Source organism: Engystomops pustulosus, chromosome 6 (assembly GCF_040894005.1).
Source record: "Engystomops pustulosus chromosome 6, aEngPut4.maternal, whole genome shotgun sequence".
In the NCBI taxonomy this organism is placed as follows: domain Eukaryota; kingdom Metazoa; phylum Chordata; class Amphibia; order Anura; family Leptodactylidae; genus Engystomops; species Engystomops pustulosus.
In genome coordinates this window covers 23,603,151-23,675,239 of record NC_092416.1, presented here as the reverse complement: position 1 = coordinate 23,675,239, position 72,089 = coordinate 23,603,151, and the positions used below count along the sequence as shown (strand labels likewise).

The following is a 72,089-nucleotide window of genomic DNA, read 5'->3' as shown; positions in this document are numbered from 1 at the left end:
TCCGGCGGCAGAATGCGGGTCCCTGTAAAGGGCGGCGAAATTTGCCGCTCTAAAGTGGGCGATTCGGGCGTCCATTAACGCCCGAATCGCCCACCAGCTAAATAAATCGCGCCTGTCTCTTTAAGACACAGGCGCGATTTATATGCGGAGCGACGCAGCCCCTTTCCGGCAGCTGCGTCGCTCCGTCCTAAGCAGTGACACAGGCGTCATGACGTCATGCGCCTGTGTCACTGTGCGGAGCCGCGGCTGCCGGAAGAGCCGCGTGAAGAGCAGCTGCCTACAGGTGAGTGTGATTTTATTATTTTTCATGTACTTTCATTAAATGTGGGGAGGTTTCGTGTTATACTGGGAGGGGGGGTACTATATAGGACTAGAAAACGTTTAATACTGGGGGAGGGGGGGACGCTATAGATATCATATGGGGCCATAATTATTTTATACTAGGGGGGGGTGCTATATGTATTATTTGGGGCCATAATTATTTTATACTAGGGGGGGGGATGCTATATGTATTATTTGGGGCCATAATTATTTTATACTAGGGGGGGATGCTATATATATATTATTTGGGGCCATAATTATTTTATACTGGGGGGGGGTGCTATATGTATTATTTGGGGCAATAATTATTTTATACTAGGGGGGGGGATGCTATATATATTATTTGGGGCCATAATTATTTTATACTAGGGGGAGGGGATGCTATATTTTATTTGGGGATTTGGGGCAATAATTATTTTATACTTGGGGGATGCTATATATATTATATGGGGCCATAATTATTTTATACTGGGGGGGATGCTATATATTATATATCACTAAGCTGGGGGCTGTATATGGGGTACAGTATATTACTAAGCTGGGGGGGCTGTATATGGGATACAGTATATTACTAAGCTGGGGGGATGTATATGGGATACAGTATATTACTAAGCTGGGGGCTGTATATGGGGTACAGTATATTACTAAGCTGGGGTGATGTATATGGGATACAGTATATTACTAAGCTGGGGGGATGTATATGGGATACAGTATATTACTAAGCTGGGGGGATGTATATGGGATACAGTATATTACTAAGCTGGGGGGATGTATATGGGATACAGTATATTACTAAGCTGGGGGGCTGTATATGGGATACAGTATATTACTAAGCTGGGAGCTGTATATGGGATACAGTATATTACTAAGCTGGGGGGCTGTATATGGGATACAGTATATTACTAAGCTGGGGGGATGTATATGGGTACAGTATATTACTAAGCTGGGGGGATGTATATGGGATACAGTATATTACTAAGCTGGGAGGCTGTATATGGGGTACAGTATATTACTAAGCTGGGGGGATGTATATGGGATACAGTATATTACTAAGCTGGGGGGCTGTATATGGGATACAGTATATTACTAAGCTGGGGGGCTGTATATGGGATACAGTATATTACTAAGCTGGGGGGATGTATATGGGATACAGTATATTACTAAGCTGGGGGGCTGTATATGGGGTACAGTATATTACTAAGCTGGGGGGGCTGTATATGGGATACAGTATATTACTAAGCTGGGGGCTGTATATGGGATATAGTATATTACTAAGCTGGGGGCTGTATATGGGATACAGTATATTACTAAGCTGGGGGCTGTATATGGGATACAGTATATTACTAAGCTGGGAGGCTGTATATGGGATACAGTATATCACTAAGCTGGGGGCTGTATATGGGGTACAGTATATTACTAAGCTGGGGGCTGTATATGGGGTACAGTATATTACTAAGCTGGGGGCTGTATATGGGATACAGTATATTATTAAGCTGGGGGGGCTGTATATGGGATACAGTATATTACTAAGCTGGGGGGATGTATATGGGATACAGTATATTACTAAGCTGGGGGCTGTATATGGGATATAGTATATTACTAAGCTGGAGGGCTGTATATGGAGTACAGTATATTACTAAGCTGGGGGCTGTATATGGGATACAGTATATTATTAAGCTGGGGGGGCTGTATATGGGATACAGTATATTACTAAGCTGGGGGCTGCATATGGGATATAGTATATTACTAAGCTGGAGGGCTGTATATGGGGTACAGTATATTACTAAGCTGGGGGCTGTATATGGGATACAGTATATTACTAAGCTGGGGGGGCTGTATATGGGATACAGTATATTACTAAGCTGGGGGGCTGTATATGGGATACATTATATTACTAAGCTGGAGGGATGTATATGGGATACAGTATATTACTAAGCTGGGGGGCTGTATATGGGATACAGTATATTACTAAGCTGGGGGGCTGTATATGGGGTACAGTATATTACTAAGCTGGGGGGGCTGTATATGGGATACAGTATATTACTAAGCTGGGGGGATGTATATGGGATACAGTATATTACTAAGCTGGGGGGATGTATATGGGATACAGTATATTACTAAGCTGGGGGGATGTATATGGGATACAGTATATTACTAAGCTGGGGGGCTGTATATGGGATACAGTATATTACTAAGCTGGGAGCTGTATATGGGATACAGTATATTACTAAGCTGGGGGGCTGTATATGGGATACAGTATATTACTAAGCTGGGGGGATGTATATGGGTACAGTATATTACTAAGCTGGGGGGATGTATATGGGATACAGTATATTACTAAGCTGGGAGGCTGTATATGGGGTACAGTATATTACTAAGCTGGGGGGATGTATATGGGATACAGTATATTACTAAGCTGGGGGGCTGTATATGGGATACAGTATATTACTAAGCTGGGGGGCTGTATATGGGATACAGTATATTACTAAGCTGGGGGGATGTATATGGGATACAGTATATTACTAAGCTGGGGGGCTGTATATGGGGTACAGTATATTACTAAGCTGGGGGGGCTGTATATGGGATACAGTATATTACTAAGCTGGGGGCTGTATATGGGATATAGTATATTACTAAGCTGGGGGCTGTATATGGGATACAGTATATTACTAAGCTGGGGGCTGTATATGGGATACAGTATATTACTAAGCTGGGGGCTGTATATGGGATACAGTATATTACTAAGCTGGGAGGCTGTATATGGGATACAGTATATCACTAAGCTGGGGGCTGTATATGGGGTACAGTATATTACTAAGCTGGGGGCTGTATATGGGGTACAGTATATTACTAAGCTGGGGGCTGTATATGGGATACAGTATATTATTAAGCTGGGGGGGCTGTATATGGGATACAGTATATTACTAAGCTGGGGGGATGTATATGGGATACAGTATATTACTAAGCTGGGGGCTGTATATGGGATATAGTATATTACTAAGCTGGAGGGCTGTATATGGAGTACAGTATATTACTAAGCTGGGGGCTGTATATGGGATACAGTATATTATTAAGCTGGGGGGGCTGTATATGGGATACAGTATATTACTAAGCTGGGGGCTGCATATGGGATATAGTATATTACTAAGCTGGAGGGCTGTATATGGGGTACAGTATATTACTAAGCTGGGGGCTGTATATGGGATACAGTATATTACTAAGCTGGGGGGGCTGTATATGGGATACAGTATATTACTAAGCTGGGGGGCTGTATATGGGATACATTATATTACTAAGCTGGAGGGATGTATATGGGATACAGTATATTACTAAGCTGGGGGGCTGTATATGGGATACAGTATATTACTAAGCTGGGGGGCTGTATATGGGGTACAGTATATTACTAAGCTGGGAGGCTGTATATGGGATACAGTATATTACTAAGCTGGGGGGCTGTATATGGGATACAGTATATTACTAAGCTGGGGGGCTGTATATGGGATACAGTATATTACTAAGCTGGGGGATGTATATGGGATACAGTATATTACTAAGCTGGGAGGGGGCTGTATATGGGATACAGTATATTACTAAGCTGGGAGGCTGTATAAGGGATACAGTATATTAATAAGCTGGGCGGCTGTATATGGGATACAGTATATTACTAAGCTGGGGGGATGTATATGGGATACAGTATATTACTAAGCTGGGGGGCTGTATATGGGGTACAGTATATTACTAAGCTGGGGGGGGCTGTATATGGGATACAGTATATTACTAAGCTGGTGGGCTGTATATGGGATATAGTATATTACTAAGCTGGGGGCTGTATATGGGATACAGTATATTACTAAGCTGGGGGGCTGTATATGGGATACAGTATATTACTAAGCTGGGAGGCTGTATATGGGATACAGTATATTACTAAGCTGGGCGGCTGTATATGGGATACAGTATATTACTAAGCTGGGGGGCTGTATATGGGATACAGTATATTACTAAGCTGGGGGGCTGTATATGGGATACAGTATATTACTAAGCTGGGGGGCTGTATATGGGATACAGTATATTACTAAGCTGGGAGGGGGCTGTATATGGGATACAGTATATTACTAAGCTGGGAGGCTGTATATGGGATACAGTATATTACTAAGCTGGGCGGCTGTATATGGGATACAGTATATTACTAAGCTGGGGGGCTGTATATGGGGTACAGTATATTACTAAGCTGGGGGGGCTGTATATGGGATACAGTATATTACTAAGCTGGGGGGCTGTATATGGGATATAGTATATTACTAAGCTGGGGGCTGTATATGGGATACAGTATATTACTAAGCTGGGGGGCTGTATATGGGATACAGTATATTACTAAGCTGGGGGGCTGTATATGGGATACAGTATATTACTAAGCTGGGGGCTGTATATGGGATACAGTATATTACTAAGCTGGGAGGCTGTATATGGGATACAGTATATTACTAAGCTGGGGGGGGGCTGTATATGGGATATAGTATATTACTAAGCTGGGGGCTCTATATGGGATACAGTATATTACTAAGCTGGGGGGGCTGTATATGGGATACAGTATATTACTAAGCTGGAGGCTGTATATGGGATATAGTATATTACTAAGCTGGGAGGCTGTATATGGGATACAGTATATTACTAAGCTGGGGGCTGTATATGGGATACAGTATATTACTAAGCTGGGGGGATGTATATGGGATACAGTATATTACTAAGCTGAGGGGCTGTATATGGGTACAGTATATTACTAAGCTGGGGGGCTGTATAAGGGATACAGTATATTACTAAGCTGGGGGATGTATATGGGATATAGTATATTACTAAGCTGGGGGGCTGTATATGGGATACAGTATATTACTAAGCTGGGGGGCTGTATATGGGATACAGTATATTACTAAGCTGGAGGCTGTATATGGGATACAGTATATTACTAAGCTGGGGGGCTGTATATGGGATATAGTATATTACTAAGCTGGGGGCTGTATATGGGATACAGTATATTACTAAGCTGGGGGAATGTATATGGGGTACAGTATATTACTAAGCTGGGAGGATGTATATGGGATACAGTATATTACTAAGCTGGGGGGATGTATATGGGATACAGTATATTACTAAGCTGTTGGGATGTATATGGGATACAGTATATTACTAAGCTCCGGGGGCTATATATGGGATACAGTATATTACTAAGCTGGGGGGCTGTATATGGGATACAGTATATTACTAAGCTGGGGGCTGTATATGGGATACAGTATATTACTAAGCTGGGGGCTGTATATGGGATACAGTATATTACTAAGCTGGGGGCTGTATATGGGGTACAGTATATTACTAAGCTGGGAGGATGTATATGGGATACAGTATATTACTAAGCTGGGGGGCTGTATAGGATACAGTATATTACTAAGCTGGGAGGATGTATATGGGATACAGTATATTACTAATCTGGGAGGATGTATATGGGATACAGTATATTACTAAGCTGGGAGGCTGTATATGGGGTACAGTATATTACTATGCTGGGGGGCTGTATATGGGGTACAGTATATTACTAAGCTGGGGGCTGTATATGGGATACAGTATATTACTAAGCTGGGGGGCTGTATATGGGGTACAGTATATTACTAAGCTGGGGGGGGCTGTATATGGGATACAGTATATTACTAAGCTGGGGGGGCTGTATATGGGATACAGTATATTACTAAGCTGGGGGATGTATATGGGATACAGTATATTACTAAGCTGGGAGGCTGTATATGGGATACAGTATATTACTAAGCTGGGGGGCTGTATATGGGATACTGTATATTACTAAGCTGGAGGGCTGTATATGGGATACAGTATATTACTAAGCTGGGGGGCTGTATATGGGATACAGTATATTACTAAGCTGGGGGCTGTATATGGGATACAGTATATTACTAAGCTGGGGGCTGTATATGGGATACAGTATATTACTAAGCTGGGAGGATGTATATGGGATACAGTATATTACTAAGCTGGGGGGCTGTATAGGATACAGTATATTACTAAGCTGGGAGGATGTATATGGGATACAGTATATTACTAAGCTGGGGGGCTGTATATGGGATACAGTATATTACTAAGCTGGGTGGATGTATATAGGATACAGTATATTACTAAGCTGGGGGGCTGTATATGGGATACAATATATTACTAAGCTGGGGGGATGTATATGGGATACAGTATATTACTAAGCTGGGGGGATGTATATGGGATACAGTATATTACTAAGCTGGGGGATGTATATGGGATACAGTATATTACTAAGCTGGGGGGCTGTATATGGGATACAGTATATTACTAAGCTGGGGGGCTGTATATGGGATACTGTATATTACTAAGCTGGAGGGCTGTATATGGGATACAGTATATTACTAAGCTGGGGGATGTATATGGGATACAGTATATTACTAAGCTGGGAGGCTGTATATGGGATACAGTATATTACTAAGCTGGGGGGCTGTATATGGGATACTGTATATTACTAAGCTGGAGGGCTGTATATGGGATACAGTATATTACTAAGCTGGGGGGCTGTATATGGGATACAGTATATTACTAAGCTGGGGGCTGTATATGGGATACAGTATATTACTAAGCTGGGGGCTGTATATGGGATACAGTATATTACTAAGCTGGGAGGATGTATATGGGATACAGTATATTACTAAGCTGGGGGGCTGTATAGGATACAGTATATTACTAAGCTGGGAGGATGTATATGGGATACAGTATATTACTAAGCTGGGGGGCTGTATATGGGATACAGTATATTACTAAGCTGGGTGGATGTATATAGGATACAGTATATTACTAAGCTGGGGGGCTGTATATGGGATACAATATATTACTAAGCTGGGGGGATGTATATGGGATACAGTATATTACTAAGCTGGGGGGATGTATATGGGATACAGTATATTACTAAGCTGGGGGATGTATATGGGATACAGTATATTACTAAGCTGGGGGGCTGTATATGGGATACAGTATATTACTAAGCTGGGGGGATGTATATGGGATACAGTATATTACTAAGCTGGGGGGCTGTATATGGGATACAGTATATTACTAAGCTGTGGGGCTGTATATGGGATACAGTATATTACTAAGCTGGGGGGCTGTATATGGGATACAGTATATTACTAAGCTGGAGGGCTGTGTATGGGATACAGTATATTACTAAGCTGCAGGGTCTGTATATGGGATACAGTATATTACTAAGCTGGGGGGCAGTATATGGGGTACAGTATATTACTAAGCTGGGGGGATGTATATGGGATACAGTATATTACTAAGCTGGGAGGCTGTATATGGGGTACAGTATATTACTAAGCTGGGGGGATGTATATGGGATACAGTATATTACTAAGCTGGGGGCTGTATATGGGATACAGTATATTACTAAGCTGGGGGGCAGTATATGGGGTACAGTATATTACTAAGCTGGGGGGATGTATATGGGATACAGTATATTACTAAGCTGGGAGGCTGTATATGGGATACAGTATATTACTAAGCTGGGGGGCTGTATATGGGGTACAGTATATTACTAAGCTGGGGGATGTATATGGGATACAGTATATTACTAAGCTGGGGGATGTATATGGGATACAGTATATTACTAAGCTGTGGGGCTGTATATGGGATACAGTATATTACTAAGCTGGGGGGCTGTATATGGGATACAGTATATTACTAAGCTGGAGGGCTGTGTATGGGATACAGTATATTACTAAGCTGCAGGGTCTGTATATGGGATACAGTATATTACTAAGCTGGGGGGCAGTATATGGGGTACAGTATATTACTAAGCTGGGGGGATGTATATGGGATACAGTATATTACTAAGCTGGGAGGCTGTATATGGGGTACAGTATATTACTAAGCTGGGGGGATGTATATGGGATACAGTATATTACTAAGCTGGGGGGCTGTATATGGGATACAGTATATTACTAAGCTGGGGGGCAGTATATGGGGTACAGTATATTACTAAGCTGGGGGGATGTATATGGGATACAGTATATTACTAAGCTGGGAGGCTGTATATGGGGTACAGTATATTACTAAGCTGGGGGGATGTATATGGGATACAGTATATTACTAAGCTGGGGGGCTGTATATGGGGTACAGTATATTACTAAGCTGGGGGATGTATATGGGATACAGTATATTACTAAGCTGGGGGATGTATATGGGATACAGTATATTACTAAGCTGGGAGGCTGTATATGGGATACAGTATATTACTAAGCTGGGGGGCTGTATATGGGATACAGTATATTAATAAGCTGGGGGGCTGTATAAGGGATACAGTATATTACTAAGCTGGGGGGCTGTATATGGGATACAGTATATTACTATGCTGGGGGGATGTATATGGGATACAGTATATTACTAAGCTGGGAGGCTGTATATGGGATACAGTATATTACTAAGCTGGGAGGCTGTATATGGGATACAGTATATTACTAAGCTGGGAGGCTGTATATGGGATACAGTATATTACTAAGCTGGGAGGCTGTATATGGGATACAGTATATTACTAAGCTGGGGGGCTGTATATGGGATACAGGATATTACTAAGCTGGAGGGCTGTATATGGGATACAGTATATTACTAAGCTGGGGGGCTGTATATGGGATACAGTATATTAATAAGCTGGGGGGCTGTATAAGGGATACAGTATATTACTAAGCTGGGGGGCTGTATATGGGGTACAGTATATTACTATGCTGGGGGGATGTATATGGGATACAGTATATTACTAAGCTGGGGGGCTGTATATCGGGTACAGTATATTACTAAGCTGGGGGGCTGTATATGGGATACAGTATATTACTAAGCTGGGGAGCTGTATATGGGATACAGTATATTACTAAGCTGGGGGGATGTATATGGGATACAGTATATTACTAAGCAGGGGGGATGTATATAGGATACAGTATATTACTAAGCTGGGAGGATGTATATGGGATACAGTATATTACTAAGCTGGGGGGCTGTATAGGATACAGTATATTACTAAGCTGGGAGGATGTATATGGGATACAGTATATTACTAAGATGGGAGGATGTATATGGGATACAGTATATTACTAAGCTGGGAGGATGTATATGGGATACAGTATATTACTAAGCTGGGGGGCTGTATAGGATACAGTATATTACTAAGCTGGGGGGCTGTATATGGGATACAGTATATTACTAAGCTGGGAGGGGGATGTATATGGGGTACAGTATATTACTAAGCTGGGGGGATGTATATGGGATACAGTATATTACTAAGCTGGGGGGCTGTATAGGATACAGTATATTACTAAGCTGGGGGGATGTATATGTGGGGCAAGATTTTATTTAAGCTGTAGGGGATCTGTATATGGGAGCTGTATATAATTTAATTGGGTGGTGAATAACGAGGCCTTTAAATATATGAGAGCAGGGATAATGAAGGGATGTTTTATATGTGGGGAGAGTGCGGTCAGTTGTGTTGTGAGGGGTATATATTATTTAGGAGCGCAGTGTTGTTATCCAGGAGGCTTCATACTGTAAGTGACTGTGGTATTTTTAGGGACGCCGGGTGGAGATGCTGCACGGAGCTGAAGATATCCGGCCATGAATTCACCTTTGATACGTCATGGATTGGAGAACCCGGAATAAAGTCCTCCTGATGGAAGAGATTGTCATCTATAAGGTACTAGATGCCACTAATGCCTCTCAGATCCTGTAGTCAGTCACACAGTGTCAGGGAGCTGTCTGTAGGATTGTTAATTGTTAGTAAAGTTTAAGAATTTACTTAACAGGGAGCGGGGGGGCGCAGCATTTTAATATTCCCCTCAGGCAGCAAATATGCTAGAATCGGCCCTGACTGCAATACAACTGTATTGCAGTATATAGCTATTTTACAATGATTTTTAATAGCCTGCTCTCTGCTGGCTATTACAAATCATTGCACACGGCAAGCCTACGAGTCTCAATGAGACAATATATTGACTATATTGGCTAATGTAGGGGCCCTGTTTCTATATTGGCTACTGTGGGGTGCATAATAGAGATCTCTAAGAGAGTAAGAGAACAGTATGAAATTTTAGATTTGTACAATTACTTTACTCTGGAGACACCCTGATCTACAGCAGCAGGCTGCTCCTACTTCCAGAGGAAAGGAGCTGAACCTGAGGACATATCCCACTATATAAGCAAACAGTGAATCAGAAAAGAATGTGCATGCGGGTGCAGAGGTCAGCAACCATGCAGGGGACCCCACCAGATATTTTACCCAGGGGTCTCCACCAGCCTTATTCCAGCCCTGATAACTGCATGTGTATACTGGTGTGTATACCGTCTTTTATTGCTGAGAAAATAACTGCATCTGGATTCGCATAGTTGCAAGTCGCAGTTCACACACAAGAAACACAAACAGGAATTAACGCCACCTAATCTGCCACCTGCTGATAGATATATGTTTTGGCACAGATGTTACATCAACTTTTTAAAATTATGCTTCTGAGCCAAACATAGAAAGGCTATGTTTGATCTGGCTTTATGGGCTGTTACACTGTCTCGACTTCCCGCTGCTCCCTCAGCACTTAGATTACAGCAGAGTGTACTGAGTGCTGAGGGAGAAGGGGGGAAGGGTGAGACAGTGTAGCAGCCCATAAAGCCAGATCTCAGATCTCCTCATATGCTCATAATCATAATTTTAACACCTTATTTTAGAATGAAGGAGGCCAGGGATAATAGATATAAGAAGATTAACACAGTTATGGTGTCTGGATCTATGTGTAAGTGGCTTATCATGATGGATTTTCATGGTAAATTCCTTTAACAGCTTTTTTTTAGTTTTCATTTTTTTTTTTTGTTTTAATTTATTTATTTGTCTATTTTAATTTTTTTCTATTTTATGTTGTTGTTATTTTACATAGTCTCTGGACCCTGTTTTTTGCAGGCAATTTCCCTCGCATACTTTAATGAAGTGCAGATTCAGGTTCAAAATTTCGGTCTTGATCAGGTTCTAACCTGAACCAAATTTTTTTTCCAAGTTCGTCCCTTAGTATTTATGACATAGACATTTCATAATTTACCCTATTGTTGAATTTGCACAAAGTTCTCATTGAAATGATGGAACACAATGAAGGATGTCAATTATTATGAGATATTCGGAGAAGCCAAGTTCCTGAGTAACATTGTGTGCTTTGTGTTCTGGGTGTCCCGATACTGGCCGGGAATATAATTGCTCTTACAGACATTTGGAGACAAATTATATCAGCACCTGGGGAAATTATAGATGAGTAAGTTTTATTTGGATCTGAATGTGTAATTGTAATGCAGCGAGGGAACGGCTCGGATGGACTGGATGTTCAGACAAGGACAGTGAGCTCTAAGGCTAAAACTCCTTCCCAGCTCTCCCTACCTAATTTCCCAGCCTAGTTGACCATTGATCGACTTTACCTTCCTGCACCAAAGTGCAAACATGGAGACACAGATTAGACAATACAAACATATAAAATAAAGATACGGATCTGAACCAAGAGAACTGATGCAGAAGAGAATCGATAGGCAAAAAGGACCATTATGGTAATGGGTCGGTTTTGTTTTTGATTGTTCAGTCTGCTTTTCCATCATAATGATGCTGTTGGACGGCTTTTGGTATGGAATTGCACAGATTATCCTTTATAGGAAAATCTTGCTTGGATTATTGAGATTGGAGACAAAGATTCTGTTTTTAATTTCTTGACCATTTGCCTGATGGTGGTAAAACGTATACTGTATATTTTTCCCTTTGGTTTTTGGTTGTCACACTGTCCATTTTTTCTGAATGCTTCTATGAATTTTGAATGCTGTGTTTTTAGTGTCATTGTTAGGTATATATGGTATTTAATCCAAATTTTGTAATTAAGAGATTTTCCATTTGGGGATATTTTTAGGTTCCATATTATCCATAATATAGTATGGTTATTGAGAAATTGATTTACCGGTATATTTTGTCAGTGTCCTTGATTCGGTTACCAATATTATAGAGTGGCCTCTCTGTAATCACTCCATGCTAATGGAAATGTGCCAAAATAGTAATTCTGGTTTATCTCAAAGGCCCCTGGCCATAAAATGGATCAGTGTCCCAAAATACTATAGTGTCCCAGATATTATCTGTCTGAGGAGGCAATGTGCGAAAAGCGTCATGTTAATTAATATGTGGGTTGCTCAACTGTATGGCTCTGTAAATTGTTGATTGGTTTGTCAATACATATATACAGTGGGTACGGAAAGTTTTCAGACCCCTTTTAAATTTTTCACTTTTTTTATTGCAGCCAATTGGTAAGATCCAAAAAGTTATTTTTGTGCTCTTTTGAAGATATTTTTGATGTGACACTCATATGAAACCCACATGCTGGTCCATTTCATTCTGATTCTCCTTTATGGTTCTCCTCCTTCACTAGAGTCCAGCTGTGTTTAACTAATTGGACTTGATGAAGGTACACACCTGTCTGGATAAGACCTCACAGGTCACAGTGCATGTCAGAGCACATGGGAATCATGAGGTCTAAGGAACTGCCCAATGTGCTCAGAGACAGAATAGTGGCAAGGAACAGATCTGACCAAGGTTATAAAAGAATTTTTTCAGCACTCAAGGTTCCCGATATCACAGTGGCCTCTCCAAAAAAGAAGTCTGAGACAATCACAACTCTTCCTTGGCCTGCCCAACCAGCCAAAATAACCAATCTTGGTTGGAGAGTTTTGGTGAGAGTGCTAAAGAAGAACCTGAAGATCACTGTGGCTTAACTCCAGAGATGCAGTTGGAAGAAAGTTTCACAAAGTCAACTATGACTGCAGACCTCCACTCATCGGGGCTTTATGGCCTATGGATAGAAGCTTCTCCTCAGTGAAAGACATATGAAAAATGCATCCAGTTTGAAAAAAAAAAAAAAAAACCTACTTCCAGACTATGAGAAATAAGATGCCCTGGTCTGACAAAACGAAGATTGACGTTTTTGGTGTTAAATCTAAGCGGTGTGTGAGGAGAAAACCAGGCGCTGATCATCACCTGCCAAATACAATCCCAGCAGTGACACATGGTGGGGGCAGCATCAGGCTATGGGGAGGAACAAGATGACAATTAAAGGAAAGATGAATGAGGCCAAGTATGGAGATATACTGTATGAAAACCTCTTCCAGATGCTCTGGACCTCAGGCTGGACCTTACAACAAGACAATGACCTTAAGCACACAGTTAAAACTAGTGGCAGAGGCTTCAGAACATCTCTGTGACCATTCCTGACTGACTCAATCTGAGCTCGGAACTTAACCCAATTGAGCATCTCTGGAGAGACATGAAAGTGGCCTCCACCAATGTTCATCAACCTGAGGGAACTGGAGAGGATCTTTAATGAAGAGGCAGAGGATCCCCAAATCCAGCGGTGAGAAACGTGTTGCATCATTTTCAAGAAGACTCCTGGCTGTACTAACTCAAATTAGCTTCGGCCTAACCTCATTAGGGCCTAACCTCATTAGGTTAACCCTCTCCTGCCTTTGCTGCAATGCTTCAATAGATTTTTTCTTATAAATAAATCTAAATATATTTGTTGTAAATCCTTGATACTGTAAACTGTCAGAACATTTTCAATTCCAACACAACTTTCACATTATACACCAGTCGTAACCTTTGAATGGGTTGTGGTTGCAGCTTTCAGAGCTTGTGAGCCACACTCTCAGGCGCCTTGCAGTATTTCTGGAAAGCTAGGTGGTTCTTTCTGGAACTCAGTGCGAATTAAGTTATGCAGAGCCTAGCCAGTTATCTTCCAGGGCGGCGTCCAGGAAGTGGATAAATAGCTAATCCCCAGCTTTATTAAGAACCCTGAACCTGTACTTATACTTTGTATCCAATGAGATCAAGACCCCCAAACCTCTATCTGAACTTCCCTGTACTCCATTACGGACCCTGTACCCCGTTCCTTACCCTTTACTCTGTATCAGTTTTAAGGCCTGTAACCTGATCCTTAGTCTGTAACCCATTCCCGAGCCTGTTTATTAATACTATATTATGAGATTTGGACAATACACGAAGAATCTGTTTCCATGTAGTTTAATGGTCTGTACAGCCAGATATTAAGTAGTTTTTTTTTACTAATCTTCGATCATAATTACACATTAGTTTTTGTTATTTTGTGACAGTACTACACACTATTATTTTGGAACCACTAGCACTAAACAGTGACACATCTTCTGCTCCTATATGTCTATATGTGGCCAACCCCTTTAAGGACAGGATGGGTATTTCTTTCCGCTATTATAGGGTTTTACAGGACCCACTAAGGAAAGTGCTTCATAGAGGGCAGAGGAAAATTAGGATTTAAAGGAAATATTTTCCACAGGAAGACGTGAATTATCATACGAGGTTTTCACAGTCACTTACTATAAATCGTCACATTGTTCTTCTGCCAGACTCCACACAATGCACTGAGTGCGTCTTTCACAGTGGTGTCGCTGTTTTTTTTTTTTTTTAATTGGCTTTCGTCTTCTAAAAATTTTATATTATACCGAAGTCACAGTCTGGAGAAGACGAGGAGCAGGTAAGTGGTGACATTTCCATGTAGTCATGTAGCAGTTACCACATTAACAAAAGATTTAAAAAAAAAATTATTTTAAAATAGCAATTACCATTCTCCAACTGTAATATTGTTTAAATTGTCTATAAGGGAAAAATACAAAAATATGAATATATTCAAAATATTTAAAATATAAAATATGTAAAAATCTACAAATATGACTATGAGAATAAATAAATAGTATAAACATTTGAAGAAAACATTACAAATAGTAAGTTAAAGGACATCTATCACCAGATCAAGGATTGTAAGCCAAGCATACGGACGTACTGGTGTAAAACAATTTTAATAGCTAAAAGAGTGAGATTTCAAATAAAAGAGGGAATTCTAGAAAGGAAATATTATACCCCACCTGAGGGGGTTAGTAGTTTAGTGGGGTAAAACCTAGTGACAGGTTCCCTTTAAGTACCACCAATAACTTATATAGTGCTGCATGTATATCTAGTAATTTGTTAGGGCATTTTGAATTAGTAAATCAAATGAAGTCTCCTATTCAAGACCCTGGTGTATTTTTAATAGTAAAGTAAAGCAATTTCTATCTCTCACTCTGCAGCATCCAAAAGGTCTGTTTATTACTAGGACTATTACTAGAGTTATTAATAGGACTATTAGTAGAAGTATTACTAGGGCTACTACTAGGAAAATTACCAAGGTTATTACTAGAGCTATTACTAGGGTTATTACTAGGGCTATTACTAGGGTGATTACTAGGACTATTACTAGGTCTATTACTAGGTCTATTAGTAGGAGTATTACTAGGACTATTACTAGGACTATTACTGGGAATATTACTAGGACTATTACTAGAGCTATCACTATGACTATTACTTGGACTATTACTAGGGATATTACTAGGGCTATTACTAGGGCTATTACTATGGCTAATTCTAGGACTATTACTAGGGCTATTACTAGGACTATAACTAGGACTATAACTAGGGCTATTACTAGGACTATTGCTAGGACTATTACTAGGACTATTACTGGGAATATTACTAGGACTATTACTAGAGCTATCACTAGGACTATTACTAGGACTATTACTAGGAATATTACTAGGACTATTACTAGAGCTATCACTAGGACTATTACTAGGACTATTACTAGGGCTATTACTAGGACTATTATTATGGCTAATTCTAGGACTATTACTAGGACTATAACTAGGACTATTACTAGGACTATTACTAGGACTATTACTAGAGCTATCACTAGGACTATTACTAGGACTATTACTAGGACTATTACTAGGGCTATTACTAGGGATATTACTAGGGCTATTACTAGGGCTATTACTATGGCTAATTCTAGGACTATTACTAGGGCTATAACTAGGACTATTACTAGGACTATTACTAGGACTATTACTAGAGCTATCACTAGGACTATTACTAGGGCTATTACTAGGGATATTACTAGGGCTATTACTAGGGCTATTACTATGGCTAATTCTAGGACTATTACTAGGGCTATAACTAGGACTATTACTAGGACTATTACTAGGACTATTACTAGAGCTATCACTAGGACTATTACTAGGGCTATAACTAGGGCTATTACCAGTCTAGTACTTGGTCTCCTATTACTTTTCCCTGTTGTCTGTTCTTATGTGTAAAAACTGCTTCCTTCTCTTTCTTCACAGAAATGCGGAGTCTCTGGATCTCTCAGTTATGGATATTGGCTGCAGTATTTTATGGTGAGAGATCACATGATTTCTTCTGGAGCATTTTGCCGTAGTTCTTCTCTGAGGGGACTTTAGTAACCAACACATCACATGCTATATGGTCATCCATTTACATGGCCCACCGTACCGTGAACGAGAAAAACATATACATATTGGCCTATTTTCTCCTGTATTTCCATTCTGTAAACCCCATAGAAGCTTATGCGAAAATAAGTGTTGCATACCATTCTGCACCACATGATGCCCTATAAAGGTGTAGAACTCAGGGATGTTGGAGTTGAGAAGCCAGTGACGTCATTTTCCAAACCACCGTATTTTATACAGATCCGGAAAAGATACAGTGACAAATATAGTTAAAAAAAACCTCATGTATATACAGAAATAGGCACAGAAATACATGACTGCAAAAAAGCATAGATTTGTGTGAAAGATGCATTAGGGTCTTTCATAAAGTAATAGTGATTCTCTACCATCTTCACATAGAACACACTGTCATACCGAATATCACCAGAGGGGGCACTGCAGGGAAATTGATTTAGGATCCCCGTACATTACAGATAATCACTGAAGGTGCAGGTCCGGCAGGTCCTCTTCTATACTCTTCGATACTCTGGCATTGTCTCCATGTCTCCACGCCGTATTTCACAGGGTTCGTGACATCAGCCACTAGCAGACATTCTACTATGTGTGCCGGGATCGGCACAAACTGTGATGTCAGGGAGCGGTTCACGTCACGAACCCTGCAACGGACCGCGTGAGGACACAGAGCCAATGCCAGAGCATCACTGTATAGAAGAGGACCTGCCTGGGGGTGTTGGAAGGTAAGTACACTGTTTGTTTTTTTTTACTTACAGGCATCATATTGGGGGCATGGGCTGGCAGGCTATATACTAGAGGGGGATGGAAGACTACATACTACAGGGGCTGGCTGGATATATACTACAGGGGGCTTGCTGGCTATATACTGGGGAGGCTGTGACCAATGCATTTCCCACCCACGGCTTATAATTGAGTCAATAGGTTTTTCCAGTTTTTTGTTTTAAAATTAGGGGTCTCGGCTTATACTTGAGTATATATCGTGCATCTTTCTATGGGTTATGTTTATGAGATTTATAATTTTGTATTATGAGCCTCTTTGGGGACAGGTCCTTACATGGGTTATATTATCTGGTGTATGATTTCTGGAATATGTTGATCCTTTTTTCACACAAATATAATTCCCCTGTTTCTATCTCAGATGCTGGCGGAGAAATATCAATATCAGGTAATTGTGCTGGAAAATGTCTATTTATGTACAAGATTTTAGGTTAGAAAACGAGGAGCCTCTTTTGTGATCCAATGAGCTGGAATATGGAATTATGGATGTATCACCGGAGTAATGTAAAGATGTCATTGCTTATTTAGGAAATCACATCTTGTAGGATACACTCAATGGGGGACATTTATCAGGATTCGTCTGATTTCACAATGTGATGCCAGATGGATATTTATCCTCAAAACTTTATCCCCTTGTGGTTTGAATAAAAAGTTGAGTTTCACTTGTTTTTTATGAAACACTTCTAAAAAATATCCTGAAACTTAAGAACACCCGACTTACAGACGACCCCTAGCTACAAACTGACCTCTGGATGTTTTACTGTACTTTAGCCCCAGGCTGCAATAGACAGCTATAACAGTTATTAAATGTGTCTGCAATTAGGTTTTAGTGTTAATCCTGGTTCTTATGACAACCAAAATTTTTTTAAATCCATTTGTCACACGGATCAAAAATTTTTTGGCTGGGATTATAATTATAAAATACAGGCGGTCCCCTACTTAAGGACACCCGACTTACAGACAACCCATAGTTACAGACGGACCCCTCTGCCCACTGTGACCTCTGGTGAAGCTCTCTGGATGCTTTACTATAGTCCCAGACTGCAATGATCAGCTGTAAGATGTCTGTAATGAAGCTTTATTGATAATTCTTGGTCCAATTACACCAAAAATTTTTAAACTCCAATTGTCACTGGGGCAAAAGAAAAAAAATTGTCTAGAACTTCCATTATAAAATATACAGTTTCGACTTACATACAAATTCAACTTAAGAACAAACCTCCAGACCCTATCTTGTATGTAACCCGGGGACTGCCTGTATACAGTTCCGACTTATGTACAAATTAAACTTAAGAACAAACCTATAGAACTTGTCTTGTACGTAACCCGATGACTGTCTGTATTAACATTTACAGTTGTTTGTCTTGTTCCTTCTCTTATGTAACAAATATGCATTACTTTTAACTATATAAACTGACAAAATTTTGTTATATATGATTTTTGTTAGTGTTAGCTAGATCTAACATTTTAGTGGATCAGGGGTTAACATGATAGACATTTCTTGTTCCCATTTTCTCTGTACTATTGACGTGCCAACAACGGGTATGTCTACTACTCTCTTAGCACTCTGTTTGCCTACACAACGCGTGCACAGCCGTCTTTATCTCATATCATCATCCCCTTCCCTATGTTACACTTTGGCAACTTATTAATCATTGCAAACTCATTAAAAGGGAATGCACGTTGAACAATTTAAAACATTTTGAACAATTTAAAATATAAATTTAATATAAAAGGAAGGACATTTTGGAAATATATCTCTATCTCTACAGGATATTCTCAGATTGCTCAGCTTGCAGCTGACAAGGGTAAGCACCCAACAATTAGGGGATTTTTTCAGCATGTTTATTTTGATACCAATTCTTGAACACTAAAAGATTTATGCTGATAGACTATTTGATCCTCGTAGAATTATTTGTGTTTTAACTGCCACGGATGCCAATTTTTTTGGCTGAATGTTCTCAGGTTCTTACACAACACTATGGCAGGAAGAGTTTGGCTTACTTTTGCCATGTGGCAGCCACCCTCCAGATACATCAGATGGTCTAAGCCTCCTGATATATCAGGCAAGGCAGGGGGTCATGTCTTCCATCATGCACTGGTGCATGATAACCCCCCCGATGCATTTATACATTGGAGGTCCTGTTGTTAAAGTCAGCTTAACAGTCAGCTTAAGAGGGTCCTAGATGCTTTTACTGAAAGATCAAATGACACATTTTGTAGAATATATTGTAGAGATGAATTCTTGATCCAGGGATTTTTTTATTAGCCGTTCCAAAGAACATGGCTGGGAATTGTGACTTCCCCCACCAATGACATCTCCACCTTAACTGGGTGTTTATTGGGCCACTCTCAACCAGCAAAGCACATTAATTATTTCTTATACCAGGTCTGGGCAGGGCCTGGCATAGAACTGTCAGGATGCATGACTGGAAGGCTGAACCGTATACCCGGCGCCAGCAGTTGATAAATCCCCTCCCCCCACAGAATACAATAGCAAATTGTGTAACATGTTCTACAAAATAAATAATACCATAGACAAAGGCCAAGGGGACCCTGGGGAGAACATTCAAAATCTATTAAGGTAAGGTTCATTTCTAAAAAGCAGCTGGAACAGTGATGTTTCCTTCTTCATTTCTTACAGGATTGACATATAAATCAACATGGGATATACAGTTCAGTAAGTATGAACATAAAAAGCATTTTAAAGATTTTAATAGATGTTTCATTCTCCAAGAGATTTTAAAAAAAAGTTGAAGTAGTTGATGCTATGACCACCGGGTCACTACCTTTTGAATTGGTCCATTATAGGTGAAAGTTGGTCTACAGGAGACAGGAGACAACCAAGAGATACTTTAGTAATGGGGTCATGTCTGGCATCATGAGTGTAGAATCAGTGGTCAAAATGTAGAAGGGGGCCTGAAGTACAGGTTTAAGAAAATCTTGGACTCCAGTCACACTGTATAGGTTGCAGGGAGTTTTTTATTGATACAAACTATTATACGTGACGTTTCGGTCAACAATAGACCTTTATCAAACTCTGTGGAATATAGTACAAAAAAGAAGTGCATGAGGAATGTTATATAAACACCAAAAAAGCTATTTACATATATACAAATGAGTCACAAATATATTGCGATATTGACATCAAGAGTGCATCAAAGTAAAGAGGGAGCAAACTCCAAAATAGGTATTACAATACAGCAATAGCAGTTGTCATGGAGTCACAAAAAATGTTAAAGACAAGTGGTGGTTACAGATACAATGGTCTTCATAGGTTCATGAAAGGCATATCTGGTCCAATCTCAGAGAAAATACCTGTGGGAAATACAATGCAAGGTCAGCATACCAGTCTGTAAAGTAGAATCAGTAAAGGGAGGTATGCTTGTAGCAATGTAGCGCTGCCCAGAAGGAATAGCGGTCTGTGCCGCTTAGTGGAGTGTGGCGCTAGTCTCCTCCTGCTGGCGGCGGCTATTTAAAGCCCAAGCCGTCATTGTGGGAGTGTACTTCCGGTATAGGGACGATTGGACCAGATATGCCTTTCATGAACCTATGAAGACCATTGTATCTGTAACCACCACTTGTCTTTAACATTTTTTGTGACTCCATGACAACTGCTATTGCTGTATTGTAATACCTATTTTGGAGTTTGCTCCCTCTTTACTTTGATGCACTCTTGATGTCAATATCGCAATATATTTGTGACTCATTTGTATATATGTAAATAGCTTTTTTGGTGTTTATATAACATTCCTCATGCACTTCTTTTTTGTACTATATTCCACAGAGTTTGATAAAGGTCTATTGTTGACCGAAACGTCACGTATAATAGTTTGTATCAATAAAAAACTCCCTGCAACCTATACAGTGTGACTGGAGTCCAAGATTTTCTTACACTATATGGGATTGGGACCCTCTCCAGTGCACCTGCATCGAATTCTTGAGTTAAGTGTGCAGCCAAAATCCAATTTTTAAACTGAAGTACAGGTTTGTGACGAACCTAAATTTAAGATAATAAGCAAGATAAGGTCAAGTAAAAAATAAAAAGTAAATTACTTGTTGTTCAATGTTCAAAATGTAGAAGATGCCTGTTAGGAAGAAGCAGCCTAAGGGCTCATTCAGATGGCCAGATTTCTGACTGTGATCTGGCCGCACCAGATCACAGCCACAATAAAAGTCTATGGCTCCCTTTTCCTATGAAGGGAGGATGGGTGAGGAGCACTCACCTCCCGGCCCTGTACTCACCCGTGATCCAGTCCAGGCGAGCACATGGCAGTCTGAATGTACCCCAATAACAAATACTACTCAGGAGGTCTGTTGAGGGAGTGAGTTCAATTTATGGACAAGTAGATCCCAATACTTGTGGGCACCACACATCTTTACACAACTTGCTACTATCAACCAATTCTCATATGCTATCAACCAACTTTAGTTTCTCTTGAAGCCAAATCTAAATCCGAACAAGATAGAAAAAGGTTGCCTAGTTGGCTAACTCACTTTTCAAGTCAAGAAAAATACATCCATAAATCGGTAAGAAATCCAGCAGAATGTACCAGTACCATAAGTAAAACGTAACTTTTAATAATTACTGATAAAATAAGTTCACAGTGAACCACAATAGTATGCACATCAACCATCTAGTCAGCAAAAACACATCATAAAGGGAGCTCGTTCAGACCTTCAACAAGTCTTGACTGACACGGTCCCCAGTAATACCTCACTGGGGGTCATTTACTAAGGGCCCGATTCGCGTTTTCCCGACGTGTTACCCGAATATTTCCGATTTGCGCTGATTGTACCTGAATTGCCCCGGGTTTTTGGCACACGCGATCGGAATTTGGCACATCGGCGCCGGTATGCACGCAACAGAAATCGGGGGGCGTGGCCGAACGAAAACCCGACGTATTCGGAAAAACAGCCGCATTTTTTTAAAAAATTGTGTCGCGAAAATTTCACTCACCTTCATCCTGGATAGGCCGGTGTATTTCGAGGCATTCCAGCGGACTTCAGCGCAGCAGCGCCACCTGGTGGACGTCGGAGGAACTGCCTTAATGAATCCCGGCCGGACCCGAATCCAGTGCAGAGAACGCGCCGCTGGATCGCGAACGGACCGGGTAAGTAAATCTGCCCCACTGTGTCTTAGTGCATTCCTGTATAGTACATGACACGGTGCATCAGCTCAAAACCACGGGCCAACATTAATCTGGACAGTAAGGAATAATAGGGTGGATCTCACCAGTCTTCGATGCGCCGTCTCCTGGTCGAGCAGTACTGGTCCGGAGGTACAGGACCTATTAAGCCCTACGATCGCTTTGTAGCCTGACCCCGCAATATTGCTCCCGCCCTGACAAGGACAGTCCCAGTACTGTCCCTTACAGACCCTGTTAGTCCCTAATATGTTTTCCCTACGCGTTTTGTACGTCGTGTGACCCACTCATCAGGGGAATAAAGTAATGTAGTGGACTATGCAGTCTTGATGCTAAGTATGGCTGAAAAAGCTCCACATCAAAGGGTTAAAATGAATCAAAAACGAGCAGTGGCCCGTTTAATACAAGTTATACTAGTATGATGGCTAGATGTAGTGGCATGGGCCCTTACATGGGGCCCATGAGGTACTACTGGGGACCGTGTCAGATGAGACTTATTGGAGGTCTGAACGAGCTCCCTTTCTGATGTGTTTTTGCTGACAAGATGGTTGATGTGCATACTATTGTGGTTCACTGTGAACTTATTTTATCAGTAATTATTAAAAGTTACGTTTTACTTATGGTACTGGTACATTCTGCTGGATTTCTTCTTGAAGCCAAATCAGTGCAATATCTCAAGATAAGGGATGAGGAGACCCACTACAGTTCAAGTTTGGCCTAGTACAGCTGAACGTGAACCTCAAAATTCCTTTTAGGTTCGGAACTGAAACCCCCCATTTAACACCCGTGATCAGTGCTGGAACCAATCGTGGGTGATAACTTTTTAAATGCCGCAATCAATGTCGCCTGTGTTTGTATCTTTTGTAACTTTTTTATCTTTTAAAACCCCCCCCCCAAAAAATCTATCTTTCAGAAAAATTTGTCTCATGGGCCATAATCTAACATCTGTAGCTTGTTTTATACTTCGGTGTGCAGAGCTCTCTATAAGGTGTTATTTTTTCAGGAGCAACATTGATTTCTCTTTGGAGACTTCTTTCAAATTTATATTGCTGTCAAAATGTTAGAAAAGCATCAATTTAGACATTTGGATGACTTTCCTTTTCCAATACAGAATTTCCAATGAGATAATCATTTTTCTATTTTATAAGATTGGAGAAACCTAATATGTTATGACTTCATTTATTGACATTAGCATTATAGGGACAGCGGCCTTATAAAAATATGATATACTTTATTAATATATTTAATTATAGCATCTTTAAATATTTGTATTGTCGGCCCACTTAGACCTTAACCCTAGGGGTTCTGATTGATCATGCAATATAAACTAATACACTTGCAATAGTGTTACTTTACTACCATCACACAGAACACATTGGGGCACATGTATCACAGGTCTGGCTTTATCAGTCTGTTTTTTTAGACTTTTCTTGGCTTTTCTGCTGGTCAGATGTTTCTTAGCAGTTTTTCCTTATTGATACATGTGGTGTTTGATTTTTAGTGAATTTGCAACTTTTTAACACAAAAGTTGCAATCAGTTTCCAAAATTTCGCAATTAATTCTGAACTAATTTCTACACTTGGTCAGGGGCAGCCATAAATTTACGGCACAATTTGCAAATTTCACATCCGAATTCAGATGATAACTCAGGGAACACTGCAGAAAACTAGACATTGGCGAACTTTGATGCACAAAAAGAGTCGCAAATGAGCACAAGCATCATGTAAAGTCTCCAAAATTAAAAAAAGGGCAAGCCAAAAGTTTGATACATTTGTCCCATTGTCATACTGACCATCTCCTGAGGTGGCGCTGCAGGGAAATTGAACACTTACTCCTTAGTTGGCCCTTAGATTAGAGCTGATCACTGAAGGTCCCATTAGAAAGACACCTTGTGCGGCTATTATTATAAAGGAATCTGTCTGTATGTGAGACTTTTAGGAGCCTCTTTAGCAGCAGGTCCTGTTAGGAGTCTACAGATGGAATATTTTGATATTATTTTCACTATAAATTTTTGTCCTCAGATGCAGATGGAGAGCAATCAATGACAGGTAAATGTACTGGAGAAATGTCGAGGATACTATTTTGTGATATGATGAGATGGAATATGTATTGAAAAGTGTAGATGTCAATTCTTATTCAGGAAACCCCATCTTTTAAGATACAATTTATATCTTTACTATGGAAGTCGTGTTATTACAGGCAAAAAAACAAATTCATAAAAGACTTGAAAGATTTCATATGATTATGGACTCATCAAGGCTTATAAGTCTTGATGAATCAGTCCATATAAGCCTATGCAGGTCCACTACTGGTGGAACCCCGAGCTTGGTGGCCCCCCAGCCCTGCATATGTTGTACAGAACCATCACAGTATTTCATACAGACATTCAGCATAAGGCATTTCATAATCACATCTATGAAAAATAAACCGTCCTGTTTATTTTTATATACTGTAGATGCTTTGGTTGAATGAGAACACACATAGGGGCTCATTTATTTACCCGGTCCATTCGTGATCCAGTGGCGCGTTCTCCGTCATTGATTCGGAGCTTGCCGGGATTCACTTAGGTTGTGCGCCCAATATCCACCAGGTGTCACTGCTGTGCCAAGGTCCACCGGAGTTCACCTTCTTTGTTCCGGTGAATATGAGTGCTATTCTTGCGTTAAATGCTGTGTTTTTTCCGAATCTGTCGGGTTTTCCAATGGTCACGCCACCCAATTTCTGTCGAGTGAAAGCCGGCACCGATGCGCCACAATCCGATTGCGTGCGCCAAAATCACAGGGGAATTCGTTGCAAATCGGAAATATTCGGGAAACCCGACGAAAATGTGTGATTCGGACCCTTAGTAAATGAGCCCCCTAATGTCTAGATAACCAGTATCCTTTGTCATTTGTGCCCCTGCGACCCATATCCCATGTCAGCGCTCCGGTGTGCGCGCTCCTGTGTCCCAGGGCGCTCGCGTCAGCTCTGTAAAATTTAAAGGACCAGCGCACCGCTAATTGGCGCTGGCCAGCTGCTTGCCGTTATAAATTCCTAACTCCCGTGCTGCCTGTCCTGACCTACTGCTACATTCCTGACTATGATCCTGTGCTGCCTGTCTCGACCTCCTGCCTGTCTCCACTCACGAGTTTGCCTTACGTTTCTGTACTACGCCTTGGCCGCCACCGCGGACAAAGTTGCGCCTGTGGAACGACCTGATGGTCCAATCTTCTTTGCGGCGGCTATGGTGAAAACCTGGTACCACTTAGACTCCGGTACCTGGTGTCGGCTTACGTCATCATCCACGGTGGTACAGAGGATCTACTACCACCGATCCTGACATCCTTTCCCCCTGAGTCTTCTCTCTCATACTCCGGAGCCCAATCACAATGTAGCATCTTTCTACTGCCTGAGGCCTGTTACTCAAAGAGCTAAGATGGTGTAAATCAAAGCCAGATGCCAGTCATCAGGTTACTGACAGGGCTCCAGAGACTATAACAGTCCATGGCAAAGGCTTCAAAGATACTATGTGTCAGCTGTGTTCTAGATATTTGGAAATTGATATTTTCATGTATTTGTACAGTATGTTTGACTCTAAGCCTATGAATGAATGTCATCCAGCCAAGTAAATAATATTAGTAATTTTGTCCCAATGTGCCAGCTCATGTTCACAGCCCGATACATCAAGAGGCATCCGGCAGCAAAAGTCGCCGGCAGCAGTGAGTGCGCAGGCGCGGGGACAGTAACGCCCTGCGCCGACCCACTCCCGGCCGGCCGGCCGTGCCCTCTGCTCGGCCGGCCGCGCCCCCCACTTCACGCTCCTTCACGCCCCACTGGCATGAAGGTGGTGGATCGGGGCAAGTAATTGCAAAAGCTAGCAATAAGCTAGCATTTGCGATTACTTCAGGTCCTGATAAATATGCCCCCTGGTCTTTACAACAGGATTAATTATATGTTCCTGCTGCCGTTGCCACCAATGGAGTCTCCTGGGGCTAAAGAGCTAAAGTTTAAATTTTCAAACCTACAGAACACAATAACAGAATCTGTAACATTTTCTTTTACAATTTTACAAAATATTAGATATAGACCAAAGGAATTAGAAGCAGAACAGATCTCATTTCTATAACTTAGTTTCCAGGAAGTTCTGCTTTCCCTATGATCAGGGAACATTCACAAGGAAATGGGGAAACTCATGTAATAAAAAAATGATAAATTCATATAATATATATCTTTTTAAAAAATGAAACAGTGAGATGTTTTTTCTTCCATTCCTACAGGAGAGATGTATGGAATGAAATGGAGCGTGAAGAACAGTGAGTGTAATAATATAATAAGGGTCTGTTTTCAGTGCATATAATAAATTACAACCTTTTAGTAAGTTTAGAATTTTAATTTCTAATATATTTAGGAAAGTTGTTTCAATGCCACAACCACCGGATCACAAGCTGTTGTACGCCTCCTGTATAGGTTACATACTGTATCACCAGTGGTCAGCAAGGAGACACTTCAGGAATGGGCTGAGGTCAGGGCTGGTATCATGAGTGTAGACCCAGTGGTAGAAATGTAAGTTGGAGCAAAGTCAAGTGTTGAGTATTGAGGCACATTTACTTACATTCCCCCTTTAGTGCGTTGTCCGAAAATAATGCACTGTGCCGCAATTCACAAAGATCGTGTGCCCGATATCCTGCATGTGCCGCTTCCCCGCTGAGGTCTGACAGAGTACACCTTCTCTTTTGTGGTGCAAGTTAAATCCCGCGCTCAGTCCCAATCAGTCGGATCGGCCGACAGCACGCCCCCCCCTTAGTAAATGTGCCCCATTGACTTCTGTATTCTGCAAAACAAGTTAACCATGAAAAAACAATATAAATGGGTTATTGACGTAATCGTGATGACCCATAAAATAAAGATAACACATTATTTTTATGGTATGGTGAGCGTCCGGGGAAAAAATGCTAAAAACCATAAAGAAGAATTAATTAAGAAGAATTAATTTAACTACCACCAAGAAAGAGTTAATAAAATCTGATTATTAGCTATTGAACCCCCGGAAATGATCTACCTGAAAAGTGGATCTCATCCACAAAAGAAAGAATACCCATATGTCCAAATTTAAAAAAAAACAACATTTTGTAGGCTGTAAAATGTGACAATGCAGATCTGCTCTAAATGGCTCCTCCTTATGTTCTATGCCCCACCACATATGGGGAATCCTCACACTCGGGAGAAATTGGGTATCAAACTTTGTGGAGTTTTGTGTCTTTTAATACTTTGTAAAGGTTAATTTTTTGGCCAAAATTAATACATTGTCTAAAAAAAATAAAGCTTGTAAATTACACCTCCATTTTGTTTTAACCCCTGTGAAACATCTAAACGGTTAACACACTTCTCAAAGTTGATTTTTCACTGCTATTTAGGCCTCTCAAAGCCACTTAAACCTGAGCAGGTGCCTCTAAATAAAGGATTTTGCAATTTTCAAAAAAAATTTAAAAATTGCACCCACAATTCTGAACCTACTAACAACCTAAAAAAGAGAGAGGATCCATAAAAAGCCGATATACAGCAGTCATTTAGGAAATGTTAGTCATACAGTTACTTGGGTGCTATGACTATCTGCCTGAAAAGTTGAACATTTTAAACTTTGAAAATGAAGTATTTTTAGAAATTTTTGAGAAATTTACATTGTTTTCATAACTAAACACTTACTTACTTTGAAGTACAATTTGTGACAAGAAAACAAGCTCAAAATCCCCTGGATATGTTAAAGCGTTACAAAGTTTTAACCTACTATAATGACACAGGGCAAATTTAAAAAATCAGGCCTGGTCCTATAGCTCTAAAATGGCTTAGACCTGAAGGGGTCTAGTTCTGCTCCACTTTCTTGATATAGAAAGTGAAGCCTCCTGTCTTTTACCTCATTAACCAAAGATTCCTGACCACAAAATGGCCACCGATGGAGGGTCATGTGATCTCTAACTGTCCATTAACAATTTATGGTCAGGAATGTCTAACTATTATTAGATTTTTTATGGGAAATTACCTAATGTCCTGCCCCCTCAAACTCTTACACACACATTAAAAAAAACAGGAGGTATAGTTGCTAACCCATTTAAGTTAAAGATGTGATATATGTGGTCATGATATACACAAAAGTGATAATTACTTCTGTTCTCATTTCAGGTGAAGAATCCGCTGAAGGTAAATGTACTTAGGAGATTTCAATTGTCCTGAAGATTTGATGATAAACTCGGGGAAAACTTTTGTGGTGTCTGTTTATGTAATGATTCATTCCCCACCACTAGGACCTGGTTGGTCTTTCATGGACTCCATTCTCCATATTATTGTTGTAGTAGTCATTATCCTAGAGAGAACATGTCCTACTACAACCCTGGAGATGATCGATCAAAGGGTCTAGCTGCCTCTCTTTCCTTATCTTCTTCAACTACCTACCTGACCATCCTCATCCTCTATGTTACATTCACTGCAAATGGTTATTAAAAATCCAGCAGTAGGACATATGAATCCCAAAATCATGCTATTAAAAACTATATTTCCTCCCGCAAAAAAAATAACCTCCTGTAGCAGAAAGGTCCACAGTCTCGCTGCTGTTACAGACAAGAATCCATCTCTATGGCGATGGCAGAACCACCTTTGTTTTAGATGTAGATGATGTCCTCTGTCTATAGTGATGGTAGAATTGTCTTTTCGCTAAGAGAAGAGGATGCCCCCTGTCTATGGTGATGGTAGAACTGCCTCTCCTCTAGGTGTAGATGATGACCCTGTCTATGATGATGGTATAATTGCCTCCCCTTTAGGTGTAGATATGTCTAATTGATATGCTGATGATAGAATGGCCTCTCCTCTAGGTCTAGAGGATGCCCCCTGTCTATGGTGATGGTAATACCTCCTCTCCACTAGGTGTAGAGGATGTCCCCTGTCTATGGTGATGGTAGAACCTCCTCTCCTCTAGGTGTAGAGGATGTCCCCTGTCTATGGTGATGGTAGGACTGCCTCTCCTTTAGGTGTAGATAATGATCCTGTCTATGTTGATGGTAGAACTGCCTCTCCTCTAGGTGTAGATGATGACCCTGTCTATGGTGATGATAGAATTGCCTCTCCTCTAGGTGCAGAGGATGCCTCCTGTCTATACTGATGGTTAAGCTTCCTCTCCTCTAGGTGTAGATGATGTCCACTGTCTATGGTGATGGTAGAACTTCTTCTACTCTAAATGTAGATGATGTCCGCTGTCTATGGTGATGGTAGAACTACCTCTCCTCTAGGTGTAGAGGATGCCCCCTGTCTATAGTTGTGGTAGAACCTCCTCTCCTCTAGGTGTAGAGGATGCCCCTGTCTATGGTGATGGTAGAACCTCCTCTCCTCTAGGTGTAGAGGATGCCCCTGTCTATGTTGATGGTAGAACCTCCTCTCCTCTAGGTGTAGAGGATGCCCCCTGTCTATGGTTATGGTAGAACCTCCTCTCCTCTAGGTGTAGAGGATGCCCCTGTCTATGTTGATGGTAGAACCTCCTCTCCTCTAGGTGTAGTGGATGCCCCCTGTCTATGGTGATGGTAGAACCTCCTCTCCTCTAGGTGTAGAGGATTCCCCTGTCTATGTTGATGGTAGAACTACCTCTCCTCTAGGTGTAGAGGATGCCCCCTGTCTATGGTGATGGTAGAACCACCTCTCCTCTAGGTGTAGAGCAGTGATGGCTAACCTATGGCACTGGTGCCAGAGGTGGCACTCAGAGCCCTTTCTGTGGGCACTCAGGCCATCATCAGAGATGACTCCAGGTATCTTCCTGCAGTCCCAGACAGCCCAGGACTTGCTGTGCACAGAGGTATTTTAAAGTGACAGCGCTACCTGGGACTATTTTCTGCTATATTAATCCTGAGGGTGCTGGTATCAATGAAAACTGTGACAGAGAAGGGAGTATAAATCACAAATTATATTTCTGTGTTGGCACTTTGCGATAAATAAGCGGGTCTTTGTTGATGTTTGGGCACTCGGTCTCTAAAAGGTTCGCCATCACTGGTGTAGAGGATGCCCACTGTCTATGGTTGTGGTAGAACCTCCTCTCATCTAGGTGTAGAGGTTGCACACTGGTCACAGGCCTAGGTATAAAAAGCTTTTTGATCACTTTTTGTGATCAAATGCTTTTTGTCATCCGCCATGGAATTTTTGTGGTTAAAGACAGAGGAGAAGGCCACAATCGATAAATTGGCCCTTTCCTCGTCAAGGTTATGCCTCAGAGGATAATTAATGCATTTCCTTAATGCAAAGTAATTAAAAAAAAACACCCCCCAAAAAATGATATTAAAAAACTAAAACAAAAATAAACACCAACTCACTAAAATACCCCACCCCTTTAAAAATAAAAATGTAAAATCACCCTTTATTTTATGATAGTATATATCCTATAAGACAAAAAATGGAGGCGGTGACTGCTGCTTGAAGCCTGGCAGTCACTGCCGGCCTCTGGTATGGGAGGGGCAGTCCGGGGAAGAAGCAGTGCCTCGGACCGCCCCCTTATGAATATGCCAGACCGCTATAAGCTTGGTCCAGTGTTCTGAGGCTATGGCGCTGCAGTGTCTGCTAGCGTTATTGGAGGGTTCCAATAAAGCTAGAAGTTTAACACTGCTAAAAATGGGGTAGCGCTAGGAGCTGCTTACTTTAGTAGCATTTTTTTTGTTGACAAGTCCTTTTAAACCCTCTAGGAGGTCATTAATAAAATATAAAAATGAACTGGCCCCAATACTGATCCCTGTGGTCCCCACTGGTAATTCAACCCAATCTGACAATGTGCAATTAATGATGAGCCTCTTATCTTTTTGACTAAGCCTTTTTGCTGACCAAAAACAGATTATCCCCTAGTTCCAGCGGTTTCATTTTGTGAATCCATCTTTTATGAAACACTGTATCAAATGCCTTGGAAAAGTCCAGATACACTACATCCACAGCCTCTCCCAGGTCAAGTCTAGAACTTACCTCCTCATAGAAGCCTTAGATGAGCTGTTGCTGGGTTATAGGTTTTTGTACAGTGAGATACTCCAGGATAACATCTCTAACAAACCCCTCAAATATTTCCTTCACAAACAATGTTAGACTCACAGGTCTGTAGTTTCCAGGATCACTTTTTGTATATTGGCCAGTCCTTTGGAACAGAACCTGTCCTTATTGAATCTTCAAATATTAAAAACAGTGGTTTATCTATCAGAGTACATAGTTCGTTACGTACCTAGTGGTATATGCCATCTGGGCCCAGTGCTTTGTCTATTTTAGTAGTTTTCTGGTGGTATTGAACTTTTTCCTGATTTAAGCACCATGGGATTCTCCTGTGTAAAGACAGTGAAGGAGGTGATGTTCAGTAGATTGCCCCTATCCACATCTCCTTCTACAGTGACCCCCAGGTTATTCCTCAGAGGTTACACACTCTTCATTTTCACTTTCTTGTCACTTATACAGTATATTTGAAAAGAACTGTTTGGAATTACTTTTACTTTCAACCAACCTAGCTAGGATTTTGAGAAATGAAATGAAATTTTTTATGAAATAATGTAATAGTGTAAATAATGGCCTTGGAGGACAGACATGTTTGGTTGTTTATTATTACAGGAGGATTATCTGTATCAGTTTGGGTATCATATGACAAGAGTTGGCTGAGTAGTAAGTAAAATAAGTTTATGTTACCCAAACTTTCTGGGTAGATGATGTCTAATGTGTGATAACTTAAAGGGGTTGTCTGAGACTAATTAAAAAAACAAAAATGGCCAAAGGAGGGGGCTGCTTAAAAAAATAAAGATGTGCTTACCTTGCGGCGTCCTCGGGTGTCCCACGCTGCTGTTGCTCCGGGCCATGTAAATAAGCATGGCCGCAGGAGCAGTGCTGGACTCAGCTTCCGGACGGCCATGGTCAGCCACGCCCACGCGTCCCTATTCACAGCATTGTATATGCGGGATGGATGGTTGTCTGGTCCGGCCGGAAGCTGAATCGAGCGCTGCTCCCGCGGCCGTGTTTGTTTACATGGAGCACAGACCGGAGTGACAGCACCCTTTGTTTTTTTAATTAGTCTCGGACAACCCCTTTAATATTTAAATTTCCCAGCGATTCTATACAGTTGATAACTGCAATGTGATATAGTCAATTTATATTATATTATAGTCTTAACTTGGGCCATTTATATTATTGGGAAATAATTTGGGATCTCTGAGAACAAACCAAGAGTCTTCCAGTAAAACCTGCTGTCTGCATTCTAAATAAACAATTACATAATATTAAGAAATTATATCAATTTCTCTCTTTTTGTTTCAAACAGCAGAAACTCAAACGAGTGTTGAGGCACCAGTGCAGTCAGGTAGGGGGCACCATCTAATTTAAGGACACATGGGGGGACATTTACTTACCTGGTCCAGTCGCGATCCCGCGACGCATTGTCCGGCGCTGATGTGGGTCTGCCGGGATTCACTAAGGTCGTGCACCCGATATCCACCAGGTGTCGCTGCTGCGCCGAGATCAGCCGGAGTTCACCTTCTTCGTCCCGGTGCATGTAAATGCTGATCTTGCGAAACAAATTTTTTTTTAAATTCCGTGTTTTTTCCGAAACCGTCGCTTGTCCGATGGCTACATCCCCAGATTTCTGTTGCGTGAAAGCCGGCGCGTGCGCCAAAATCCCAGGGCAATCCGGCGCAAGTTGGAAATATTCGGGAAACCCAACGAAAGTGCGGCGTTCGGACCCTTAGTGAATGAGCCCCATTGGGGCACATTTACTAAGGTTTGCATAACCCATTTCTGTCTGGTTTCCCGAATTTTTCTGTTTTGCGCCGCATTACTTGGGGTTTTTGGTGCACGTGAACGGATTTTGGCGCATCGGCGCCAGCTTTCATGCGACACAAATCGGGGGGCGGGCCGTCGGATGATCCGACGGATTCGGACAACGCACGGGATTTAACATCTCAAATTGTGTCGCAAGCCATGCACTCACATACAGGTCCGGCGGACCTCAGCGGGAAGCAAACACATGTAGGATCTTGGGCGCACGATCTTGGTGAATCGCAACGGACTTCATCTTCGTCGGACTGTCTGGATCAGGGATCGCGACAAGACCGGGTAAGTAAATGTGCTCCATTGATTATATATTTTGCTGTCCTAAATATAATATATCCTGCGATGAAACTGCCTTGATCGGTTTTTTTTGGATGTCTTTATTGTTTTTGTGTTTTCCTGCTTTCCTCCCCTCCTTCTACAAGTCAGAACTTTGTATTGAGTTTGATGTTTCCATGTACAGATCTGTATGAGGCTCATTATCTGTAGGAGAATATGTAATTCCTAGTGGATAATACCATGTAATGTATAGGGGAGCTGAAATAAAGCTCCAAATGTAGTGACATTGATGAAAAAAATGCAGATGCGCAAATTTTTATGGACGTAGTTTTCGCGGCTTTCACTGCACGTTCCAAATGACACATCCCCTACATTTTTTGGGTTGCTGCACTCATTGGGGGAGATCTATCATTACAATTTGTCTTTGACTTGGTTGCCTATGTTCAATTCCATTTTGTTACCTAAAATCAATAAGTGAGTCTATGGGGACAAGTATCTTTATTTCTGCTCGTTTAATTGTCTCTTCTTTTGTCGTTTTTGCGACTATTCACAGCGACTTTTGCTGTTGTTTTTCATGTAGACCTCTGTTTGCACCTTGTGCCTTATGTATCTTTTTTTCCAGATGTTCGTTGTGACTTTTCACTTCTGTTCAGTTTTTTGCATATTTTTTCGTGACTTTTTAGGTGCAAATCTGCACCTGGTCCAGGGCAGGTGCAGAGGAAGGATTTTTTTTTTCATGGACCTTGTTTTAACATGTAAATTAGTATTATTTCCCATGCTTTAAAGCACATAAACCTGCTGGGTATTGAAAGTTTTGGCTGCTTTTTTGGTGTTTTTTTTTTTAATTTTTGCATTAATGTTTTAGAAATTTATTGGTTACTTCTAAGGGAGAAGTCATATGTGGCATTAACATAAGCATTTTCAAACACATCACAACAGTGGAGAAGAGCAGATTTGCTTATTAAATGGCTGTTAACATGGTGTTTACAAAACACACGCATTATTGAAATATTAACATATGTTAACAACGTGTTAACAAATGCATCTATCAATGCTATGTTAACGTGGGCATTAACATCGTGTTAACAAATGCATTTTGTAAATGTTGACAGTAATGCAATTAGGCAAATCTCCTCTTCTCAGCTGTTGTGATGCGATTGAAAATGTATGCATTTATGTCACGTGTGACTGCAGCCCCAGATGTCGTCATCTCCCTGGGGTGTGACTAGAGGGATTTAAAAATGTAGACCATGGCCTCAAATCCAAAATTTACAGTAGAGTCCACTACAGCATATGACTCCTCACATGGCTTGTATCCTCTCCTGCATATAACCCCCTCACATGGCTTGTATCCTTTCCTGTATATAACCCCTCACGTGGCTTGTATCCTCTCCTGCATATAACCCCCTCACATGGCTTGTATCCTTTCCTGTATATATCCCCTCATGTGGCTTGTGTCCTCTCCTATATATAACCCCCTCACATAGCTTGTGTCCTCTCCTATATATAACCCCTTCACAAGGCTTGTATCCTCTCCTGTATATAACTCCTCACAAGGCTTGTATCCTCTCCTGTATATAATTTCCTCACATGGCTTGTGTCCTCTCCTGTATATAACCCCTCACATGGCTTGTGTCCTCTCCTGTATATAACCCCTCACATGGCTTGTGTCCTCTCTTGTATATAACCCCCTCACATGGCTTGTGTCCTCTCCTGTATATAACCCCTCACATGGCTTGTATCCTCTCCTGTTTATAACCCCTGACATGGCTTGTGTCCTCTCCTGTATATAACCCCTGACATGGCTTGTGTCCTCTCCTGTATATAACCCCTCACATGGCTTGTATCTTCTCCTGTATATAACCCCCTCACATGACTTGTATCCTCTCCTGTATATAACCCCTCACATGGCTTGTATCCTCTCCTGTATATAATTTCATCACATGGCTTGTATCCTCTCCTGTATATAACCCCTCACATGGCTTGTGTCCTCTCCTGTATATAACCTCTCACATGGCTTGTATCCTCTTCTGTATATAACCCTCACATGGCTTGTATCCTCTCCTGTATATAATTTCCTCACATGGCTTGTATCCTCTCCTGTATATAACCCCTCACATGGCTTGTATCCTCTCATGTATATAATTTCATCACATGGCTTGTATCCTCTCCTGTATATAACCCCTCACATGGCTTGTGTCCTCTCCTGTATATAACCTCTCACATGGCTTGTATCCTCTTCTGTATATAACCCTCACATGGCTTGTATCCTCTCCTGTATATAATTTCCTCACATGGCTTGTATCCTCTCCTGTATATAATTTCCTCACATGGCTTGTATCCTCTCCTGTATATAACCCCTCACATGGCTTGTGTCCATTTGGATTTGAGACATTTGCAACTAAAAGTCAAAAGTCGCACCTGCCAGAACGAGCCTGTGTCGCGATTCACTAATATCCTGCACTCAGTGCGAATTAGTCCGGATCGTCTGATGGCACATCCCCCAATTCATGCTGCATGGAAGCCAGCACAGCTGCACCAAAATCTTGTGCGACACCTGTTAAATACCTGTGCAAGCCGTGCAATCCCTGAAAAAGGTGCAAAGTCCGCCAAAAGTGAGTAGTGTGACCCTTAGTAAATAAAACCCATTGTGCACCAAAATATGCGCCTAATCGCATGAATATGGCACATTCTAAAGTGCCTCCACACTGTACTTTTTTCATTTCGTGCAATAGAAAGTCGCAAAACAGCATTTGTACCACAACTGTGCCAAAACAACGCCAAACATAGACAAAAAACCCTGATGATAAATTCCCCCCACTGAATTTTAAGCTTTCATATACTTAGAAGAATCAGACATTGGATTCTATGTCTAGGACCTTCATCCAGAAAAAAAGACTGAAACAGAAACATGTTTTTTCTTCGATTGCTACAGGAGAGATATTTGGAACAGATTGGGTGCTGAATTACAGTGAGTATAATAAGTATCTGTCATCATAGGAGAGAATAAAACCTTTTAGTAAATTTATCTTTTTTTTTTTTTTACAACCAGTAATGTGAGCAGATCCTTACCAGGTCCGGATTAAAGGAGGGGCTCATGGGGCTCGAGCCCCGGGGCCCCCACCACTTTCACTTTTTAAGGGGCCCCCACCAGTTTCGGACAGTCAGCAAGTCAGCTCAGCTGAGTCGCTGTCTCTGTGTGCAATGCGCAGCGCCCCGTGGCCACCCGCAACACACATATGGGTCTAGGATGACAGCTGTGTCAGTGAGACACAGCTGCCTTCGCTGGGGGAGATAGCCGAGATCGCCATTTTCTACAGGGGACTGGCGGCTAAAGTTTACAGGGGGCTGGTGGCTGTATACTACAGGGGGCTGGCAGGCTATATACTACAGGGGGCTGACAGGCTATATACTACAGAGGGCTGGCAGGCTATATATTTCCAAAAACATTGTTAGAAGGGCCCCCACCAGTTTGCGCCCAGGGGCCCCCACCACCCTTAATCCGGCCCTGATCCTTACTGTTACATAAACAACGCGAAAAACTGAGACACAACTCTGTTAGACATATAAACAAGCTGTGTATGCTACAGTTTTAGCTATGCGTAATGAGCGTCATTTAGGCACAGATCACAGTAAGAAACAGTAAGGTATCATCATAAAAAACATTTATCGAAGACACATCCACTATCAGTCAGATATACAGATTTTGGTGGGGCCCATGGAGATAAAATCCCGCATTCCAAACTTGGTCCTATGTCACAGAAGCTCTCATCACTGCCTCAGCCCTTCAGCCTGCCAAGAGTACCTCTTAGGCCCCTTTCACACTTGCGTTTTTCTCGTGTGTGTTCTGCGCGTGCTTTTGACGCGCAGAACTTGCATTGCACTCTGACCCATTGTAATCAATGGGCTTTTTCAGACTTGCATTTTTTTCACGCACACAGGCTCTACTTTTGCAAGTCACGTTAGTGAAAAATGCACCAAATGGAGATCCATCAAAAACGTATTTCACTCTGAGACACTTGCAAGTGCAATGTGTTTTTCACTGATCAATTGCCATAGAAAAGATAGAGCTCAGTCCTGAGTCCTTTTCACGCACATTGGGGCACATTTACTTACCAGTCCTGTTGACGCCGCCGATCCAGAATTTCCGACATGGATTTGGAGCTGCCGCAAATCACTAAGATTGTGTGTCCTATTTCCTACATGTATCCCTTTCCCGCTAAGGTCCGTCGGAGTTCACCTTCTTCTTCCTGGTGAATGTGAGTGCTGATCTTGCGACACAATTTCATTTTTAAATTCCGCGGTTTGTCGGAATCAGTTGGGTTGTCACGCCCCCCGATTTGTGTTGCATGAAAGCCGGCTCCCAATGCCCCACAATACGATCGCGTGCGCCAAAAACCCGGGGCAATTCAGGGCAAAACTGAAAAATTCGGGAAACCAGGCGGAAATGCGTCTGACGGACCCTTAGTAAATGTGCCCCATTATCTGCCCGTGAAAAACGCATCAAAATTGCTTTGAAAAAACCCCAAAAATGCGTGTGAAAAACGGAGACACTGAACAAACTCTGAATGAAAACTGATTGCACTCTGATGAAAAATGTCAGTTTTTCACTGACCAAACCCTGATCGCACCCTGATCAGACTCTGACTTGATCTGCAACGTAAGTGTGAAAGAGGCCTTACATTTGCCTTGTGTTACCGTTCCATCTGGCTCAGCCTCCTTATAGGCAATTTGATTTCTTCCATGGTGAGATTACTATAAACATGTCGGGGGGGGGGGGGTTATGTTGATTGATTTTAGCTCAGTTAGAGGATGGCTCGTGAATTTATACGAGATATAGCGGCACGATCTAACACTTTCCCTCCCTTTCCCCTCTTTGATGAAAGTGTGAGACTCATAGGGAAGGTGTATGTATTTAGGGATCGGAAGGAAATATAGCTCAACACCACCAAGCTCTCAGTAAAACGGAGATAAATTCGATCTAAGTTGCTAGTGAGCGATTTGACTTCCGGAGAATTAAAGGGAGTCTTTACTACTGTACATCAGGTCTGCTACATTTCTGGAAATACTCTACAGCTACGGTGACAAAATATTGTCAAATTACAAACATGTATGCCTGACAAATCGATATCCATACTCTAATGATGGTTTTAAACTCACTTTCCATGGTATGAGAACACTTGGTTTTAATCTACACTAACAAAAGTGAAGTTTTATTGATTAAGGGAAGGTTTAGCCGCCTAATTGCATTTTTGTGTATGTAAAGGTATTCACCCTTGGGGCTCACGAAAAAGATGCAATCAACACAGACCCATAGTTCGTCTGAGCAAAAAGCCACTTTATTTGAGCAGATAGTTGTATTTTATACACACCAAAATAGGCATATTCCACATATAATTTTGACAAAGGTATGTACCAAACTAATCTTTACTGACAGGATGTTAGTTTATTTTTCAGAGTGTTGTAAAACATTTAATCAGGAATGATACAGAAACTTTTTAAAGGGAACCTATCACCAGGGACCTCATTTTCACTAAAGACAGGTTACAGAACCCTATTACACCTGCAGTGCACATCTACCTTTCTGCTAAGCATTTGCATTGGAATATGAATGTGTGTTATAACTTACCTTGCATCCTGACAGAATCATCTATGTAGTCCCAGGGGTTGGGCTTTGGTTTGGAAGCATTTCAAAAAACAACATGTGACTTGTCTATGCTACAGACTGCTCAGCTCTTGGCCCCCACCTTTGTGCTCCTGTACAGCTCCTCCCTCCTGCTCTTTCACAGAGCTGACAGCCTGGTGAGCTGACATCAGTGGGGGAGGGAGGAGCTGTACAGGAGCACAAAGGTGGGGGCCAAGAGCTGAACAGTCTGCAGCACAGACAAGTCACATATTATTTTTTGAAAAGCATCCAAACCAAACCCCCTGAAATAAACTAACATCTTCTCAGTAAAGATTAATTCAGTACATTCCTTTGTGATGATTATGTATGGTTTATGCCTATTCTCATGTATATAAAAGCCAACTATCTGTTCAAATTAAAAGGGTATTCCCATTTCTACAAATTAATGTTATTGTTTGTAAAATAAAAAATTATACAATTTTCCAATATACTTTCTGTATCAATTTGTCTTGGTTTTCTAGATCTCTACTTGCTGTCATTCTATAGAAAGCTTCTATGTTTACTATCAGTGGATAGAAATCTGTCCATGGTCACACAGGTGCACGGCTCGTTATATCACACGGCTCTGATTACTCTCTATGACACTAACGAGCCGCGCACCTGTGTGACCATGGTCAGATTTCTGTCCACTGGAAGTAAATATAGAAGCTTCCTATAGAATAACAGCAAGCAGAGATCTAAAAAACCAGGAAGAATTGATACAGAACGTACCTTATATACTCGAGTATAAGCCTAGTTTTTCAACACAAAATTTGTGCTCAAAAACCCTAATTCGGCTTATACTCGAGTCAACTAAAAAATAAAGTCAAAACTCACCTTTCTGACATCACCTGTAGGTCCTCTTCTGTCTGAGACAGTCTGAGACAGAAGAGGACCTATGGGGGACGTCGGAAAAATGAGTACAGTGTTATTTTTCTTCCTACTACAGGGGCTGGGCAGGCTGTATGCTACAGGGGCTGGGCAGGCTGTATGCTACAGGGGCTGGCAGACTATATACTGGGAGGCTGTAACCAATGCATTTCCCACCCTCGGCTTATACTCGAGTCAATAGGTTTTCCCAGTTTTTGTGTTGAAATTAGGGGTTTTGGCTTATAGTCGGGACGGCTTATACTCGAGTATATACGGTATATTAGAAAATGGTATAACTTTTTATTATACAAACAATAACATTAATTTTAAGTATGCTTTTTGCACAGACTAACTTGACAGGCTGCAATTCACAAAACAACCACTTTGGGCCGCACATAGACACATATGGGTTGAAGATCTTGTAATAACATTACAAGGATCTCCATAAGGATATTCTGATACACCACAGTCTATTGATAAAGGTCCCAAAGGAAGGACAAATTGTGATTAGAGAAAAGCAAACCTGCCTATCTAGCAATATATCCTGGTCACGCAGGATAGACAAGAACCACAGACCCTCTCATCACTAATTGGGATTAGATTATTATTAAAATATATATTGGGGTTTGTGCGAACAGGAGATCCCCTTTAATGTTCTATTACAGGTTATTATATGCTAAGTTAAAGATTTTAAAAATGTGCACATTATATACACAAACTGATAATTCATTCTTTTATTCATCTCAGGTGTAGAATCAACTGAAGGTAAATGTAATTATGAAACATCAATTGCATTCAAGATATGATGATAGGAAATCAGGAACGATCAGTTCTGGTATCTTTTCCCATAATTCCCCACCAACACATGGTCTTTCCGGGGCTCTGTTCTTCGTCCTCTAATCATAGTAGTAATTTTCCTAGAGGACATGTTCACCAACAACACAGAACTTGTACCGATGACCCTTCATCCATTTGCCCAAATACTGAAGATCCAGAATCTGGACTAGATTGAAGCCTGAATAACTATGACACTGACTTAGTCCACTGACATATCTGCCCCCTACCACAGACCAGCTAGGAGAGTGACATAGGAGAATTCTTATTACTCTATTATTTCTAAGTCATTAGTTTCCTTAAAGGGAACCTACCACCCCGATTCTACCTATAAAGGTAGAAGGGGTGGTAGGTGGATGGATGGGACGTGAGGATAGCCCTTTTTTGGGCTAGTCCTCACGTTCCGGGTGTCTTTTACAAAACTTTATTACATCTATATGCAAATTTTTTTATGTGGCTACTGGGGCATGGAGTAGCCGGACATGAGGCTACTAGTCGCGGCTACTCCACGCCCCAGTTACTCCGCCTACCAGATAATCTTCGGCGCGCAGCTCCTGGTAGCTGCGCGCCCTCGTCCGGATCCCCTGCATTCTGCGCATGCGCAGAACGCAGGCCTTCGGCTGCGCGGCTCCGGGGCCGGAACTACTGCGCATGCGCAGTAGCCGGGGGACTCGGACGAGGGCGCGCAGCTACCAGGAGCTGCGCGCCGAAGATTAACGGCTACTAGTAGCCTCATGTCCGGCTACTCCACGCCCCAGTAGCCTCATAAAAAAATTTGCATATAGATGTAATAAAGTTTTGTAAAAGACACCCGGGACGTGAGGATTAGCCCAAAAAAGGGCTATCCTCACGTACCATCCATCCACCTACCACCCCTTCCAGCTTTATAGATAGAATCGGGGTGGTAGGTTCCTTTTAAATCGACACAAATTTAGAAGGTATTGAGACAATTTAGTAATTTGTGGATAATAGACTGCATGACCAAAGAGGAGAGATATAATTTGTTATTAATTCTTACAGAAGGATTATCTCTATCAGCTTCACTAAAAGGGAAACCTTTGGATGTCAGTAAGTATAATAAATATATGTTACACCAGTAAAAGATGACGTCTAATTTCATACAAAGTAACATTTTAATTTGCAATAGATTTTATAGAATATTATATTGCTTATATATGTTATATCACTGTATAGTCTATAGTGTAACTTGGATCATATATACAGTAATGTTCTGTATTTGGGGATGAGTGAGAACAAACTAAGACTTTTCCAATAAAACCCATTTAGTGAATTTTCATTAAAAAGTTGTAGAATATAAAGAAGTAATAATAATTTATCTGATTTTATTTCAAACTAGAAGGGGTTTTTAGAAACAGCTGCCAGGTAGAGGGCATCATCTAATATGAAGTATTTGACCTGACACAAGGATCATATCTTGCATATAAAGTTAGAGATAAGTGGATGTCCACATAAGGTCCAAATTCATATTAAATCTTTATTGATTAATCCAAAAAATTAAAAACATTTTTAAAAAGCACACATCAGGTGCATAACACATACTACAGGACCCCAATACCCTGCCACATATACCAATTTTACAGTAATACCAGTATTTATTTAGGTAACAAAATGTTTAAGTACAAGTAATACAATAATAAATCCCATAAGTATGGTGTACAAAACATATCTAAGAGATGGTACAACCAGAGGTTTACCTACATAATCGCAATATCAGGAATCAGGCATCAGGTATTGGGGTCAAGGGTCCCCATGTGTTTCGCCTGTAACCACAGGTTTCTCAGGGGTAGTGCACAAAGTAAAGGATAAAGCATTTATAGTGTACTTAGCCATCAGAGTCCGATGCGAGTCAACTACGCTCAGCACTCCGCGTGCGTGTCAAACGCCGGAAATGGCATCAAGCGTCCCAACTGGGATGCGTGTCAAAATACCGGAAGTGACGTAACTTCCCGGTTGAACGCTCGCTTTGCTAAATACAGCGCCTGCGCTAAGTAGACAACAATCCAGATCAATGGTTATCTCTCTAGGATGAGCACGACTATACGGGTCGGACTCTGAGGGCCATAAGAAAGAGTAAGAAGAAAAGCAAATGTTGTACAAAATAAACAAATATGAATAATAATAAATAAATATAATTATAAATGTAAATACAAGTACGCTGAAGGTAAAATATGCCATAATTTATGAATATACAATTCAGAAGACAGGAAGGAAAAGGAAGGAAGGAGGAAGAAGAACCCACAGGTAAACATTTTTTTCAATGTAAATAGATGTGATGGAAGACGATGTATCAATATATACTTATCATAAGCACATTCCAAATATCTATGAAACCTAAAGAGGCCTCACAGAGTACATAAAGCAGAATTGGAGTTGATGGTAGTCCAGGTCGATGGGTGATGTGGTCAGAATGAAAACACTGGGTTTATTTGTTGAAAGACGGTTGTCCTGATGGCTATTAAGGACAGAGAAATGCAGAGGACATCTGACACAGGTTTATACAGTGATGATACCAGGTCTAGTCACCTATTATAAATATACAAAAACATTTCATATTAATACCACAGTTAATGTGAATAAAGGAGGGAAAGTACACACACCAAACTGGACGACCCTCAAAGAAGAGTGAAAAACATTGATAAATATGGTGTGTGTGCGCAAAGATGTTGGTATACATTGGGGGAAAGTAAGCCAGTAATAGAAACAGGCCACAAGCTCGAGTAGCACACTCACGATCCATATCATGAAGAGGTCCAGTAAAAACCAAAGTTGAGGAAGAGGACCACAGTGAAGTGAACAGACTAACAGACTAAGGAGCTCCTTACCGCGATTACCTCCCCTGGGGTTCCAGATCATTGGGCAGGAACATATCAAGACGTAAATGACATCCTTCGTCTTACAGTTGATGTAATCCCGCATCTGACCCTAAACAGATTTTCAAGAACAAAGTAGTCTGCACCTTAAATACAGCATTAAGTTGTGGCATTATCAACAAAAAAGAACACAAATTTCTTACAGTGGATGATCCAAAAATTCCGACTATTTATATGTTACCCAAAATCCACAAGTCCATGCAAGAACCACCAGGTAGGCCTATAGTCTCTGGCATTGGAAGTTTGAATGAAAAATTATGCTCTTAGGTTGATTTTTTTCTGCAGTCGCTGGTCATCAAACTTCCTGCATATGTACGTGACACGACACATCTGATCCAGCAGATAGAACAACTATCCATCCCTACTAATGCCCTGTTGATTACACTGGACGTCGAGTCTCTTTACACCATGATAGGTCACCAGGTGGGTCTTAAAGCGGTCAAGGAGGGGGTCACTGGATCATCGACACGATTCTTTTGTGTTGGACCTGTTATCATTGATTTTGCACCAAAATTATTTCACCTTCGACAGATCCTACTACAAACAGGTGTCGGGGACGGCCTTGGGTGCACGGCGCGTTCCTCATACGCCAACCTATTTTTGGGTTGGTGGGAGGAGCGTACTGTGTACGAGTCGGCCGCTTTTGGGTCAGGTGTGGTAGGTTGGTATAGATATATTGATGATATATTGTTGGTTTGGCATGGTTCACAGAACTGTTGTTTGGAATTTATCCAATTCTTTAATACAAACCCATGGAAAATCAAGTTTACCAACCTGATCTCGGAGATATCAATAGAGTTCTTGGATGTAAAAATGAACATAGAAGGCACCCGTCTTACAACAACACGTTTTAGGAAACAGACTGCAACTAACAGTCTTTTATCTTTTACTAGTTTTCATCCTAAACATCTAAGAGAAAGCATCCCGGTGGGACAGCTCCTCCATGTCAGACGAAACTGTAGTAACACTGCTGAATTCCATAGACATGCCAAGGAGCTCACAGAACGTTTTAGAGCCAGAGGATATCCCAAGAAGGTAATTTCGAAAGCTTTTGTGAGAGCAAGGGACAGTGACCGAAAAACCCTACTGTCACCAAAGGCACGGGACACAGAGTTCCAACCATGTCTCATAACCACGTATAACAACCAGTGGATGGATGTATACAAAATCTTACAGAATAATTGGGACATTCTTCTAAGTGACACCAGACTCCATGTACACATTCCAGATAAACCTAAACCGATCGCCAGAAGAGCCCGCAACCTGAAAGACGTACTTACGTCCAGTCATTTTCAGAGACCAACGAAACCCCTGGGCACAGGTCAGCGATTAAGAGGATCTTTTCCTTGTGGGGATTGCTCCATCTGTCCATGTGTGATGACCACAAGTTTGTTTGTACACCCTAACAACCAATCCTTATATAGGCTGCGGGATTACAATATGAAATTTTTTTGTCTATTTATAATAGGTGACTAGACCTGGTATCATCACTGTATAAACCTGTGTATGATGTCCTCTGCATTTCTCTGTCCTTAATAGCCATCAGGACAACCGTCTGTCAACGAATAAACCCAGTGTCCGACCCGTATATCCGTGCTCATCCTAAATACCTGTGCTTCTATTTATTACGGTATTTTTTTGCACTCCAGTTTAATTCTAAAAACGAAACTACAAGTTAATCACTGATAATGGTCACATGTTTACATTGATGCATTTTTCTATTTTTCTGTTTTCATTAGGCACTTGCACTTTATACTACCTCTGTTGGATATACTTACCTCATTCTCCTAATGCACTTTAGACTCTTTGTACCTATATAAGACGTGTATTCTGCACATGCTCCTTGTGTTGGTGTGAATGAGAGATAACCATTCATCTGGACTGTTGTCTACTTAGCGCAGGTGCTGTATTTTGCAAAGCGAGCGTTCAACCGGAAGTTACGTCACTTCCGGTATTTTGACATGCATCCCAATTGGAACTCTTGATGCCATTTCCAGCGTTTGACACGCACGCCGAGTGCTGAGCGTAGCTGACTCGCATCGGACTCTGAGGGCTAAGTACACTATAAATGCTTTATCCTTTACTTTGTGCACTACCCCTGAGGAAGCCTGTGGTTACAGGCGAAACGTATGGGGGCTCTTGACCCCAATACCTGATACCCGATACCTGATATCGCGATTATGTAGGTAAACCTCTGGTTATACCATCTCTTAGATATGTTTTGTACACCATACTTATGGGATTTATTATTGTATTACTTGCACTAAACATTTTGTTACCTAAATGACTACATTTTGCCTGGTATTACTGTAAAATTGGTATATGTGGCAGGGTATTGGGGTCCTGTAGTATGTGCTAAGCACCGATGTGTGCTTTTTAATATGTTTTTGGATTAGTTAATAAAGATTTAATATGAATTTGGACCTTATGTGGACATCCGCTTTTCTCTAACTTTATATGCAATTCCATTTTGGGTGTCTAATTTTGACCCTAGACCCATATTTTTTCTTATACTGAAAAGGATCATATCTTGTGGCATACACTCCATAGGGAGATACATTCTTTAGTCCTAAATATATATATATATATATATATATATATATATATATATATATATATATATATAACCTGTGATGCCATTCAAGAGAACTTGTCCTTGAATTTTGAGCCCCACTTTTGCTGTGACGTTGGTATTTTACAGACTTCAAACACGGTCTTGTTTTGGAAAGTTAAGTTTAGAATCTTTATTTTTTAACCCATCATTAGCAGTTTCCGCCCTCCGCCAGGACTCATAACACACTGCTGGCAGGGAGCCATGTAATGTAAATAAAATTTACATAAAGTACTGAAATGCTTCAGAATGCTGATAAGGGTATTGTTAGATTCAGCATCTAGAAATGACTTTCCTGGTGACAGTTTCACTTTAACTGACGCTGATACTGATTGCTGGTGTTTAATAGAACATTTTGAAGCTTCATTTTACAGAGATTTACATTATCTGCAGGAAGAATTGTATTTCCCAGTCATGCAATTTACTATGACCATGTGTTTTGAAATATTTTAATTTAAACAAAAAGTTAATTATTTTCTTTTCTCAGATGATAATGAACCGCAATCAGTAACAGGTAAATGTTTTCGAGAATTTTCTATATATGTTGAGATTTCAGGCTATGAAATGTGGACACTATTTTGTGATTGGACAAGCTTGAATATGTCAGTATGAATGTGACACCATTGTACTGAAAAGTGATGACACAGCATATTCAGGAAATCACATCTTGTGGGATATACTGTATAGGGAGATTTATTATACATGTTTTGAAACCCCGCCCCTCTGTTGCAGCGGGATATATTAGGAAGCCGGAGCAGAAACTTTTTAGTAGGGTGTTGACGCTGGCATACAATTCTACACCAGCCCCTTCCTGGCATAGAATTGAGCTATTACCATAGACCGTTCAGGCTTGAATGATCTCTGGCTGTAGCTAGTGTGCAGGCCAGGGGCAAATACGCCCCGCACCAGCCCCCTCCGCCGCTGGTCACAGCCCCTCTTCACAAACCTCCAAGCCCACTTGGTGGGGTGTGGTTTAAGGGGGAAAATAATTGCAATGCCTTCCAATTTGTAGTAATTGCGATTATTTTAGGGCTTTTATACCAAACCCTGATAAATTTACAATGCACGTCGTGTTGTAACAGTCAACAAATCGGTTCAACAGGAGCCTTTATTAAAAGATCATATGATAAATGATGGAGAATAGACTCTTAGAGATGAAACATTGATCCATGGGATTATTCTACCATATTAGCAGTCATAGAATTTTTCTTCCCTTCTTATTTTATGCCTTCAGTAGAACTACATGTTGGATTCTATGCAATTTTTTTTTTTTCTTATAGCAAAAGTTTTGAAGTTGCTCGTAGAAACCAATCAAAGCTCAGATTGTATTTTATAAAATTTGAAAATGAGATCCGATCTCTGGTTTCCGTGAGCAAATAGAAAAGCTTTGTTCTGATAAATTTCCATCTATGCCCATAACTCAGCCAAGTCTATAGAATAGATATTTCTGTCCCGATGTTCTATATTCCTGATCCTTATAAAAGGATTTCTTACCTGTTCTCTTAAAAAGCCAAAAAGGGATGATAATTTTAATGCCTATTCAGAAACAGCTCTAGTAAAGTTATTGTTTTTTTTTTTCTTTAATTGTTACAGGAAATATATCTGGATCAACCTGGTCAATTAGTTTAAGTGAGTATGAATATAAAAAAGATATGTAAATAAATTAATTTTAGTAGATTTAGCATTAAAATGTCTATATTTTTTTCAAAAAGTTGATTTAGTAAATACAGTACAATTACCACCGGGTTGCTACCTCTTAAATTGGTCCTCTTCAGGGGAAAGCTGTGCAAAAGCCAAGAAAAGGCCAAGGGACAGGCAAAAGAAAGATCATGAATGGGCTGAGGTCTCTGCTGGCATCGTGAGTGTAGAGTCACTGGTCAAAATGTAGGTTGAGGCAGGTTTGGATGTCATAGACAAGCCTGGACTTCAACATCAGAAAGACAAGGCTGAGTACGTTAAATAATATTAAATTAGAAGCTTGGATAATAGTCAGAGTGCAGTAGCCAGAAGCCTCTCAGGATCTGGCAGCCAAAGATCTCATCCAAACAACCGGGTGCTTGTACACGATTGGTTGGAAAAGATAGGGGAAGTGCTCCTCACCCCTCCCCTCTTCCTTAAAAGGGGGCTATAGACCTTTAAAGGCGCTGTGGTACAGCCGTTAACTCTGTGGCCTTATCTCTGGCCTCGTACCCCCTGAGGAAGCGTGGGCGAAACGCGTGTTGGGGTGTCCGAGGCCTTCCTTTGTCATACCACAAAATGGGTAAGACACTGGTCTTTTATCTTTAACTTTACCATTTGAATTTATTCTAACTAGCAGTGCATATCAGTTTAGTATCCAAGTATCCATGTATAGTGGAGATGTTTTTAGAGGCATGAATTTATGTACATGTTACTTGTATGGTGGATTTTGAATATTATTAAATAAATTTCTGTTTAATTTTATATTTGAGAACTGAGTGGATCCTTTTTTTCTTATGTGGTATTGATTATGTTTGGGAGTAGTTTCGTATTTTGAAGGTGGAGGCCTTGATCCCCGGTCCCATTATGTAGCAAGATGAAGATGTGGTTTCTGAATAGTCAGAGTGCAGTAGGATCTGGCAGCCAAAGACCTCATCCAAACAACCGTGTATTTGTACATGATTGGGTGGAAAAGATAGGGGAAGTGCTCCTCACCCCTCCCCTCTTCCTTAAAAGGGGGCTATAGACCTTTAAGGGCGCTGTGGTACAGCCGTTAACTGTGTGGCCTTATCTCTGGCCCCCATACGGTCATGTGCATGGGACCATTTATTTCTTTGAAGCCCTATTAAGGCAGTAAGTCAAGTTTATAGGCCACAAATGTCCAGGACTTGTGGACACATCTCTTCACAACTTAATGCCACAGATTTGGATCAGCTTGAATTTGGTAAAAGTTTAATTTCTCTATGGGTGAGATCTGCTGTGGCTACAGGTGTGTGGAGTAACCATTGCTAGAGCTGGAGAGCAGATGCCTGATCACTAGAAAAGCCTCCTCATGCCCGGGCTGTAAATATGCTATGGCGTAGGATTTAGGGACCTGGACGCCCGCCGTTAATCTACAGTGGGTAGCCCAGAAGCAATTAAAATGCCATTGCAATTAATTCATTCTACATGGGCAAGGGAGCAAAGTTCAACAATTTAAAACATACAGTGAACAATTATAACTGTTGTAACAAACTTAACAATAATAGTCATACTAGAAATAGTCAAATGCAAATGGGGTGGATGGAGAACAAAAATGTCGAAAAGACTTGAACTAATTTGTACTACTCTAGTTCTCTTGCTATCCATGGGATGTAATTGGCGGCAAGAATCCTTCATAATGGACATCATGGGGATCGGCAAGACTTATATTTCGCAGGAGGTCTTGTCACTCCCCATGATGTCCTTACCCAGGACTGTTGCTGCTGAATAAATTTCATGGGTAGCCCACGGCAACAATGGGTGCGGCACTGATTGTGGATGTTACCGATGGGGGGGTGAACATAACCTAGATTTCTGACTGAAGTCTAAGTTTATACTCTGCAGACCCAAACTCACAATGTTCTGTTTGAACCCGAACATGGAGCTTTAGGTCTACTCATCGCTATTCTATAGTTCTGAATTTCTGCATAAGGACGCATTTGTAAAAATGAGACAACTTTGGTTATAAAGGATTGATAAATTGGAGGGCTATTGAGAAAAAGCCGGATAAGTGACATGTTTTTCTTCAATTCTAACAGCTGAATCACCTGAATTGGCTATACGTTTAGGTGAGTAAGATATTTATCTGTTTTCAGTGTAAATAATAATAAAAAATAGTTTTTAGTCAAATGAAAATTTAATTTCAAAGAATTTAAAAAGTTGAATTACCTGATCATATGGCATGCTGCAGGGAGACCACCGGGTCACTACCTGTGGTCCTATGTAAGTTACATGTGGCCAAGGGCTTATAGCCATGGGTATTTGCTAGGGGCATCAATTTGCTTTATTGGTTGTACCAAATTGGCAAAATGTCTAAACCCAAACCCAGAATGGGAATGTTGGGTCCGCTCATCTGTACTCAGGAGCCCTGTTGAGGGAGTGAGTTAATTTTATTGGCAGTTACTATACAATATGTGTGAACACTGAAGGTTACTGAAGGTTACGCCACCAGCCGATGGTTGTAAGGGTCACATTAACACTGGATGACTTAGTTGGGGACAGATTTTGTTTCTTCTGTAAGTGACTCTGTCTTTTGTAACAACTGTCTCTCTAGATGATATGTTGTATACATTAACCTAGATAACAATCACCCTTGAAGCTGAATACAAATGCGCTGAAAGAATGAGTTGAATCGCATTTAGAGGCTGGAGCTAGAGGTAATTTAAAACGCCTCTGTCTGGGGTGAGGATAGTAGTTGTGTGAGATACAGTCCTTAAGATACAGGCAGTTATAACATAGGTTGGAGATGCCGATGGAATCACGGACTATGTCTTAGACTGTCTGTATCTCAGGCTTTGTGCCAAACAAACACCATTATCCTTTAACCATTACGCACATTGGAAAGTACTTTTACATCCTAGGGCTGCGGTGGAGTGTATGGATAAAGCTCACAGGCTGAGCTCTCTCCATATACAGCGAGTGTCGGCTGTATAATACAGCTGACACCCACCTGTTACGGCCGTGGTTGGTGATGGCATCAATCAAAGCAGTTACCCTATTTAGTGCCATGGTCGAACCCAACCATGGCACTTAACATCATTGCCGACAGGCGCCGCCATCTTGGATGGCTGATCACCACCCCTATGATGTCATCAGATGGGGCAATCAGTTGCCATGGCAGCCTACAGTCTCATGGAGACTTGACCTATATAGTGATTTCAAATAGCCAGCCGATGGCAGGCTGATAGAGATCATCAGTTGAATTGCTACATACGGCAATACAGTAATATTGCACTATATAGTAGAGTGATCAGAACCTGCAGGGGTAAAGTACCAGTCTGAAATAATAGTAAAAAAAATAAAATGTAGAAAAATCACCCCATTTCCCTAGAACACATAAAAGTAACTAAATAGCAAAAATCATAAAAATGTTAAGTATTGCTACCTCCCAAAAAGCCGATCTATGTAAATATATTAAAAAGATTATTCCCGACCGTACAGGAACATAGCGCCCAAATATCCAAAGCACCATTTTTCGCCTTTTTTTCCATCCTTGAATATTTGGATAAAAAATGATGAAATATGACATATAGTTCCCAAATTTATATTTTAGTTAATATGCAAGCACTTACTGCAAAAAATGACACCTTGCATAGGTCCATCCGCACACCAAAATGTGAAAAAGTTATCGGTCCAAAATTTGGCAAAATCTAAAAAAAAGCTTTGTACAAAAGATTTTAATTTTTTAAAATCTACTGAAACCTAATAAAACCTATATGAATTTGGTATCACTTTGATCGTATCGACCAACAGCAAAAAAGAGAAAGTGTCATTTGGAGCACAGAATAAAAACTATAAAAACAGAGCCCACAAGAAAACATTGCAATTGTGTGTTTTTTGTCAGTTCCAACACACTTAGAATTTTATTTCCAGCTTTCCAGTACAGTACATTGTATGGAATTTTATATGGTGCCATACAATTTCTCCCGCAGATAACGAGGCCTAACACATCTCTGTAAATGTAAAGATAAAAAAGTTAAAAAGTAAAAAACAGGAACGCAAGAACGAAAAAAGGTCTTGTAAGGGTTAAAATGTCATAGGAATCACGGTTCTAGCTAATACAGAGCCGAAGACAGAGGCATCTGAAGTGATCCCCCCAGCCTCTTAACATGACTTATGTATTACATAAAAAAGAGAATATATTTTATACTGTATCTTAAGGAAATTTAGTTGAGTTTGGTAAAGACTAGTATAAACTTCCCTTTATCTCCTAATAGGAGCCACAGCAGGTTCTTTCCAAACTGTTATTATTGTCATTATTTTATGTTAAGACAAAGTTCTGAATTATGTGGACATTAAATACACAAAAAAAGAATTAAAAATAATTCCTTCTGTTTTCATCTCAGGTGCAGGATCGGATGAGGCTGGAGGTAAATGTAGGGGAGAAATATCAAGTGTGTTTGAGACCTAATGATAAGAAATCAAGATTGCCAGCAAGAAAAACTACAAGTCCCATGATCCTTTAGTTCTCAGTAACTCCTCCTACCTCTTATGCTCGGCCCCCAGTGATGATGAAACAGACTGTCCTGCTCTGTTGCCATAGTAATGATGTGTAACTGCCATCACTGCACTTTACCCCACTGCACTGCAACCAACCCACTACAGCCAAACATAGTGCTGATCACATGACCTGCCCAGGCTGGTGCAGGACATGAGATGTGGACATGTGACCAGCTTCCATCTTCTTTCCTGTGTCCTGTTGTTAAATAACAACTAATTACATATTAGCTTATATTTTAAGGACCCATTTGTATATGAATTTTGCTAATTCCTGGAATACCCCTTTAATGTTTGCAACCATTGGAAGACTTGGGCTATAACCCGTGCCAACTGCTAGGAACAGGTGCAGGCTACAGCTAGTTCCAAGGCCGGCCCTCCCCACTGATGGCCACACCCCTTTCTTGCTCCTTCACTCCCACTTAGCTAACGGGAACTACATAACCTTTTGATCAGTTATTTATTTATATACACTTTCTAGGAAGGGGGAGGGGGATTTTTACAGTTTTTTAATCTTTTTATGTTTAATTTTACAAATAATTCAGGACTCCTAGGGTATTTGAACCCTAGAGGGGACTTTTTACTTCTATTATATACAACCATACAACAGTCCTGCAGAACATTGTGACTGTACTGCTTATATATAACCGGCTGCCAATAACATGTGATAGATGTGGTCCAGTGAATGGCCTGTGTGCCCCGCAGAGGCTCCAGGATGTCATGACTATTAAGCATCGGTGATGACATTTTCCCATGCACCCCCACTGTTTAGTTGCTGCAATAGCATTTGAACATGACATGTAAACAGCTTGTTACGGTAAGCGGCAGGTGTCTGCTGTATATTACAGCTGACATCTGTCCTGCATGGAGAAGGCTCAGCCACGAGCTCTCTATACAGATGTATCAGAACAATGACATGCAGTAATGTTATAGTCTGTCTAGAGGTTATTGAGTAGAACATTTTTGTCAATTGCAACCAATGTTGTAAGTTGCCCAGTTATTGCAAATACAGATCTGCACCAGGACAAACACCTCTTGTAGTAGCTATAACAATATCCAAGTCCTCATTTTTAGCAAGTGACAAGTTCCTATAGTCTATCATATGCTAATTTTAAAAATGCCTTTGTCAGAATTCTATAACGTTTCAGTACGGAATAAAACTTTATTTTACTTTACATGGCTCCCTGCCAGCAGCATGTGGTGAGTACCAGTGGAGAGGCAATTCCTGCAGCAGCCAGTTTTCCTTTATCTGTCTCCTCATGCATATGTCAGCACACACTGCTGGCAGGGAGCCATATTTTGTGAAATAAAGTTTTATAAAGTAGTGAATTGATTCAGAATGCTGACAAAATATCAATATAGCATAGGCCAGTGATGGCGAACCTTTTTGAGACCGAGTGCCCAAACTACAACCAAAACCCACACATTTATCACAAAGTTCCAATATAAGCAGTAATTTGTTTATTTGTTGAACTGTTCTTCTAACATACCAGCCTACGGAGGACACAGATACAATTAAAAGCAGGAGGGCAAATCTGGACTATCACTGTAGCTTCTCTCCAGATTCCAGACTTTCAAAGATATTCTGGTCCTCTCTGCACCTTCTCGCTTTTCCTACAGTCCTAAGCTGCCAAGAGATTCTAGGTACCAGGGATCTAAAGTTATGGCTCCTATTTTCCAGGATGTATCTCATACATGCGTGGCCACTGAGGTGCCACCCTGTGAGGACATATGAGATACTTCCTTAAGGGTTAAAATAGGACTGAGATTAGTAAAACTTGGAGTCCTGTCTGGTGAACTCTGTGCTGAGCTTAAGTGCCCACAGAGAGCACTCTGAGCGCCACCTCTGGCACCCGTGCCATAGGTTCGCCATCACTGGCATAGGCTATTGGAACCCGTCATCAACTAAAAGTGAAATTCCTGACGACAGGTTTGTTTTCAGTCACTACAGACAGTACATAGATAATCTAATATCCCTACATCTGAGTCATGAAGGGAAATATTTTCTTGGGAAATAATTATTCATCAGCCAGAAAGATCTTTCCGATACACTGCTAACTACAGGAGAACGAGAGGAAAAAATATGCAGAAAAGCTGCAACTACTACTACTGTTTATCACATAGTTTACTATTATCACTGATTTATTCATAAATTTAGCTTCAGAGGATTAGTAAAGCTTAAAATCCAGAAAACATGTTATAAGGTTATGAGACTATTCATGGATAGCAGATTGAAAGGTTCTGAAGATAAATGTTATTTTGTAAATTCTTACAGGATCTTCATTGTCGCTAAAAGAATCTACGCTTCATCGTAAGTATAATGGGAGCTATTATAAGTATGTGTTATCCAAGCTTTCAGAGTAAAACATGATGTCTAATTTCAGAAAACTGAAAGTTTTTATAGGGTGGAGACTGCATAAAACATTTCGCCAATGACACCGGTTCTGTGAGCTACATTATTAGAGATACAGTGGGGGTCATTTACTAAGGGCCCGATTCGCGTTTTCCCGACGTGTTACCTGAATATTTCCAATTTGCGCCGATTTTCCCTGTATTGACCCGGGGTTTTGGCGCACGCAATCGGATTGTGGCGCATCGGCACTGGCATGCACGCGACGGAAACCCGACGGATTCGGAAAAACTGACGTATTTTAAAAAAAAAGTGTCGTGGGACTCGCGCTTACCTGCACCCAAGGTTTTCGTTCGGCCATGCCCCCCAATTTCCTTAGTGTGCATGCCAGCGCCGATGCGCCACAATCCGATCGCGTGCGCCAAAATCCCGGGGCAATTCAGGGGAAATCGTCGCAAATCGGAAATATTCGGGTAACACATCGGGAAAACGCGAATCAGACCCTTAGTAAATGTGCCCCATTGAGTTATAGTTGGGAGACTCTGCAGAAATAGATAGACCTCTCTCAATATTTGCCCTGTAAGAACGACTCTGCAATCTCCTTTGCAGAGGGGAGGAGTGAGCATTGCTTGATTGGTTGGTTTGAAAGCGTTTGTCTATAGTGCTAAAAGTGTAAGCACCTGTGATATCATCTTCACAGCTGCTTACACATCCGGCAATGAGGAAATAATGCTTTCTAACCAGCCAAACATAGGGTAAAATGTAAAACACATGAATTTAATAATTCATCACAAACAACACATGTGACCTCACCCATAGAAGTAACCAATAAATTTCAATAAAACCTGATTGCAAAAAGTTATGAATTTAAAGAAAAAAGCTCAAACTTTCAATGCCCAGAAGGTTACTGTGCAAAATTTTAAAGAGGACCTGTCACCCAAATTTTAGGCACTTACTTTAGTAAGCAGCTCCTAGTGCTTGAACAAATGCAGCAGTGTTAGAGTGATAGCGTTACCAGAAACCTCCGGTAACACTATCTAACACTGCGGAGGGGTATAGTGTAATTGTTGGACAGCTCGCAAAGCTGTCCGACGTATTCATGAGGGGGCGGGGTTGGGGCGTGACTATGGGCGGTGACTGCCACCTGGTGCGCGGCAGTCACTGCCGGCCTATGGAGTGAGCGGGGCGGTCCGGGGAAGAGGCAGGGCCGATGATTACATTGTACCCCGCAGCAGTGTTAGATAGCATTACCGGAAACCTCCAGTAACGCTATCATTCTAACACTGCGGCGTTTGTTCAAGCACTAGGAGCTCCTAGTGCCGAAAATGTGGGTGACAGGCCCTCTTTAAACATTTGCAGCATGTGAATTAATTCAAATTAACATGTTAAAAGAGGGTGGACCAGGTGCAGATTTTCACCTAAAAAGTCAGAAAGAGGAAAAAAAAATAGAGGAAAAAAAAAGATACATAATTGAAAAGTTGCACAGAACATAGAAAATAAAAATACATAATGCAGGTGCAGACAGAGGTCTACATGAAAAACGACAACAAAAGTCGCAGTGAAAAGTCACAGAAAAACAAAAATGAAAGAAAAAGCATGTAGAAATAAAGATACATGTCCCCCATTGTGATCAGATAATTATCAAGAAATATGTGAAAATTGTGCAAACTGGAGATCACCTTTAACCCCTTACCGACATTTGACGTAATAGTATGTCACAAGTCGGCTCCCGCTGTATGAAGGGGGCTCAGCCTGTGAATGTACAAGCTTTACCAGGGACATTGAAATCCCGGTGGTGCATGGGCATCGCCATATTGGATTCAATCGGCTATGACAACCTTGGGTCATACGAAGACCACAGTCTGTCCCGTTTTAACTCATTCATTACAATGTGTGATTTGCACATTGTAATAAATAATGTGGTAGATCCCCATATACAGCCATACTGTAGTATGGCAGTATATGGTAGGATCAATCAGACAACCTAGGGTTAAAGTACCCTAGGGGGTCTGAAAAATATAAAAAAAATAAAAAAGTATATAAAAAAATTAAGAAAAATAACAAAAAATTCAAATCACCCCCCTTTCCCTAGAACTGATATAAATAAACAGTAAAAATCACAAACATGTTAGGTATCGCCGCCTCCCAAAATGTCCAATCTATCAAAATATAACAAATTATAGGGTCAAAGTAAAAAATGCCACGTTTTTGCCATTTTTAAAATTTTGTCCTTGACATCTTAAAATTTTGAAAATCCAATTGTCAAATGGACAAAAACCTTTTTATCTGGAGTTACAATTATAACCTGGGGACTGCCTATAATACAATTTACTTCTGAAGGGAAGGGTATTAGAGATACAGTATATAGGATGACCTAATGTATTTCATGTTTGTATTATATATTTAGTGGTTTTGAGGTAAGAGTTAACAGCAAAGACTGATTACATAATGTAAGTAAATTTATCTCCTATATCTGTCTGTCTGTCAATCTATCTGTCTGGGAATAAAGTAATTGCTTTTTTCACTATTTTTTGGTGTTTACCTGTCTGTCTATCTATATATTTATATTTGTCAACAAATGTAAACATGCCTCCCCCTGTTTCTTACTAAATGTTTGTAGACCGGTAGAAGTCAAATTGGGGCAGATTTACTTACCCGGTCCATTCGCAATCCAGCGGCGCGTTCTGTGTGGAGGATTCGGGTCTTCCGGCGATTCACTAAGGCAGTTCTTCCGACGTCCACCAGGTGTCGCTGCTACACTGAAGTTCATCGGAATGCACTGAACTTCACCAAGCCTGGCCGGGTGCAGGTAAGCACGTGTCAAGCGACACTTTTTTTTTTTTAAGTGCCAGGTTTTCTCCGAATCCGACGGGTTTTCGTTCGGCCACGCCCCCGATTTCCGTAGCGTGCACGTCAGCGCCGATGCGCCACAATCTGATTATGTGCACCAAAAACCCGGGCCAATTAAGGAAAATCTGCCAAAATGGAAAAATTTGTGTAACCCGCCGTAAAAACGCAATTCAGGCTCTTAGTAAATGACCCCCATTGTCAATTAACTGTCTTGACTTATCAAGGGTCTTTTGTAAGAGGTCGTCTGGTTTTCATGGTTGATACCAAAACAAGGATTTGGACATTATAAGGAGTCACTATTTCAGAAGATGTTACAGTTTAGTAACAGTAATGGGTCGTGCTCTGTAGACAAGACTAGGTCGGGGCACAACAAGTTTTGTAAGCAGACAGAGGTCAGGAAATGGATGTACAAGAAAACATTACTATTGGCCTGAACCATTTCTCAAGGCAAGAAGATTTAAATGAACCTGGAATTTGGGAGGATATCTGGGCCAAACTGTAGAACTGCAGGGGGTCTACCAAGAACACCGGACCTGCTGGTATATAGAGGAAACCGGGCAGGATAAGTGAAGTGTTGGCTTAGGTGATCGCTGGCCCCTGACATTACACATATCTCATATATATCTAGAAAATAATACTTTACAGAAATGATTTTGCTTTGCAGATAAAATCTCTCAGGTTTGTAGTTTCTTTACATAAATACAAGAAATAACTAAATCATTGTCTCTTTATCCCAGATTTAGAGATCTAAACTAGATCTACAGCAAGAAATCTAATGCCTGATAGAAACCAAGAGATCTGAAAATTGTTAACAACTAAACTCAACATCACAAACAAAACATTTGGGGAGGGGATAACAAATATCATGTATCAATTTATGTATTAATTCAAGTCTAAATTTACTTTTGCTTAGAACTGGAATCAATGATCTTTAATTCTCTAATTAACTTGTAACCGATTGCAGTAAAATCAATAAAAATTATCCAACTATTAAATGTGTCACTGACATTCAATGATTTGGGTTAACACTAATAATAATTATCAGAATGTTATAAATTATGATTATAAAGTAATACGAGAAGGGCTCCCAACCTGCAAACCTAATAATTTTAGGAAAACATCTACCAAGAGGTTAAGCACTGAACTTCCCATAACCCACGTGTACCAATATTACCACCATACATTGTTTTTATATAGTAGATGCTAATTTCACTTAGCACTCAGTGGATCTTATTAATAATCACATGACATTGTAGTGACTTACACTTGACATCCACATTTCCTGTTTCTTCCATCTGAGCCGGGCCGCCATCACCACTTCTATCTGCCGCATGTTGGATTTATGTTCACCACAATATAAAATTAGTGAAATATATGGATCTAACACACAAAACTAATCTAACACTAATCTAACACATTATCAGAGTTACATTAAAATGGCGTCCCCTTAAGGACAGATCAAGGGTGGTGGAGGCCCCTGGGTGCCCCCCAATTCTTTTTTAATAAAGTAAATGTTGCTAGTAAAAAACATATACATCCTGCACATTAATACAGTATATACAGCCTCCATGTATATATTTACATCCTCCCAGTAATACATACAGTACATACCAAAAGTTTGGACACTCCTGCACGTTTAAAGAGTTTTCTGTATTTTCATGACTACAGAAATTGTAGATTCACACTGAAGGCAACAAAACTATTAATTAACACATGTGGAAATATATACTTAACAAAAAAGTGTGAAACAACTGAAAATCTGTCTTATTTTAGGTCCTTTTGCTTTGATTACTGCTTTGCACACTCTTGGCTTCTCTTGATGAGCCTCAGGAGGTAGTCACCTGAAATGGTCTTCCAACAGTCTTGAAGGAGTTCCCAGAGTTGCTAAGCACTTGTTATGCCTTCACTCTGCGGTCCATCTGGATTGGGTTCAGGTCTGGTACTGCGGAGGCCAGGTCATCTGGGGTAGCACCTCATCACTCTCCTTCTTGGTCAAATAGCCCTTACACAGACTGGAGTGTGTTTGGGGTCATTGTCCTGTTGAAAAAAAATAGCAGCCGCTTCAAGATGTTGTGGTAACCATGCTGGTTCAGTATACCTTGTTAAAGGTGCACTCTGTCGGGGCAATGCAGGAGGTGCAAGAAAATGTGCCAAAAATCTTGAATCTGGCGCCATCTGCACACTACACTGGTAAGTGCATATAGTACACACTGCACTGTTCTTAGTAGATGTGCCCCATTTTGTAGGTTAATGCACTACATTTAAGCAGGGTTGGACTGGGTCGTCTGGGGCCCACCAGAGAAATTGGTTCTGGGAGCCCACCCTCGTGCTACATAGAAACATTAACTGTATTGAAAGAGTCCGAGATCCGGGAATGTTTAGTTATTGATGGGGAGGCAGTGAAATAACTAATACAGAATTCTCCTTCCCTCTTCCAGTGCTCGGCTCTCTGTTTGTAAACTGAGGCTGCAGTGACCATATGTCAGGGCTTAATGTTGGAGGATGTTTTAAGAGTTAGGGTACATTCAAATGACCATTGGGGTCAAATATATCTGGCCGCACATATACATCCCCCATAGACAGCTATGGCACCGGGGCTTGGTACGGTGGGCACAACATGTGCTCAGCAGCCCGCGCCATGCCCACAAAAAAGATAGACCTCTCTCAATATTTGGCCGTAAGAATGACTGTGCGATGCAATCTCCTTTGCAGAGGGGAGGGGTGAGCAGTGCTTGATTGGTTGGTTTGAAAGCGTTTGTCTGTATTGCTGAAAGTGTAAGCACCTGTGTTATCATCTTCATAGCTGCTTACACATCCGGCAATAAGGAAATAACGCTTTCTAACCAGCCAAACACCCGGTAACATGTAAAATGCGTTTAAAAATGCATCACAAACAACAGATGGGACTTCACACATAGATGTAACCAATACATTTCAATAAAACCTGATTGCAAAAATGTAAGAATTTAAAGAAAAAAAAGGCCAAACTTTCAATGCCCAGAAGGTTACTTTTTAAACATTTGCAGCATGTGAATTAATTCAAATTTACATGTTAAAACAGGGTTCATGAAAAAAAATCCTTCCTCTGCTCCTGCCCGGGACCAGGTGCAGATTTGCACCTAAAAAGTCAGAAAAATAGAGGAAAAAAAAAGATACATAATTGAAAAGTTGCACAAAACATAGAAAATAAAAATACATATTGCACAAGGTGCAGACAGAGGTCTACACGAGAAACGACAGCAAAAGTCACAGTGAAAAGTCACAGAAAAACAAAAATGAAAGAAAAAACATGTAGAAATAAAGATACATGTCCCCCATTGTGATCAGATAATTATCAAGAAATATGTGAAAATTGTGCAAACTGGAGATCACCTTTAACCCCTTACCGACATTTGACGTAATAGTATGTCACGAGTCGGCTCCCGCTGTATGAAGGGGGCTCAGCCCGTGAATGTACAAGCTTTACCAGGGACATTGAAATCCCGGCGGTGCATGGCCATCGCCATATTGGATTCAATTGGCTATGACAACCTTGCGTCATACAGGCCACAGTCTGCCCCGTTTTAACTCATTCATTACAATGTGTGATTTGCACATTGTAATAAATGATGTGGTAGATCCCCATATACTGTAGTATGGCAGTATATGTTAGGATTAGAGATGAGCGAGCACTAAAATGCTCGAGTGCTCGTTATTCGAGACAAACTTTTCCTGATGCTCCAGTGCTCGTCTCGAATAACGAACCCCATTGAAGTCATTGGGAGACTCGAGCATTTTTCAAAGGGACCATGGTTCGGGAATAAAATGTGTTATTTAATTGAAAAAGAATGTCTTCTGATAAGTTAGCAGATGTATGCAAACATCTGCAATCTATTCTTCACTGTTCCGTGCGTATATTATCTCCCGACAAGTTAGCAGATGTGAAGAACAGTGAAGAATAGAATAAAAACAGTGAACACAGGATCATTTAAGTGAAAAACGCAGTGAAGAATAGATTAGATGTTCGGCACATCTGCTTACTTGTAGGGAGATACGCTGTCCCGGGATCCGCTCCTCTTTTTCCACTGAAGTCTCCCCGATGTCTCCGTGCTGCTGTGCCCCCGATGTCTCCGTGCTGCTGTGCCCACGGTGTCTCCGTGCTGTTGTGCCCCCGATGTGTGCTGCTGTGCCCCCGATGTGTGCTGCTGTGCCCCCGATGTGTGCTGCTGTGCCCTCGATGTCTACATGCTGCTGTGCCCCTGATGTCTCCATGCTGCTGTGCCCCCGATGTGTGCTGCTGTGCCCCCGATGTGTGCTGCTGTGCCCACGATGTCTCCGTGCTGCTGTGCCCACGATGTCTCCGTGCTGCTGTGCCCACAATGTCTCCGTGCTGCTGTGCCCACGATGTCTCCGTGCTGCTGTGCCCCCGATGTGTGCTGCTATGCCCCCGATGTGTGCTGCTGTGCCCCCGATGTGTGCTGCTGTGCCCCCGATGTGTGCTGCTGTGCAACCGATGTGTGCTGCTGTGCCCCCGATGTCTCCGTGCTGCTGTGCCCACGATGTCTCCGTGCTGCTGTTCCCCCGATGTCTCCGTGCTGCTGTTCCCCCGGTGTCTCCGTGCTGCTGTGCCCCCGGTGTCTCCGTGCTGCTGTTCCCCCGATGTCTCGGTGCTGCTGCCCCGGTGTCTCTGTGCTGCTCCCCGGTGTCTCTGTGCTGCTCCCTGTGTTCTTCAATGTGTTCTTCACATACTATTTTGTTCCGCGCGTATCTCCCGACAAGTAAGCAGATGTGCCGAACATCTGTAATCTATTCTTCACTGTGTTTTTCACTGTGTTTTTCACTTAAATGATCCTGTGTTCACTGTGTTCACTGTTTTTATTCTATTCTTCATTGTTCTTCACTGTGTTTTTTTAATTAAATGCTCGATTTCGAGCAGGAGAAATACTCGTCCGAGCAACGAGCCGGACGAGTATACTCGCTCATCTCTAGTTAGGATCAATCAGACAACCTAGGGTTAAAGTACCCTAGGGGGTCTGAAAAATATATATATATATATATATAAAAAAAGTATATAAAGAAATTAAGAAAAACCTTTTTATCTGGAGTTACAATTATAACCTGGGGACTGCCTATAATACAATTTACTTCTGAAGGGTAGGGTATTAGAGATACAGTATATAGGATGACCTAATGTATTATATATTTTGTAGGTGTGTGGTAGGAGTTAACAGCAAAGACTGATTACATAATGTAAGTAAATCTATCTCCTATGTCTGTCTGTCTATCTGTCTAGGAATAAAGTAATTGCTTTTTTCACTATTCGGTGTTTACCTGTCTGTAAATATATTTATATTTGTCAACAAATGTTAACATGCCCCCCCCCCCGTTTCTTACTAAATGTTTGTAGACCGGTAGAAGTCACATTGTCAATTAACTGTCTTGACTTATCAAGGGTCTTTGGTAAGAGGTCGTCTGGTTTTCATAGTTGATACCAAAACAAGGATTTGGACATTATAAGGAGTCACTATTTGAGTTTAGTGTAGTTTAGTGGCAGTAATGGGTCGTGCTCTGTAGACAAGCCTAGGTCGGGGCACAACAAGTTTTTAAGGCAGACAGAGGTCAGGAAATGGATGTACAAGAAAACTTTACCATTATGGCATGAACCATTCCTCAAGGCAAGAAGATTTAAATGGACCTGGAATTTGGGAGGACATCTGGGCCAAACTGTAGAACTGCAGGGGGTCTACTAGGAACACCTGACCTGCTGGTATATAGAGGAGACCTGGAAGCATAAGTGAAGTGTTGGGTTAGGTGATCGCTGGCCCCTGACATTACATACCGTATATACTTGAGTATAAGCTGACCCAAGTATAAGCTGAGACCCCTAATTTTACCACAAAAACCTGGGAAAACCTATTGACTTGAGTATAAGCCGAGGGTGAGAAATGCATTGGTCACAGCCTCCTCATTTATACAGCCTGCCGGACTCTGCCCCGTAGTATATAGCCAGCACCTGCCCCCAGTATATAGCCTGCCAGCCCATATCTCCCAGTATATAGCCAGCCCCCTGCCCCAGTATATAGCCAGCCCCCTGCCCCAGTATATAGCCTGCCAGCCCATATCTCCCAGTATATAGCCAGCCTCCTTCCCTAGTATATAGCCAGCCCGCGCCCCAGTATATAGCCGGCAGCGGGGGAAGCCGGAAAGGTGAGTTTTGATATTTTTTTTACTCGAGTATAAGCCGAGTTTGGATTTTCAGCACATTTTTTGTGCTGAAAAACTAGACTTATACTCGAGTATAAATAGAATATCTCATATATATCTAGAAAATTATACTTTACAGAAATGATTTTGCTTTGCAGATAAAATCTCTCAGGTTTGTAGTTTCTTTACATAAATACAAGAAATAACTAAATCCTTGTCTCTTTATCCCAGATTCTGCGATTTGACATCCAAACTACAACATCACCAAGAAATCTAATGCCCGGTATAAACCAAGAGATCCGAAAATTGTTATCAACTAAAATCAACATCACAAACAGGGATTTGGGGAGGGGATGACAAATATCTCTGTATCAATTTATATATTTATTCAAGTCTAAATTTACTTTCACTTAGAACTGGAATCAATGATCTTTAATTCTCTGATGAACTTGTAACCTAATTCAGTAAAATCAATAACATTATGCAACAATTAAATGTGTCATTGACATTCAAGGATATTGGTTTACACTAATAATAGTTTCAAGAATGTTATAAATTATGATTATTATGTGATACAAGGACTGAAGCAGCTGAATATATAAGCAGAGACAGAAAACACTTCCACCATTAAGACGCAAGCAACGGAGAAGGTTCCCAACCTGCAAAGCTATTAGTTTTTCAGGAGAACAACTACCAAGAGCATAAGCGCTTAAAGGGGTTTGTCTCTTTACCTCGGGCTCTTTGTAATACAGGCAGTCCCCGGGATACATACAAGATAGGTTCTGTAGGTTTGTTCTTAAGTTGAGTTTGTATGTAAGTCAGAACCCTATACTTTATTATTGTAACCCCAGACAAAATTTTTTTGGTCTCTGTGACAATTGGATTTTAAAAATGTTGGATTGTTATAAGAACCAGGATCAACAATAAAACTTAATTACAGGCACCATTGATAACTGTTAAAGCTGTTTATTGTAGCCTAAGGCTAAAGTACAGTAAATTACCAAAATCCAGAGGTCCGTATGTAACTAGGGGTCGTCTGTAAGTCAGGTGTTCTTAAGAAGGGGACCGCCTGTATATGTGTAAGTGTGGCGGGGCAGGGTATTAGGTAATGCCATGTTAATAGCTGAGATTGATACATAAAGCCCTCCAGTAACACATATATACAGCCCCAGTAATAAATATATACCGTATATACTCGAGTATAAGCCGACCCGAGTATAAGCCGAAACCCCTAATTTCAACACAAAAACTGGGAAAACTTATTGACTCGAGTATAAGCCGAGGGTGGGAAATGCATTGGTTACAGCCTCCCAGTATATAGTCTGCCAGCCCCTGTAGCATACAGCCTGCCCAGCCCCTGTAGCATACAGCCTGCCCAGCCCCTGTAGTAGGAAAAAAAATAACACTGTACTCATCTTTCCGACGTCCTCCATAGGTCCTCTTCTGTCTCAGACTGTCCCAGACAGAAGAGGACATACAGGTGATGTCAGAAAGGTGAGTTTTGACTTTATTTTTTTAGTTGACTCGAGTATAAACCGAGTTAGGGTTTTTGAGCACAAATTTTGTGTTGAAAAACTAGGCTTATACTCGAGTATATAAGGTACATCCCCCCCAGTAATCCTCATATATATACAGCCCCTAGTAAAATTATTGTTCCTTGCTCTGTCTTTAGTATCTGAACTGGTTTACAACCATAATGAATTGTTGACGTATTTATATCCACCCCATAAAAGGCATAAAGTTGTCAGACCGGATTAAGGGTGGTGCAGGTTGTGTTCAAGGTGGTGGGGGTCAACCCTACAATTTTTTCAACATAGTAAATGTTGCTAGTAATGAATATATGCAGACCCCTGAGTATTAGCTTTATACAGCCCACCATTGTTATATAAAACAGTATGTATGTGTGTGTATGTATGTGTGTATGTATGTATGTAGGTATGTCCGCTAAAGGAATCTGCAAAGTCGTGTTTACAGTCACCAAACTTTGCACAGTTGCTCTCTGTGACTAATGGAACATCATTGATTCGGGTTTGAGCCAAAATTTTCACTCCACGCTTTCCAAAATCCACTTATTAACCACCATATACAGCCATATACTGCTGCTGCTGTGGCAGTTGGAAGCTGAGCCGTGATTGGTTGTTGTTTTGCCACAGGTGATTATTATCAGCTCTGAGCTGTGATTGGTTACTCTGAGTATAATACAGCTTATGTGTGATGTAAGATGTGAGGTAATATGATGACCACCATATTCTAGGAGCCATTGTCTGCTGTGGCACTAAGCAACCAATCACATCTCAGCTTCTATTTTGCCACAGGTCATTAATATGAGCTCTGAAATTTGATAGGTTACTATAGGCAATGAGTATAATACAGCTTAGGTGTGAGGAAAGATGGATAGGGAAAGAGACAGTCAGGTACAGAGAGACTGTCTGGGAGAGTGGGACAATCTGGAGAGTGAAGGAGTGACAGAGAGACAGCCAGTGAGTGGGATTAAGAGACAGATGGGAAGAGTAACTGAGAGACAGACAGGTAGAGTGTGTGAAGGAGAGACAGCCAGTGAGTGTGAGTGAGAGACAGACAGGGAGAGATAGATGCATAGATAGATATATAATGGGGGTCATTTACTAAGGGCCCGATTCGCGTATTCCTGACGCGTTACCTGAATATTTCTGATTTGCGCCGATTTCCCCTGAATTGCCCCGGGATTTTGGCACACACGATCAGATTGTGCCGCATCGGCGCTGGCATGCACGCAACAGAAATCGGGGGGCGTGGCCGAACGAAAACCCGACGGATTCGGAAAAACCGCCACATTCAAAAAAATAAATCTGTTGCGGAGCTTGCACTTACCTTCACTCAGCCCGCCTCAGTGAACTCCAGTTCCGATGCTTTTCAGCGCAGCAGCGCCACCTGGTGGACGGCGGAGGAACTAACTTAATGAATCCCGGCCAGATCCGAATCCAGCGCAGAGAACGCGCCGCTGGATCGCGAATGGACCGGGTAAGTAAATCTGCCCCAATATTTTTTGTTAACCAAATCTACACTCACCGGCCACTTTATTAGGTACACCTGTCCAACTTCTCGTTAACACTTAATTTCTTATCAGCCAATCACATGGCGGCAACTCAGTGCATTTAGGCATGTAGACATGGTCAAGACAATCTCCTGCAGTTCAAACCGAGCATCAGTATGGGGAAGAAAGGTGATTTGAGGCCTTTGAACTTGGCATGGTTGTTGGTGCCAGAAGGGCTGGTCTGAGTATTTCAGAAACTGCTGATCTACTGGGATTTTCACGCACAACCATCTCTAGGGTTTACAGAGAATGGTCCGAAAAAGAAAAAACATCCAGTGAGCGGCAGTTCTGTGGGCGGAAATGCCTTGTTGATGCCAGAAGTCAAAGGAGAATGGGCAGACTGGTTCGAGCTGATAGAAAGGCAACAGTGACTCAAATCGCCCACCGTTACAACCAAGGTAGGCAGAAGAGCATCTCTGAACGCACAGTACATCGAACTTTGAGGCAGATGGGCTACAGCAGCAGAAGACCACACAGGGTGCCACTCTTTTCAGCTAAGAACAGGAAACTGAGGCTACAATTTGCAGAAGCTCATCGAAATTGGACAGTAGAAGATTGGAAAAACGTTGCCTGGTCTGATGAGTCTCGATTTCTGCTGCGACATTCGGATGGTAGGGTCAGAATTTGGCGTCAACAACATGAAAGCATGGATCCATCCTGCCTTGTATCAACGGTTCAGGCTGGTGGTGGTGGTGTCATGGTGTGGGGAATATTTTATCGGCACTCTTTGGGCCCCTTGGTACAACGCCACAGCCTACCTGAGTATTGTTGCTGACCATGTCCATCCCTTTATGAGCACAATGTACCCTGTAACATCTGATGGCTACTTTCAGCAGGATAATGCGCCATGTCATAAAGCTGGCTGCTTCAGTGCTTGGTTCCTTGCTTCTCCTAGCACAGGAATCTGCACCCACAGTCTTCACATTGGCAATATTAGGGCGACACACAGGGACACAATGATGTCATGGTACGTCGTTCCTTATGAACAGTGCTAATGAGGACCCAAACTGCCATTTTCAGGTGAGTACCTAAAATGGCCTGTTCAGCCAATCAGCAATTCTTTAGCCCCAAGAATGGCTGTGATTGGTCAGGCAGGACATGTGACTCTGCTACAAAAGAGGCAGGGTCTAATTTTCTGGTGCCATTAGAGACAAGACAGAGCTAGTGAGTGGATTCTGCTTGAGAAAGGAACAGTCAGATAATTAAAGGTAGGTAACAGAACAGTCTGAAGAACTGCATATGTACACTGATATGTTGGGGGTAATGGTCTGGGTCAGGTTTTGGAGTTTTACTGTGGAGACATAATTGTAGGAAGATAGTGTAGCCGGTGAAGCAAAAGGTCAGTACACATGAGGAGCTTGGTTTTAGAGGAACAAAAGCAGGTATTGTGGTCAGAAGGAAAACGGTGGTCATTGCACAGTAGAAGTCAATGTAGGAGAGCAGGAGAGAAACTAGATTACAGGCTGGGAGCACAATATTGTGCAGGGCTGGGTTTAAAGGAAATCTACCATGAGGAATCTACCATCTAAAGTAGAGGCCACAGTAGATTCCTCCTGGCTGCCTCTGCCCTAATCTGTAATTTGATAATCCTGGAAACTAACTTGCTAAACACTTTAGTTTAGTAATAAGTAAATTAAGTGCAGAGGCTACAGGGATGTGGAGTCGCCTGGCACAGGGAACTAAGGCTACTCCAAGCCCCAGTAGCCTCTGCAGTTAATTTACATATTGCTAAAATATAATTTTGAACAAGTTAGATTAGTTACTAAAATTATTAAATTACAGATTAAGGCAGATTACTGATATAAAAAATGAAAGGAAAGATCTCCCAGTGGCTGTACATTTCTCCAGAGAGGACCACACTATGGAAGATCTGCAGATTACTATTTTAATGGGACATTTGAAGAAACAGAGGGAAAGGAAAGAATGGGAGTATAAATTACTGCAGAGATTCAACACCTTACAAAGTGGTCTTAATATTCATGCAGATACATGACCTCCTACCTCTGACCTGGAGGCCACAAGCAGATAAGAGCCAGGGCTCATGTATCTCGCCTCACATATATTTAATGTTTTATTGCCATCCTGTCATAAATAAGATTTCCCTGTATTTATCAATCTGTTGTTTTAAAGTTTTTTTTAAAATATCCTTTGATGATCACTGTTTAGTGTGTATAAAATGCTGTGAATTTTCATGTCTGATGAAGAGAACTAGTCTTCTCGAAAACTCCACCATCAAATATACTCAGTTATCCTCAAGAAGGTATCACCTGATTTCTTCACTCTTCTTCTGCTCTCCATGGCTAACACGGTACAAATCTACACTACTAGATTAGGGCAGAGGCAGCAGGAGGAATCCACCATCACATCTACATCTGATGGTAGATTCCTCATGGTAGGTTTCATTAAAATGGGTGCTCAATCAAGGAAGGGGGGGGGGAGAGCAACAGAGAAACAGGAACTGAGAACTGGAACATCAGGAACTAGGCTAATTTCAGCAGAGCTGCGTAGCTCAGTTGGTAGAGTTGCAGCCTAGGACACTGGACTAAGTCCCGACACAGGGTCAGTGACAAGACTAATTTCATCTATATCCTCATACTGTACTACATTGCACTCTTAGTGAAAATACTAATTTCTTGTATATCTTCATGTGGTACTATTGTTTACTATTGCATTGACCATAATATGCACCTACACTCCTCTACTGCAATGACAATTTCACTTATATCCTCATATGGTACTTCAGTGACTGTAATTATATATATTGTGGGGAATTGCTCTGGTAGATGCTTTGTAGCAGTGCAGGAAACAGGGACACACGCAGAGTTGAAGTCCAAAAATCAAGTGCTTATTCACACTTTCTTGTCAAAACACAAATTCAGCCTTGGCTTAGGCATGTACAAAATACAAAATAAACCCTGCCCGGCTGGGCACTGCCTAATTCAATAACAGGACCTAACTATACATGTACCAGGCTGCCTGGCACAAGCTCTTGGCCAGCAGTAGTACAGGAGACCCTCAGTTACCTTTGCTGTGTGAACACGGTCTAGCCTTCAGCTCTCCAGGTAGTGCCTCACCTACTGCTTCTGGCCTGCAGTCTAAATCAGGCTCTAACGAGGTCTGTGACCCACACCTGTGACCCGCACCTGTGACCCGCACCTGTGACCCGCACCTGTTGGCTATACAGAAACCCAGGACCGAAGCCCAGATGGAGTAGGAGTCCCACTACCAGCCTACCCCTACTGCATAATAAGCAGGCCCAGTACAGACATTACAAAGGTGTCTATACTAGCGAGGCCAACATAGACCGAACAAACTTCTCCTGCTTACCACATGTCTGCATTAACCCTTGGGTTACTGCAGACAAGTCCAGGGCTTTTCAATAAACAAAACATGTATACAGCAACAACACAAACTATAAAAACCCTTAAAAAGGTGCCCAGACGGCACCTAAAGAGTGGACAAGGAAAGGTACAAAGACATGTCCCTCATATATCCTCCCTGTACCTTGCTATAAATAAATATATATATCAAGCAGTAAAGTGTGAAATCCTATCCATGCATACATGAACAATTGAAACCACAAATAGGTATTGAAGAGTCAGCGCAATGGTCCACAGTGAGTACCAAATCCTCTAGTAACAAGTCATATGAGGGGACCTAATGTAAACAATTCTACAAAGATGCAAGTAAAGATACTTAATTTGCAGATGGATGGGAGAGATAATGGTTGCAGGGAGACAGACCCCACGTGTTTCGTCACTCCTTGTGACTTTCTCAGGGGTATATGAATCAGGTAGAGGTGGTTGCCCTTAAATAGTGACTATGCGGCCCCCCCCCCGGGGCCAAACTCCAACCCCACAGACACACACCCAAACCGCTCCCCCACAAGATGAAATATTACATATATATATTTACTACACCTGTGTTGAAGAGGCAATGTGGACGCTACATACCGGATCTGAGAACCGGAAGTGCGCCCACGTCACCGGAAGTGCCGAAAAAGAGTTTGGTCACCGGAAGTGACGAAATGATGTTTGGTTACTATGGAGAGGCGATACCGGCGTTTACATGTGCATGTGCTGTAGAGATTACCTTAGAAGTGTTGCTGGAGATCGTAGTAAAGCACAGAAGGCACAGATTGCAAAGAGCACAGTTATGTATAATTGAAAATATTGATGAAGGACTTTATGTTATATATTGCTAACAATGCATGCCGAAGTGTGCACATGAAGTATCATAAACAATAACAGGTATAAATTTGCCAATGGCTAAAGGAGGGCACAATGACAAAATGTCATAAGAAAGAAAAAGTGCGCACTGAGGTATGTGCGTGCTGGGGAGTGAGCCAGATACAAAAGAACAAGGATAAATCTGGATATTTGAATGTGATTATGATTAACATCGATTGTGAGTACAAGACGGACAAAGTGCTCAATGTATAAGAGATACAAGGTGCTATTTAATGCCAACATTGCGAATGAATACAAAGTCCTAAGTACAAAGTGCAAAATGCAGAATACAAGTTACACAAGATGAAACGGCAAATATATATATATCCAAGTATCATTTACGGCGATTATACGTATAGCACGATCAACATATAAGGTGTCTGGCTATGTAAAGTGCAGCAAGTGCTTCACAATCTAGACACAACTAGTAGATACAATAAATACGTAAGAAAAAAAAAAAAATATATATATATATATATATATTTACATGCCTTAAGAAGTGATCTCCATGAGCCAGTGCTAAGAAATACATGATCCAGGGATGAAAAAGGGGGTGAAGAGGGCAGGTGAGGGGGGC

The 72,089-nt window shown here is 41.3% G+C and overlaps 1 protein-coding gene across 1 annotated transcript; it reads left to right on the top strand.

The window, feature by feature from the left end:
- The first annotated feature begins 14,875 nt into the window (after positions 1-14,875).
- On the top strand, positions 14,876-55,191 carry LOC140065875 (uncharacterized). Its single transcript, XM_072113435.1, has 18 exons — positions 14,876-14,945; positions 16,624-16,677; positions 17,903-17,929; positions 19,314-19,349; positions 20,186-20,221; positions 24,710-24,736; positions 26,945-26,980; positions 28,845-28,862; positions 32,277-32,327; positions 32,977-33,015; positions 36,697-36,732; positions 41,044-41,061; positions 42,151-42,198; positions 47,120-47,146; positions 48,226-48,261; positions 50,370-50,399; positions 52,677-52,700; positions 55,103-55,191. Exons 2-18 carry the CDS (start codon positions 16,626-16,628, stop codon positions 55,189-55,191), a joined length of 630 nt encoding a protein of 209 aa, XP_071969536.1. The 5' UTR covers positions 14,876-14,945; positions 16,624-16,625.
- Positions 55,192-72,089: the final 16,898 nt, after the last annotated feature.

Excerpts from the sequence above, each read along its gene's own strand:
- LOC140065875 (XM_072113435.1), top strand. The coding sequence starts at position 16,626 with ATGCGGAGTCTCTGGATCTCTCAGTTATGGATATTGGCTGCAGTATTT. Across the intron at positions 47,147-48,225 it reads TGAACCGCAATCAGTAACAG|GAAATATATCTGGATCAACC; the intron begins GTAAATGTTTTC and ends TAATTGTTACAG. Across the intron at positions 52,701-55,102 it reads AGGATCGGATGAGGCTGGAG|GATCTTCATTGTCGCTAAAA; the intron begins GTAAATGTAGGG and ends AAATTCTTACAG.